The sequence below is a fragment of the Mixophyes fleayi genome, assembly GCF_038048845.1.
Source record: "Mixophyes fleayi isolate aMixFle1 chromosome 12 unlocalized genomic scaffold, aMixFle1.hap1 SUPER_12_unloc_2, whole genome shotgun sequence".
Taxonomy (NCBI): Eukaryota; Metazoa; Chordata; class Amphibia; order Anura; family Limnodynastidae; genus Mixophyes; species Mixophyes fleayi.
In genome coordinates this window covers 239,164-311,252 of record NW_027445896.1, presented here as the reverse complement: position 1 = coordinate 311,252, position 72,089 = coordinate 239,164, and the positions used below count along the sequence as shown (strand labels likewise).

Sequence of the window (72,089 nt, the reverse complement as noted above, 5' to 3'; positions counted from 1 at the left end):
TATAAAATATAAAGCAATATATAGAGATAACATGAAATAATTCTTCTACTGCTGTATAAACTGTGCTTCCTTAGCCCTCTAATTAAAGTTTTCCTTATCTGTATCTTTCCTACCACGTGCATATGTTCCAATGTATATAACCATTGTATGTATATTTGTTTTTATCTATATCTAGAACGCACTGTGAGATTTAGTCCCGAGACTGAGACGGTACGTAGGGGGAAAGGGATTGAGCGGCATAACTTTAAAATAATATATATATTTATAGGCTAGTGCATTCCTTACTGTGAAGTGTACTATTATAAGGAGACTACAGAATTTGCTGCGTTATATAAATAAATGTTGATGATGATGAAGGAGATGGAGCACCCTCTAAAAACATTATACAGCAGGCCAAATGCTTGTAAAAACTCTTAGAGGTCTAAGTACATTATATCCTTATATTTAGTGAGCACTTGTGTCACATATTTTCTGAAATTTTGCATGGTGGAATGTATAACTGTCAGTAAATCTTATCTATATCCAAGTATTGCCTCACACAAGTAGCTTGTTTGGTTTGAAATTGCTCTGCCCACAAAATGATAGGCCCCACACTCCTTTTGGCACAGAACTTCGGACAGCCTGCAAAAACGATATATAGAAAGAGTTCGATGTTGCAAGGGAAAGGGAGTTCAGGTGGAGAATTATCCCATGATCAGATCTGATATCTCTATATAAGGAAAATGGGCACTCATAGGGTCTAAATCATTAAGGAAAGTAAGGCAAAAAAAACTGAGTAAATGTTCTCCGGGACAAACCATGTCACAATGCAAGGGGTGCATATAAGTTTATTATTTTGCTCATAAGATAAATACTGGCTGTTTTTTCATCTAGCACACAAATACTTGATAGCTTTATTTTTACACTGAAATGTAAACTTGATCTAGGACATGCCCAACCCCAACTATAAATCTGTCCCCACATTTTAAATTTAGCCCCCCCCCCCCCCTCCAATGCAACATGGATTTTCCCAGGTGCAAAGTTACTCCTTTCTTATGCTTTACTCTCCTTAATGACTCAGGCCCATGGGGTCTAAGGAAACAATAACTGTATGCGAGAAAAAAAAGACACAAATGGTGCATTAGAGGGGATATTAAGATTTATCCTGTAGTCATAAATGACCAGCAGTACGTTCTTGTTTGTATTGAATACGGTGTTGTTGGACACACAGAGAAGCCTTCTTTGATACACTGATCTAACCCAACTCATTCATTAACACCAATTAAAGAGCTCAGTATAACTCATTTTCTATTGAATTTAATGGATGTGGACTGCTTAATGTGAACTAAAGTCTACTCCACATGTATATTGCTGTTTGTTTTACATCTATTTATTTAATAATAATATCTTTGTTTTCTTTTTTCAGGTAACATATGCAGCATTAAAACCATGATCAACCATTTCAAGTTTCTATAGCCCATTCAGTGACAGTCACGTTTGAGTGCCCTGTGATGCAAATCTGTTTTATTATTCTGCCCAGTGTAATTGTCATTACATTTAACATACATACCATTGACATAGCTAGTCAATATCTATCCCATGCTTTGTGGAGCCCTCTCTGCGATTATGTTATCAAAGCAGAACAATGGCATTTGTTTTATTGGGGTTCCATGAGCTGTGATAAGGTCTGTCTAATTGGACAAGGAAATTGAGTTAAAAGGAAAATAATTGGTGAGACAGTGGGCCTGATTCATTAAGGAAAGTAAAGGAAAAAAATGAGTAACTTTGCACCTTGGCAAAACCATGTTGCATTGGAGGGGGTGGTAAATATAAAATGCAGGGACAGATTTATAGTTGGGGTAGGGCATGTCCTAGATCAACTTTACATTTCAGTGTAAATATAAGCTATCAAGTATTTGTGTGCAACATGAAAAAACAGCCAGTATTTGTCTTATGTGTAAAATAATAAACTAATTTGCACCCCTTGCAACATGGTTTGTCCAGGAGAAAACTAACTCACTTTTTTGCCTTACTTTCCTTAATGAGTCAGGGCCATTGTGTTTTTACAGTTAGGTTGGTTGACCTCATTAGATCCCAAAGCACTCTGTAGAGTTTGTTAGTAAATCACTCTCTATAGAAAAGCTGTGGAGTTTAAAGCTGATTCGAGACAAAACTTTAATATCGGTATAAACAAGGGCATCTAAAAAGGTATCAAAAGTATCATATTTGCCCTATGTCTTAATTTTGGTATGCAAGAATATGCATGCAAATACGCAGTTTTTCAAAATACTTAGAAACATATAATTTGACAGCAGATCAGAACCACACGGCTCATATAATCTGCCAATTTTTATTCCTTAAAATATTGAGTCCTTTTTCATCCCTCAATTATTTTTCATATTCAGGATAGCCTATTGCAAGATTGTTTAAATTCTCCTACAGTATTAGCCTGTCCCACCTCTGTGGTAGGTTAGTCCACCTATATACTACCCCTTCAGTAATTCTTACTGACATCTCATTTAAACCTGCTACTCTCCAGTTTTATTTCCTGTACTCTTTACTCCTGTATCATGTTATACCTTGAAAGCTTCTACCTCTCCCCAGCTCACACTTCTCTCCAAAACAGAGGTAGGTCTTGCCTTCAGATGCAGCATCATTGTTTTTAAAGCCCGATGGGCATAGCCTTTGAGTCAGGAACCTCAGTGGACTCCCAGGGGTAAATGTATCAAGCTGAGAGCTTTCCGGCGGGTTTGAAAAGTGGAGATGTTGCCTATAGCAACCAATCCGATTCTAGCTTTCATTTTGTAGAATGCACTAAATAAGTGATAGCTAGAATCTGATTGGTTTTTGAAACATGCCGGAAAACTCTCGGCTTGATACATTTACCCCCCAGAATCTGTTTTGGTACTATACAGAATAAAAGCTGACCTATCACTGGATCTATGGTTATAGTGCAGTTTAATGCAGTTTCACACAGTTGAACAAGGTTACAAAATTATCCTCCTTTCATTGTCAATGTTTATAAGTCACACTTATACTGACATAGTAACACATAGTAAAACATTCTGTGTAATGTGGAAACCAAAGTATTCAGAGCTGTATAAAACATTTACTATTTTTATTTACAATTACGCAAATAAAATTACATTAAAAAAATGGAATGTGTCAATGTTTAGTAATAATCCCAAAAGGTATTTTAGAATTTGGGGGAATAATGTATTGATGTCATTTAAAGTGGACCCATCACACATGGGGGAAGCAGGGATTTTGTAGACTTAATGAATAGTCATGAAAATTCAGTCTATATGAATCTAGTGACATCAATCTGGTTCTAATGACATCACCGAGACACCGTCTGCTTCAAGCCTCAGTGATGTCATCAGTTTACATTGAATTTATTAGCGGAATGTTGGTTCATCCCACAAAACGGATCTGTGTAGAAGACATTCTCTGTAAGTATTCATATAGTTCTGTGTTAATACCTTTGTATCATTCTTGTTTATTTCACTATCATGCCATTTACTGCTTCGTTCACTTAATCTGGTACATGCTTTGCAATTTCATTGGTTATTATTATTATTACTACCATTTATTTATACAGCGCCTCTATTCACACTCCCTCCCGCTCACTGCGATCGTCCAAAGATCGTCGCCTCTCTTCCCCTCTGATTACCTCCTCTCACGCACGTATCCAAGACTTCTCCCGCGCCGCTCCCCTCCATTGGAACAAGCTCCCCCGCTCCATCAGAACTTCCCCTAATCTGTCCTCTTTCAAACGAACATTAAAAACCCACCTTTTCCTTAAAGCCTTCCAGTCTCATGCCTAAACTCCCACCGGTCGGCTACCTCTCTTTCTCATCCCTTCTTCCCTTCTCCCCCTTCCTCCCGTCTCTCCGTCTCATCCATGTGTCTGTCTGTCTTCCCCTCCCTTTAGATTGTTCGCTCCTTTGAGCAGGGCTCTCCTACCTTCTGTTTCCATCACTTTTAACTGCGCTCTCCAGCTACTCAGCTCACCTCCTCTCAGTCCCTCTGCCCTCTGTCTCCTCTCGCTTCTCTCCGCTCCCCTCAGTGACTCTCAACCTGTCATCTGTGCCCACCCTCTTGGGCCATAGTTACCTGCCTGTACTCACTTTTCCCCTCCCTCCCTCTCTTTCATGCTGTGCCTGAGCCCCCAGAGTTATAGTGCTTACTGTTACTTGTACTGTGCTGTTTCTCATTGTACTGTGCCATTGTTTGTCCTTGTACGGCGCTACGGATACTTTGTGGCGCCCTATAAATAAAAATTAATAATAATAATAATAATAATTCCACAGCGCTGTACAGAAAACTCACTCACATCAGTCCCTGCCCCATTGGGGCTTACAGTCTAAACTTCCTAACACACGCACACAGTCACAGACACACAGAGTAGGGTCAATTTTGTTAGCAGCCAATTAACCTACCAGTATGTTTTTGGCGTGTGGGAGGAAACCGGAGCACCCGGAGGAAACCCAGGCAAACACGGGGAGTACATACAAACTCCACACAGATAAGGCCATGGTCAGGAATTGAACTCATGACCCTAGTGCTGTGAGACAGAAGTGCTAACCACTGAGCCACCGTGCTGCCCATTTGCTTATTTGGCTGGTCTGAAAATGCTTTGCGTGAACACCAAAAACAAGCGGAAAATCTGAACAGAATCTGTTTATAGCAAACTGGGCTTTGATTAGGTAAACCAGAGAACTAATTTTCTATAGTTATATCAGATATTTTCTCATGCTTTCATATACACATCTAGGAAAAGAAAGTACTTATTCTACTTTGCCCATATATATAAAAATAGTTGAGGTATTGTAGCCAGGGAAGATGTAGGAATAGCCAGGTTAATTTAAGGGATTCCAAATTTTAGATGTCACTAATCATAATATCTTATTACCTGTCAGTAAAATGCAGCATATGGGACTTACTATCAGACCGTAAGGGCAAGGATGTGTGGACTAAATCAGCCCCATGGGAAATACTACAACAAACATTTCTATTGTGTATTTAGTAGGCAGATGTGATTACACTTAAATTAGCAGGTTAATGAGTTTGGGGAGCGAGAATTATTATGTAAACATTTACCGGTTTAACTTTTACCATACCAGTTTAAACAGATTTAATCAATTTGTTAAAAAAAAATTAAACCTTGCCTTATTAGGATGTTTATACTAAACAAAAATGTGTTAAATAAGAAAATTACATGAGTATGACTACTAGTCATTGACTCCCGGAATAAATCTAATCCTATGGATTAGGACCTGAATGATTGGGAGAGAAATATATGCTACTGAGGAGGAATGGGATATAGGAGTCACTACTTCAGGTGACATAAAGGCAGGTAAGTAATGTAACAAAGCAATGAAGAAGTAATAATACCACTGTATAGGTCATTGGCACGGCCTCATCTAGAATAACGTGTTCAGTTCTGGAGGCCATATCTCCAGAAGGATATAAATACATTAGAGACTGTACAAAGAAGGGCAACTAAAATGGTGCATGGCCTACAGCACAAAACTTACCTGGAAAAACTAAAAGATCTTAATATGTATAGTTTGGAGCAGAGAAGGGAAAGGGGGGACATGATAGAAACTTTCATATATATCAAGGCTTATAACAAGGTGCAGGAGGGAAACATTCTACAAAAAAAGAGAAGTATTAGAACACGAGGACATGTACTGACACTGGGGGGAAGAGAAGTATTAGAACACGAGGACATGCACTGACACTGGGGGGAAGAGAAGTATTAGAACACGAGGACATGTACTGACACTGGGGGAAAGTAGGTTCAGAGGAAATGTGAGGAAAACTACTTCACAGAAAGGGTAGTGGATAAGTGAAATAGCCTCCATCAGAAGTGGTAGAGGCTAATACAGTAGAGTGATTTAAAAATGCTTGGAGTAGACATAAGGATATCCTTACTAAGTACTAAGGATCAAATAGTGTCCGATGTCATTATAACTTCTATGTTTCTATGCTAATTTTTTTAAATTCATTACACAAATCTAACATACATATAAATGAGTAGAACTCATATTCTTAACCACCAGAGGGGGAAGTAGAGTGGGTTTTAAGCTACTCAACTATAGTAGCGTAATAATTAACCAGATTGGCAAAAAGCCACTATGAGAGCGTAATAAGCGGCATACAGGGCTGTTAATAATATAAATAAAAGTTGGTGATGAACAAATAAATTAACTGATGACTTATATCATAGAGCTATCATACATTCACCTGGAAGTGAAAAAAGGCTTCAATGTCTTACCAATAATACCAAAAATATATACATTTGTATATGATCTACATCCCCAGCTACTTTCCAAGTATTAGAGGAAGGAATAGAAGCAGCTATAAGCTGGTTATTTAAAAAGTCGCAATGCTGTCATTGGATAATAAGCAAATTTTATATGACAATCAGTGATGAGTAAATAATAGATATATATGATAATCTTAGAAATAAGTCCCCTATTTTTTAATGAGAATACAAATATCAATTGAATATTATATATAATGTTGAAATATTTTCCTACATAATATAGTAGAAAATGTCAAAAAGAGAAATTAAATTAACTCTACAACTAAATAAAAAATTATTGGTGGGAAAGGACATATCAACCATATAATTTTAATTAGAGATGGTCACTGACCCCCGTGTTTTGGTTTTGGATTCGGTTTTGGATCTGGATTACCGTCGTGTTTTGGTTTTGGTTTTGGTTTTGCAAAACCGCCATTGCGTGTTTTGGTTTTGGTTTTGGTTTTGTTTGGTTTTGTTTTGCTATTTTTTGGGAAAATCCATGTTTTTGGGCCTAAATTAACCCAATTTAGTGCTCCAACTGTTTTAGAGACAAGTAATCTAATTGTTGAGGTAATAAATCATCCAAAAAAACAGTTTAATTCTTCGTTGGTAGGCCTATTCTACACACAAAACAGATTGTCTTCCTCTCCATCTATGCATATTGGCAATGCAGCCATCGTCTTTGAATGTATATTACACCCTACACTTATAGTTAAATATGCAAAGAAATGGAAAAAGCCAGTTTGGTTTCTGTCTCTCAAGGCCCCCCTCCACTTGTATAAAATACCAAAAAATTCAGCCATTATAGACTGTACAATATTAATTGACATGGAGAAAGCCAGTTTGGTTTCTGTCTCTCTAGGCCCCCCTCCACTTGTATAAAATACTAAAAAATTCAGCCATTATAGACTGTACAATATTAATTGACATGGAGAAAGACAGTTTGGTTTCTGTCTCTCTAGGCCCCCCTCCACTTGTATAAAATACAAAAAAATCCAGCCGTTATAGACTGTACAATATTAATTGACATGGAGAAAGCCAGTTTGGTTTCTGTCTCTCTAGGCCCCCCTCCACTTGTATAAAATACTAATAAATTCAGCCGTTATATACTGTACAATATAAATTGAAATGGACAAAGGCAGTTTGGTATCTGTCTGCATCAGATCCTCTCTCCACTAGGAGTAAAATAGAAAACTATTCAGCCGTTATATAATCTAGAATATAAATAGAAATTGAGAAAGGCAATTTGGTATCTGTCTGCATCATAATCATCAACATCATCATTAGCGCCCTCGTCGCCTACACAAATCTCCCCCTCATCCTCTTCTAATTCCAAAGTGGCATCCTCAATTTGGGTATCACCGGCTACACTCGGGCTATTAAGGCACACATCAGCAGAATGCTCACGATTAGACATCCCACTGTTGGATGGACTCTCCACAGGGATTGTTGTCATTTGTGAATCAGAGCAAATATTCTCCTGTAATGCCTCACTGTTATCTTGCAGCTCGGCTTTGACGCATAACAGTAGTTGTGCACCAATTGTAGGCTGGGTAACTTTTTGGGATCTGCCACTAATAGCCAAAGGTGAAGGCCTCATTCTCTCTTTGCCACTGCGTGTGTAGAATGGCATGCTTGCAATTTTTTTTTTATCGTCACTTAACTTTTGCTCAGTTACACTTCTTTTTCGCTTCAATACAGTAAATTTTTTTTGGGTTTTTGTTTTTTGCACTAATTTGAAAACACTCTGTTGTTTGACATCGCCTTGGCCAGATGACGTACTGGGAACACTAACATCAGGACTGGTGACAGAACCTGGTTGCTCATTCAGATCATATGTGGACTGCTTTGAATCCATTCTGAGCGCAAACCACTGGGGAGTGCTAAAAATTATTTAGTAGATACTGCTGACAGATATGACTTTTGACAGCCAGAAATATTAATGCACAATTAGGGAGGACACCCCAAAAGCACTGAGGAGTGCTAAAAATTATTTAGTAGATACTGCTGACAGATATGACTTTTGACAGCCAGAAATATTAATGCACAATTAGGGAGGACACCCCAAAAACACTGAGGAGTGCTAAAAATTATTTAGTAGATACTGCTGACAGATATGACTTTTGACAGCCAGAAATATTAATGCACAATTAGGGAGGACACCCCAAAAACACTGAGGAGTGCTAAAAATTATTTAGTAGATACTGCTGACAGATATGACTTTTGACAGCCAGAAATATTAATGCACAATTAGGGAGGACACCCCAAAAACACTGAGGAGTGCTAAAAATTATTTAGTAGATACTGCTGACAGATATGACTTTTGACAGCCAGAAATATTAATGCACAATTAGGGAGGACACCCCAAAAACACTGAGGAGTGCTAAAAATTATTTAGTAGATACTGCTGACAGATATGACTTTTGACAGCCAGAAATATTAATGCACAATTAGGGAGGACACCCCAAAAACACTGAGGAGTGCTAAAAATTATTTAGTAGATACTGCTGACAGATATGACTTTTGACAGCCAGAAATATTAATGCACAATTAGGGAGGACACCCCAAAAACACTGAGGAGTGCTAAAAATTATTGAGTAGATACTGCTGACAGATATGACTTTTGACAGCCAGAAATATTAATGCACAATTAGGGAGGACACCCCAAAAACACTGAGGAGTGCTAAAAATTATTGAGTAGATACTGCTGACAGATATGACTTTTGACAGCCAGAAATATTAATGCACAATTAGGGAGGACACCCCAAAAACACTGAGGTGTGCTACAAATTATTTAGTAGATACTGCTGACAGATATGACTTTTGACAGCCAGAAATATTAATGCACAATTAGGGAGGACACCCCAAAAACACTGAGGAGTGCTAAAAATTATTGAGTAGATACTGCTGACAGATATGACTTTTGACAGCCAGAAATATTAATGCACAATTAGGGAGGACACCCCAAAAACACTGAGGAGTGCTAAAAATTATTGAGTAGATACTGCTGACAGATATGACTTTTGACAGCCAGAAATATTAATGCACAATTAGGGAGGACACCCCAAAAACACTGAGGTGTGCTACAAATTATTGAGTAGATACTGCTGACAGATATGACTTTTGACAGCCAGAAATATTAATGCACAATTAGGGAGGACACCCCAAAAACACTGAGGTGTGCTACAAATTATTTAGTAGATACTGCTGACAGATATGACTTTTGACAGCCAGAAATATTAATGCACAATTAGGGAGGACACCCCAAAAACACTGAGGAGTGCTAAAAATTATTGAGTAGATACTGCTGACAGATATGACTTTTGACAGCCAGAAATATTAATGCACAATTAGGGAGGACACCCCAAAAACACTGAGGTGTGCTACAAATTATTTAGTAGATACTGCTGACAGATATGACTTTTGACAGCCAGAAATATTAATGCACAATTATGGGGGACACCCCAAAAGCGCTGGGGAGTGCCAAATATGAAGAAAAAATAATAAACCTCTATCCTCCTCTCTGCACTAGCGATTTTGGTTAGAGCAATTGCAAGAACAATATGGTATTCTCTGTCCCTGCTCTAATTAGCCTATGACTACACCCTGCTCTCTCCCTCTGTCAAATGGCGATGGATTGCTGTGGAGGCGTGTATTTATAAAGTTGAAGTATCGCGAGAACCGAGTCCCGAGATCCGACGACGTCACAATGACGTTCGGCCTCGATTTGGATTCGGAATGGGCGGGAGAGTACCGAGCTGCTCAGCTCGGTACTCGGATACCCAAAGTTCGGGTGGGTTCGGTTCTCGGAGAACCGGACCCGCCCATCTCTAATTTTAATAGAAGATCAGAATACACTAAAAAAGTATTGAAGGCTTAAAGGTTGGAGGCTTTTTCAACTTGTTTTAAAATGTTCACAAAATTTTAGTTTTAATATTTTGCTTAGGAGAAAGAGTCCGACACATAAAAAAATGTTTTAATGGCTCAGTGGTTAGCACTTCTGCCTCACAGCACTGGGGTCATGAGTTCGATTCCCGACCATGGCCTTATCCCTGTGGAGTTTGTATGTTCTCCCCGTGTTTGTGTGGGTTTCCTCAGGGTGCTCCGGTTTCCTTCCACACTCCAAAAACATACTGGTAGGTTAATTGGCTGCTATCAAAATTGACCCTAGTCTCTGTCTCTCTGACTGTGTGTCTATGTTAGGGAATTTAGACTGTAAGCTCCGATGGGGCAGGGACTGATGTGAGTGAGTTCTCTGCACAATGCTGCGGAATTAGTGGCGCTATATAAATAACTGATGATGATGATATAAATAAAGATATGATTTTACATACATTTTTTTGTTATGACAGCAGTGTATAGAGAGTGCCTCAAATATGGAATACTTTCAATTCTTATATTCTTCTAACAGTCTCATTAGGATGTTTGCCATGAGATTAGCATTCGAGGTCTCTAGAAGATCAAAGCTGCAAACTAGCCAGTGATGGCTGAGTAAGTGCTTACCAATAAAAACTATTTTAACTAAGGGTTATCTCACAGCAAGCTCCTCTCCTGGTGAGAATCATTAACCCTCTCCAAATAACTGGTATGAGCAATAGAAAATATTACTGGGCTGTTCTATGTGCATCCGCATCCCCGTCCACAGATAGGTCCCACCAGAGGCTGGCTGGGCTGGGGGGCAGGAGGGCATCCGCCCACTGGTCCGGTCCCATAGTGGGCTATCTTGGCCTGGGTCATTGGGCCACCTGCATTTTTTCCCTTTAAAATAGGCTGCTGAGTCGAGTCTTGCCCCCCAGGCTAAAATTTGCCAGCCTTCCCCTGGCCCCCAACATAAATCAAAGTTACAACAGGGCCTATGAAGTTAATGGTACAACTGGCTCAACAGAGAGTTTGGCTCATAGTTCCAAAGTGGGTATTTTGGTGTGATAAAATTATTACAAAAATTGCAGTCAATGTCCTTTGTTTCATATCTGAATTTGCAAATATTTTTTTGCATTTATTTAAAAAAAAATATGCTGCAAATATCTTGAAATTATTCTTACTTTTAAAGTATATCCTGGACATTGTGATCTCACTAAAATACTTTAAAGAGCTCAAATATAGGTATGGATGCAGCCATTATCATCCCCAAGATAGTGATCTGGGACAACTCACTTTGGAATAACTCATGATAGACCTGTACAATAAACCTATATCCTTTTACGGTAAATTAAATTGCAAAGTTCAATTGCAATTCATATTACATCACATAATTGTAAAACTGCACTTGTATTTTGTTTTTGTTTTTAAATTAGTATCTCAAATATGCAGATTAGCAGATTTAATATTATTGAAAGAGCAGAATGCTTTGCATTTTGAATTATTATTTTTTTCTTAATATGATACGGTAAAGGTTAAACTTGCAAAAGTTTATGTAATAATTTCTCACTCCCCGTGCTCATTAATCTGCTAATTTAAACGTAATCACATCTGCCTACTGTACACACACGGGTCTGTTGAGAATTGTTTTGTATAGTACAGTATATCCCCTGTGGCTAATTTAGTCAACCAAGAAAAAATTACTAATATGTAACTTTTAATGGAGAGGAAGAAACAACATGTCAAGTAATCAAATGATGTACAGTTATATTATAGAAAAAGTATATTACACTAGATGCAAATGATGACTAGCCTTAAATAAAACAGTTTCTGCAAATAAACAAAACATTTTAAAACAATGCTGTATTTGTTTTTCCTAGTGTCTACAGTATATGATATGAATTAATCTCTGTGGCTTTCTCGGCCAAGCGCTCTGTAAAAACAAAAGAGTTTAAAGCTTAATTTAATGATGATATCATCCTGCATTGAATATCTGCAGTCCAATGTAATACTGAACAATGTAACTAGCAAGTTTCATTTTTAAATGCTCTCGTTTCCAGAGGGGGCAGCTTAGAGGCTGGTCTGTGGGTCCAATTCTATATCAAAATCTATATATTGGGGGAGGGGGGGCGTGGCTCGTGGCTTGGAACCCGAAAACGGCAGGACGTGGTCTCTTTGAACCCCTGGAGGAGAAAAATAAAATAGCCATATTAGCGACATGAACTAAAACAAGTGTAGTAAAGCAGCCTTTACTACCCTTGAACTGAAACATTAGCTTTATAAACAAGTGACAACTTATTCCTGTCTCTATTGTTTTGCCTAATTGCTAACTTTCAACATCAATATTAGAGAAATACAAAAAAACCTATATTATAAATTGTTGTAAGCTGTCGTCCGGTGGTTATTATTAAAAATTACAGGCCTTATTAAAAACACTATAATTATTTCACTGATTTGTTATTTGTTGACGGTCATATTGCATTAATTATTCAAAAGTGTATGCTCCAGACCTTCATATTAATTATGAGGGACTAGCAACAATTTAAGGTGTGACGAAACAAGTTTGACAACACTGTAACCCTCCTGTTCCTCATTTCTCACATAATATGGATTATAGCAAGTATTTTTTATAGCACTTTCTTTTGTTCCCCAGCTCAACAGACTACAACTGCAGAGTCTAATGTGAATAAGGGGACATTGTAGCTCATTGTAAATATACATATTGTGTATTGTACATTGGTGATGTGGCAGTGAGGTTGTTATTCATTGTTCTTAAAGTGAAGCCAGGGGTTTATGGGTAGGAATCAGGTTGCAATATACTGGAGGGGGAAAACTAATTAGTGTCCATTGTTCTCACCAGACTAGTCCAGACAGGCCATCTAGCAGGGGATGTTCTGTGGAAGGACAGCTCATCTTCACTCCCCTCGCCAACCCTCACTAGTCCAGCGCTGACCAATGTTTAACAAGGAAATGCCCAGGGATTTGGATAGAGAGGGGAAAGCTCTGTGGAAATTAGGCCGTAGATAATAAGGAGCCAATCCAGGGGAGGTGTTCATTCTGGGATTTTATTCATGGAAGGTGCAACGTCTGGTTGTGAGTTGTCGTTCTCTACCAGAGTCTACATATGCAGCTGAGAAAGATCCATGAGTCGTGAAGTCTGGACAGCCAGGTGACTGTAACTCCTTAAGCTAGTGGGGTAAGGGACAGATGATGTGGTAAACCTGCCTGGCATTTATTTACTGTGTGTACATAATAATCTAGTGATTGTTTTTATTACAATAAATGTATTCCTTTACTTTCTAACTGCATTTGCCTGAGTGACTATACGAATCCTAGAAAGTACTGGGTAAACTTCCCAGGCATAGGAAGGCACCCGTGGGTGGCCAGCGAGCATGAAGTGGGCAGCATTTGGTCAGGTAAACCTGGTATCTTCACAGAAGACAACCACTCTAGGGTCTGGTGTAGCCTCAGAGAGATACTTCTGAAAAATATGTGACACTATCAAAATGGAGATATAAATAGAGCAGGGGAAGAGATTAATACTGCGTTCACACTGCCGCCCCGGGTGATAAAACTCACAGAGACGATTAGTTTATCAGATCACGCATTGATCTGGTTGGAGACTGGGGATCCATACACTTGGGGGAATTATTATTATCATTTATTTGTTGGGCGCCACAAGGTTTCCGCAGCGCCGTACATAGTACAAACAGTAGACCATACAGGGTTAAACAGTACAGAACAATAAACACAAAGTACCAATGCTTCAGTAACTCCGAGACAAACATATGGAGTAAGGACAGAGCAAAAGAACAGGTATGGCGACACAAGGGAAGACGGGCCCTGCTCATACGAGCTTACATCCTAAGGGAGGGTGGACAAATCAGGCACAAGAAGGAGCTGGTGATGCCAGGGGAGAGTAAAAGGGGCCAGGGGAGAGAGGGAATGGCGAGCAGAGTAGATGAGGGTTAAGTGGATGGTTGATAAGTTTTGAGGAACAGGTGAGTTTTAAGTGCTCGTTTGAAGGAGCACAGATTGGGAGCGAGACGGATGGAACGAGGGAGGTCATTCGAGTGCAGGGGGGCAGCTCGGGCGAAGTCTTGGATTCTGGAGTGGGAAGTGGTAACTAGAGTGGAGGAGAGGCGACGGTCATTAGCAGAGCGCAGGGATCGGACAGGAGTGTGAATGGAGAGGAGGTTAGAGATATAAGGGGCAGTGGGCTGGTAGAGAGCCTTGTAAGTGGTGATTAGGAGTTTGAAGAGGTTTCTGTAGGGGATGGGGAGCCAGTGTAAGGCATGGCAGAGAGGGGAGGCAGAGGAGAAGCGGCGTGAGAGAAAGATGAGTCTAGCAGCCACATTGAGTACAGAGCGGAGGGGGGCGAGATGAGAGAGGGGGAGGCCAGTGAGGAGAAGGTTGCTGTAGTCGAGGCGGGAGATGATGAGTGCGTGGATGATGATTTTGGTGGCGTCTTGTGAGAGGAAGGGTCGGATGCGGGCGATGCGGTCGAATTGCAAACGGGTGAGGTCTCCAGCCTATTTGGCACACTCCACAAGATCCCATAGCATATTGGAGGCATTCATGCATCCATGTGCTTTTTCTAACAAAAACATAGAGAAAGCAGCTTATTATTTTGACAGAGACAGCAAAAGCCGTAATTAGAGGTGAAGTTATATCTTACGTTGGACAGTATTAACAATAAATAGTCTAAAACCTATATGGAAGCACAGGAATAGCATCTGCTTTTACAAATTGAAATCCAGTCCCTCAATAAGGAATAAAGCACAGCAAAGAAAGGTGCAATTTATAATGTGATCCTCTACACGGGAAATAAACGCACAAATAATAATACATTTTGCTTTTATAGACATGGTAACAAGTCAAGAAGATTATTACCTAATGCAAGCAATAACATTGCAGCCCTAAGGAGTGATCAATACACGATAGTAAGGAGATTTTACATAGCCTGGCACTCTATACATGCAGGACCTGATACAAAAGGGTAATAAACACTCATTCTGGAGTAAAATACCTTTACCACAAGTATCAACGCAACTAATAGATTCTCTTCTAGCCCCTGTAATGGCTAAAGAAAAAAAATCGTACAGGATCAGATCAGTGAATATTTACAGGAATTTTAAGGCATTAAGAAAAAAACAATCTCTGCCCCCATTAAACTGCAGATTGAAGATGCTTCACTTTCGCTGCCACAAACCCCAAACACACCTTAAGGGCTAGATTTACTAAGCTGCAGGTTTGAAAAAGTGGGGATGTTGCCTATAGCAACCAATCAAATTCTAGCTTTCATTTATTTAGTACCTTCTACAAAATGATAGCTAGAATCTGATTGGTTGCTATAGGCAACATCCCCACTTTTTCAAACCCGCAGCTTAGTAAATCTAGCCCTAAGTCTCAACTAAACTTATATAAAATAATGACATTGGCATCAGAATTTGTTGCCATATTAATAGGTCACAGTTTATTAAAATAATATATGGTGGCAGAGAAGGCAAATTGCGAGTCAGCACAACTAATAGCAATAACCAAACAGTGTATGGTCATACGGCATTAACCACTAGTTCCAGGACCAAAGTCCTTTACGATTGGCCGGTGCTAAATCTGGCGTCAGAGTGACTACACCTCCTCTGGACTCACAATGACGTGCCCTCACAAAGTACTTTGAAGAGGGCAATGACCTGTAGCCAATCAGCGGAAGCACCGTATGAATTAGTCGCCGGCTCACAAATGCCTTCCTGCCAAAACTGTAATCCTTTAACGGCCTACAGTCCACCACCAAATGACCGAACTACCACCGCCAATCTCCAGTATATCTGCTCTATAAGAAAATATAAACCCTCTCTCATGAGGTGTATATACGTGTTTCTGTTTTGAGGTATAAATGGGTGATTAATGCATACACCTCCTAGCGCCCAGACCACTTGTCAAGTAGACCTGTTCAATTTTTTACTCACACCATGCGTTACGGGGCCAGCATCTGACCTCTCCAGGTAAGCCTAGATACGACGTCCGACCAGCATATGGTTACCTCTGGCCAGCGTGCCTTGATGGTCTGACATCCTCCCTAATGGAGATAATTAAATCAAGGAACTTGCGCTTCCCCAGATTATTACCCCCAAATGAAGGACCAATATGTCAGAGGGATAAGCCTTTCCACCACTAATAATAAAAAAGGCATGAGGGCTGACCACCTTAATCCCCTCCTACCTAGCCATCTTATGACTATGGGACGCTCAATTGAGGACCAGTTGCTTGCCATCGGTGCCTGGATGCCCACTGCACATATGAGTGACCGACCACTCATTTCCGTATCTTCTCCATGCGATCACCTCGGAGCAAACAATAATAATGCTCAAATAAAATGTATTAATAAGATAGAATGCTCCACAACATAGATGCAGATAGTATTATCTAATACAGACAGTGGGACATGACTGCTCTTAGCAAGACAGGAAAAACATTTCCCACATCCTGCTTATCCTACAAACAGAACACATGGCTAATATTCAAGATATCGGCAGGTCCATCGAAAGTTGACCTGCTACTCATGTAATGCATCAAATGGACACCACCTACACACACTGCTGGAATCAGATAACAGCTATAGTGGTGTGTCAGTTACATGACCATGTCTATGTATGCAACACCATGTGATCTATTATGGCTCTTTCAATCATGTTTTGAATATACGGGGTATACAACGAACAACCATTCCAAACCAAAACCCACTGAATGAAGCAATCCAATCAACACATTATTACAAAACTTAATTTCCCTGATAATGTATGTGCGATTTATTTTATTACATTTTTATCATATTGATGTATACAATCACGTATCAATATGACTAGTTGGATGTTCCCTCTGGGTAACCACGAACAACTTACAGGCAAATTCTTTCATTATATAATGGGTCCTATCTATGTCAAGCTATTAGCAACCACAATTACGCTTATACTGTAAAAGTTAGCACATCTGCTCACGAATAGATCCGTATCCATCACAAGGGCACATATGAATTCAAATAAATGGAAGTAGGTCCCTCAGGTTAATAACATTTGCAATGCAATTCCAATTCACATGAGGTGTCTCATTGATCTGCAAGATATGCACTCAATACTCTGATAGGTGAAATTATTTTTTTAATGATTATCAAAAGCCCCCATAGAATGGATAGCTATCACAGATGTTACATTTTGAATTTTGAATTTCAAAACTGTTCATTCAATTGTTAATTTAAGTTATTATTGATTATCATCCACCATCCTCTTTATCAGCAGTATAATGAGGATTCCCTAATCTGATGGAACCAAATCAAACGTCTTTTCTTGGCTACTTAGTAGCTATGCTTCCGGCCATACTGTTCTTGCTGTCTTTTGTGTACAACTGAGCAGCTGCTTTCGGCACACCAGATATCTGAAAGTATGGGCAATTTACAAATTGCATTTAGCGGTAAGTGGTCGGATCCAGAAGAGATTGCTTTTGCGGGAAAACTGCCAATGTATACCAATACATGGATGTATTAAATTAACTTAATGCAACAATGAAAAGATTTAGGAAAAGTTCAAATAAGCCACCCTTTATCAGAAGTGTCATATGAAATGTCACAAATTCAGCAAGACAGAACCAAGATAGACAGAATGTTTCTATCTTTTTGGTGCTCATCTGTGCAGGATAGGACTCAACTCGTTAAAAAGAGTTCTATAGTATGACTACACTTACAGCCAAGAACCCTTTCTGTACTGATGCTAAAAAGTCTTTCATCCAGTTGAAGTGGATATCCCCTTGTCACCAGCACAGTCCTAAGCATGTAAAGCTCATTCAACAGATCTTTATACCGACTTCAGATACAATTATAGAAGCCAATTAGAATATGCTTAATGAGCCTTATTTCTAATGTCAAGAAGACCAATTTGTCAAGTCTTTCTTTATAATGTTACTCATACATTTCCTAAAATTATATGTTTCATGGTCTGTGAACCTTCTAAAGTTCTGCTATGCCCTTCAAGCAGATAAGTGTCTGAAACTGTACTCCATATTTGATTATGTGGTCTGGTATATGACTTACAAAATGTTAAAATTATGCTTGTATCCTCCTCTTATGCCTCCCAGGATTGTATAAGTCTTAGTAGCTATTGAACACTGATTGCTGTTATTCAGTTTACTGTGTACTAGCTATCCTAAATCCTTTGTATCTCAGATTCAATGCATTAATTAATAATTATTAGTTATTTATGCAAAACTTCATATGCTCTATTCTTACCCAACTATCTAATTTGCAGAATTAAAAAATCGCTATTAATACAGAGCTGGATTAGCAAGGGGCCTGATAGAGCTACAGGTCCAAGCCACCCATTACAAATAGGGGTTATTCGGAGTCGGTCCCAATTCGGTCTGCTTATTAGTGGCTGGCCCCTCCCCAGGGACCAGCCTCCTTATTGCAAATGCTGCAGATCAGCACTGAGCTAAATGCATTCTACCCTCCCACTCCCTGCTACCACAGTCACAGTACAGAAGCTCAGCAGGGTCTAACTTCCAAACACTCGGCGGGAGAAGGCAGAGCCTCTCGACTCTTCTGCCGGCACAGTGCCTCTGTATATTACTGGACTATGCCCAGACAGGACATCACAGTGAGGTTTGGTCCTGTCTAAAGTTGCCATGTATCCTCACTATTGCCTTTCTCTTGAATCGCCCCATCTCTTGCAACTATTTAATTTCCTCACTCGTCTCTTCCTTGTCCACTCTCAAATCCCCTCTTCTTCACTCACGTTCTTTCCTTTGTCATTTAGGTCTCTTTTACTTCACTGACTGACTTTCATATATATTCTATTGTATCTCCTCTATCCTCACTTACTAACTGACTTTTCCAGGTTCTCTCTAAGATCTAGTTTGACCTCCACTCTCTTCCCCATGTCCTTACTCAGATCTCCTCTCAATCACTCTGCCAAATAGTCTATCAGAAGTGACATCAGGTGTGGGAGATTTGAAACTAGAGATGCTCAGGCTCGGTTCCTCGAGAACTGAACACACCCGAACTTAGGGGATCCGAGTACCGAGCCGCCCTCAGAATCGAAAACGGGGCTAAACGTCATCATGACGTCGTCGGATCTCGCAAGTTTTGGATTCCTTTTTAGGATCCAAAATAACGGTGGGTGGGAGGGAGGGTGGACCCAAGGACAATTCCAGGGAGGGAGGGCGGACCAAAGGACAATTCCATCTTGTACCATTTTTCTTTTCTGCCACTGCTGTGTGCCAATGTTTCCTAGATGTGCTAGGAACTGCCGGGTATCTGTGTCATTGCTTTGTCGCTTACCATCCAGCCAGGTCGCTGAAGTATTTGTCCAAAAGTGTATGAAAATAATATTGTGATCTGTGAGGTGGTCAAACTTGACTGCAAATGACTTGAACTTAGTGTTATTGAGGCTAATAATAATGTAGGAACAAAAAAAGAGCAAAAATATGTGATTTTAGCATATTTTATGATTTTTCCTAAAAAATCCAAAACCAAAGCACAAAGCTAATCCAGATCCAAAACCACTTCACGGGAGTCAGTGAGCATCTCTATTTGAAACCCATGGCTTGCTATCTAGGACTGGATCATCGCTGTGGACACTCAGAGCAGCGCCCAGTCAGCACAGTGGGGTTGAGCTTCATTTACACAGTGATTGTAAGTAGCTTGAGGAAAAGTGCACTTCAGCGGAGACTATGAGTTTTATCATTTGTTGGTCCATCTATAGTATACAATATGTGTAATTTCTATGATAATCATAAAGCTCAATGATTATTACCCAAACAGTATTACTGTAAGTCTTCTTTGTGGCTGCAGGTTATATTATATGTAACCTGCTATCCAGTATTGTGAAATTAGGACTTTTATTTACTGGTATTATACAGATACTTTGTCAAAGAAAGTTTATAAGGTGTCTAAGACTATAGGAAACTTAACTGCAATGTATTGTGGTTACTTAGATGCCTTCTGATTTGAATGCTTTGTGCATTGTATAGAAGTCCCTAGAATACTTTCTGTATTGTACGGCGGTGTTAGAATGCTTTGTGCATTGTATAGAAGTCCCTAGAATACTCTCTGTATTGTACAGCGGTGTTAGAATGCTTTGTGTATTGTATAGAGTCCCTAGAATGCACTCTGTATTGTACGGCAGTTATTAGAATGCTTTGTGTATTGTATAGAGTCCCTAGAATACTCTATGCATTATATGGCAGCAACTAAGAGGCTCTCTGCATTGTATGTCACTAGAATGCACTCTGTAATTTACACCAATCAGAGACAACATTAAAACCACTGAAAGTGAGGTGAATAACATTGATTATCTCATTACAATGGCATCTGTCAAGGGGTGGGATATATTAGGCATCAAGTGAACAGTTAGTTGTTGAAGTTGATGTGTTGGAAGCATGACTGGGTCAGACCATCTTCAAAAAGGCAGTTCTTCCCGGTATGCAGTGGTTAGTATATACCAAAAATGATCCAAGAAAGGACAACCGGTGGCAAGCGGGCCCGGCGCTCCCATTAGGCAACCTTAGGCAGTTGCCTAGGGCGCCGGGAGCTGCAGGGCGCCGCTGACTAGATTTTGTAATCTAGTCAGCGGTTCAGCGGCTCGGGAACGTATTTTCAATGTCTGCGGCGCATCTCACACATGATCACTGACTGACGTCAGTGATCATGTGATAGTCTGTCCGGCGGCACCTCTGAAGTATCACACTGTCACTGACAGACAGTATGAATAAAGTTGTTCCCGACAGCCCCCTTCCCTCTCAGCATGTATCACGAGGAGCAGCTAGAGGAAAAAAAGGTAAGCAAAAATCGAATTCTTTTTTTATTTAGTGTGTTCGGGGGGCGGGGGCGCGGCGGCAGCGAAATTTTGCCTAGGGCGCCACAAACCCTAGCACCTGCCCTGGTGGCAGGGTCATGGGAACCAAAGGCTCATTGAGGCGTGTGGGGAACAAAGGCTAGCCCTTCTGGTCCAATGCCACAGAAGAGCTACTATAGCACAAATTGCTGTCAAAGTTAATGCTGGCTATGATAGAAAGGTGTCAGAACACATTGTGAATCACAGTTTGCTGCATATGGGGTTGCATAGCTGCAGACTGGTCAGAGTTCCCATGCTGACCGCTGTCCACCACTGAAAAGCACCTATAATGGGCACGTAAGTGCCAGAACTGGACCATGGAGCAATAGAAGAAATCACATTTCCTTTTACATCATGTGGAAAGCCGAGTGTGTGTGCATCATTTCCCTGGGGGAAGAAATGACACCAGTATGCACTATGGGAAGAAGGGAAGCCGGCAGAGGCAGTGTGATGCTCTGGGTAATGTTCTGCTGGGAAACCTTGGGTCCTGGCATTCATGTGGATGTTACTTTGACACATACCAATTACCTGAACATTGTTACAGACCAAGTACACCCCTTCATGGCAATAGTATTACCTGATAGCAGTGGGCTCCTTCACAGGATAATGCTCCCTGCCACACTGCAAAAATATTCAGGAATGGTTTGAGGAACATGACAAAGAGATCAAGGTGTTGACTTGGCCTCAACATTCCCCAGATGTTATTCTGATCGAGCATCTGTGGGATGTGATGGAAAAACAAGTCTGAGCCAAGGAAGCCCCACTTCACAACTTGCAGGACTTAAAAGATCTACAGCTAACGTTTTGGTGCCAGACACCTTATGACATCTTCGGAAGTCTTGTGCAGTCCATGCCTTGATGTTTTGGGGACACCAGAGGGACCGACATAATATTAAGCAGATGGCTTGAATGTTTAGCAACCTGTGTTTCCATTTCTACCTTTGCTCCTGATTTTAATTCTCCTTCCACCACTGAGCTTATAAGCAGGATTTACTGTATAGAAAATCCCTTCCCCTTTTATATCTTTCTTATCCTTACTAAACATGGTATACCCTTACAAATTCACTGCACAGTCATGAGTCTCATCCAGACAAATTTCCAATATGCCCACTTTATCATTACTCTCCTCCAACATTAATAATTCTAATTTACCAGTATTATTTGAAAGACTTCTATTAGTACCATATGTATTTTTTTGACAATATTCTTTATTATTTATTTTTCCAATTTGCTTACATAGTTTAAGATCTACCAATTGTATTGTGACCTCTTAAATTACAATTGGTCGATCCGTAGACCAGAACCATAACCATATATACTATGGGATATTCCGTCCATATATTTATGTGCCATAGTCTCTGTATTGCTGAAATGCACGGTATTGGATTACAGCTACCCTGTGGCTCTCTGGTCATTGTGAAAGTTCATATCCCAGAATGCCCTGTCTACCTCTAGTCTAGAGGCTCCTAATCTCTCCATTCTCAAAATTCTGAGTCTATACCCCATCTTCACTTCTTTATTTTTTTTTTCTTCGTCAGCTTGTACTTAGAATAGCTTAAACCGACAGCACAACTTCCGTTACCATTGGTGCCTCCCAGTATTTGCTGACAACTCCTCCCACTTTGTTAAATCGATGGATCAGGGTCAGAGTCTCTTGGATAAGTTGGGCATCCTCCCGGAGTCGTCAGTCCCTCAGGCTACTCCTTCCCAGACCCAGCGCTCCCTCAGCCGGAATGGTCCCGGTCTTTGAGACGACGTCCCCGGGAGGCAGAGCCTCCCTGATTTGTCTATTTTTGTACGAATGGCTCTTCTTGTGTCCGTTTTTTGTTTATTCTCTGTTTTGACTCTTCTTTTTTAGGTGGACTCTCAACGTCAGTTGGTACTTATTACCATCCTAAAGTCTCAAGTATTTTGTATAATATGTTTTTTGTTTTTCTTGTTTTTTCTCTTATCTCTCTTGTTGGTCACTAGGACTCTCATACTCAACTGCATTATTTAATATTTTGTTTGCATTGAGGTCCTATTCCAGTTGTTTGAAGAGAGAGCAATTGTCCTTTCGCTTGCCCCCTCCTCCTCCCATCTCTCTTATTTCCCTTTTCTCCCTCCCCCCCTATTTTTCTTTCCCTTTCCCTCTCCACTATCCTACCCTGCCCCCCCCCCTTCCCTTAAACGGTTATAAATGATTAATGTACATGTTGTGTTTACTTTGCACACCATTTTACGGCTAGATTTTGAAATTTTTTAATTAATATACTCTATTTGTGGGTCTCCCAGGCTTTCGGCAGCCCTTAACGTCATGTGAACCTAAGGACCACCCCCCATGCACCCTTTGACATTGTTAATCTTACTATGTCTCATCTTTTGATAATGTCTTTGAATTCGTATAAGATTCCTTTCACTCAGGGTTTTCGCCCAATGGGCTTCTTCTTTCTCTATCTCCTTTCTCCTTCTTTTGTGACTCTGATCCATTTTCTTACTGGCTCTTCAAGCTTCTGTCCCACCCACAAACTAACTGGTTTTGTTCCCTATCTAACTGTCTAGTGCTATTTTTGGAGACTGACTCCCCACTGTTGCCATGGCTTTGAAGATTTTTTCCGTCAACGTGAACGGCCTCAACTCGCCTCGTAAGCGCACAATATTCTTGGTTGCATTTAGGAGAGAAAAAGCAGATATTGTATTTCTTCAAGAGACTCACTTTACGGGAGCCCATACACAGCTTCAGGGTAAGCAATTTTCCCAGACCTTCTTTGCCTCAGTGGATTGTAAGAAATGGGGCGTTGCTATCTTAATCCATGGTAAGGTTCCCTTTCTTCACTCCAAGACCCATGCATATCCAGAAGGCCACTTTCTGCTGGTGAACGGCACACTTCGCTCTGGTCTCAGTCTACGCCCTGAATCAGAGGCAGAAGCCTTTTTTCACAAAAATTTGCAAGCAAATTGAGCGGTTGGCGCAGGGCCATGTTATCATGGGAGGTGACTTTAATGTCACTCTCGATCAGGTCCTCGATAGGTCCCCCCCTTCCTCCTCCCGGCGGGGTATCTCCTCCTCTCCTAAATCTTTCAGCTTGTCCACACTCCTTATACACCATCGTATGTATGACTCTTGGAGATTATGTAATGTGGATGCTAAGGATTATACTCACTTCTCAGCCCCTCATCAACTTTTACACACGTATAGACATGTTATGCATTTTGCATTCATTTGCTCACCACATTACGCGGGCAGACATTACCCCCCTTTCCTGGACAGATCATTCGGGCGTATCCATCATAGTAGATCTTCTCAAACCGCCTCCCCAGCGCAGTAGATGGCGCCTAGATGATTCGCTTTTACTTAATAGATCTATTTGTATAGACATTGTGACCTCCATTACCAATTATTTTCTAGATAATTCAACCTGTGACATAACCCCAGGAGTTGTTTGGGAGGCACACCAGGCTACCATACAAAGTCAACTGATTAGTCAATCAGCGGCGGCTAGAAAGAAATATCATCTTTGGAACTAGCTTCACTTCTCACGCAGCATCAAACTCACCATGACCCGGCCCTACTTGCCAAGATTGCCTCACTGAAGGGTCAACTAAATACCCTCCTCTCCCGTAGAGCAGCTGTCACCATGCAGAAACTTCAACAGTGTTACTAAGACAAAGCGGATAAAGCCGATTCTGTACTAGCCAGAAAGCTCCGGAAACAAAATAGCCCTGCAACATATTGACAAAATACGTCAGTCTCCCCTTGGAGATGTAACTTATGACCCACGGGGATAGTTTGAGAAATTAGGGATTTCTACTCTTCTCTTTATAATCTTGATGCTCCCCCTCCTCGTCGGGATCCCCTGACCCCCACTTTATCTGATTACCTTTCATCTACACCCCTTGCTAGAATCACCACCACACAACAATCTTTTTTGAATGCAGATATTACTCAGCCGGAGGTCATGGCTGCGGTCAAGTCCTTGAAGTCTTCCTCAGCTCCTGGTCCGGATATGGCCTTACCCCCCAGTACTATAAAAAGTTTGCTGAGGTCCTTGGCCCTCACTTGACAAACTTTTTCAACGAGGTGCTTGGAGGGGCTTCCTTTTACTCCACCACCACTAGGGCCAACATAATTGTCATTCCTAAATCGGGAAAAGATCACTCCCTCTGTGCTAGTTACAGGCCCATCTCGTTACTAAATGTAGACCTGAAAATATTTGCTAAGATTCTGGCCTCTAGGTTGAACCCACTCCTCCCAGGCCTCGTCTATCCTGACCAGGTGGGCTTTATTCCAGGGCATCAAGCCCCTGATAACACCAGAAGGATTATTGACCTAATTCATACAATAAATAACGATAATCTTCCTTCTCTTATTATGGCGCTCGACGCTGAAAAGGCATTTGACTGCATCTCCTGGTCATTCATGGAGGGTGTGCTTCGAGCGATGGGATTCACAGACAGATTTTTACAGGTATTTTAGCCCTCTACCAGTCCCCGTCAGCTACTGTGTCTGCTAATGGCCTGACCTCGACGCCCTTTCAGATCACAAATGGCACTTGCCAGGGATGTCCCCTATCCCCACTTATATTTGCTCTTGTTATTGACCACTACTGGCCACTAGAATTTGATACAATCAGGAAATATCGGTCATACAGGTGGGCCCCTCTACTCATAAGATTGCTCTGTATGCGGACGACGTCCTACTGTCTATAAGAATAGCTTAAACTTTTTAGACTTTTTCAACCTCAGTTAAACATTAAAACCACCTGTGATTATTTAAATGCCCCACTTAAATTTTAAAATAATACTCAAATAAAAGCCACATTTATAAAAAAAAAAAGTATACATTTATAATAAAATACAATTGGTACAAAAAACCCATAGATTTCTATATGTAGGATGAATTTGCAGCCATGTATTATTTTTGATTTCTGCAAAGTCATAGGATGTACCCTAAAGTCTAGCTCAATAGAGGGATAGTCTCTGTAGCCTAGAACCTTATAATTGTGCAGGGACTATGTTTTTTGAAACTTTCTTCTGGGACCAATCAGTGCATGTTTAGACTATTTTACTTAAGGCTAGACATTACAGTGTTCACGTTTGCTCCAGCCTATGGGAGCTGCTGCTACCAGGATATTTGATAGGAAGAGGAACTAAACCGAATAGGACACACAGTGAGCCCTAATGTAAGTTTAACTGATGTGCTATTCAAACAATGATTTCCACGGAAACACAATGTAGTCTTAACGATGCTTGGTGGTTTGCTGTTCCAAGTGACAGTTGTAATAATTTATTTTTTTTGCTCTTTTGATACAAGTTCAGTGTAAGACTATCCCCACACATCTGAAAATGTTTCGACCTAACTGAATTGCTTAAGCATTGCACTGCCAAGTTCAAACCAGACAGATCAGATGTATTTATTCGTAAGAAACACTGATAAAGGTTATGAAATGATAGAATTTGCCAACTATTTTCCAGATTCTCTTCTGCAGGACAGTTATCAGTTAGGATATGTAGCTAGTAACACAAAATATATGACTGCTATGTATTACGTTGTTACATTTTATAAACCTTATCGTGCATTACAGTTTAGATTGTTCATGTAATGTCTTTTTTTCCCTCAAATATCTGAACTACTCATCATCATCATCATTTATTTATATGGCGCCACTAATTCCGCAGCACTGTACAAAGAACTCACTCACATCAGTCCCTGTCCCATTGGAGCTTACAGTCTAAATTCCCTAATATACACACACACAGACTACGGTCAATTTGTTGCAGCCAATTAACCTACCAGTATGTTTTTGGAGTGTAGGAGGAATCCGGAGCACCCGTACTGTAATTAAATTACCGCTATAGCAAGCTCCTTCATTTTGTTTTTATCTTTTGACATTTTATTTGACAGAACATGGATTAAGGAAATAGACGAGATAGCAGTATAAGGTGATTATATTTACAGGACTAAATAAGTGTTTTATTTCACTTTCAAGTCTGATCACCAGTTACTGCATCCAAAATTGCCTACCTCATTTTGCCTATTTAAAAGGTATTGGAAGTATTAGAGCACAGTCGATTGTAATGACTGAAATCCTCAGCAGAATTCTGGGTAAACAAACCTATTAGTGTCTGCAATGGTATAATGTCAGTTTTTGACAGCAAGGGGAAAATAGCGGAAAAGCGGAACGAGGAGGGGATAACTGATGTTATCTACAAAAAACCACTCGGGATAGGAAAATAAATATTTTAATAAGTGTAAAGGAAAAAAATAAACTCACATTGAACATATCTGCCTCACAGCACTGGGGTCATGAGTTTGACTTCTGACCATGACATTATCAGTGTGGAGTTTGTATGTTCTCTCCGTGCTTGCGTGGGTTTCCTCCGGGTGCTCCGGTTTCCTCCCACACTCCAAAAACATTCTAAACGGTTAATTGGCTGCTATCAAATTGACCCTAGTATTTGTGTGTGTGTGTTAGGGAATTTAGACTGAAAGCTCTATTGGGGCAGGGACTGATGTGGGTGCGTTCTCTGTACAGCGCTGCGGAATTGGTGGCGCTATATAAATAAATGAAGATGATGATTTCTCCACTTCAATGGCATGAGTTTCCCAGGATATAGACAAGAACAAAATTGATTCTCTGCATTTACATAAGACATCCAGGATGCTGTTCTAGATACTTCTAGGCCCACTCTGTATTAACAACAGGGAATGTAAGTTCCATATATTGCGATACTTTTTAAGTTGACCAACTCGTGCCAAAGTCTTTCCCTTCTGGCCAGTCGCTACACTCAATTTACGCATAAAATCAATCAGATTTTCAAAATAATTATTGGCATGCCTTTTTAAGCCAAGTATCCTCAGGCTATATTAACTTTCTTGAATTCCAAGGAGTAAATGTATTAAGCTGAGAGTTTCCGGCGGGTTTGAAAAGTGGAGATGTTGCCTATAGCAACCAATCAGATTCTAGCTATCGTTTCCTAGAATGTACTCAATAAATGATAACTAGAATCTGATTGGTTGCTATAGGCAAGGCAACATCTCCACTTTTCAAACCCGCCGGAAACTCTCAGCTTGATACATTTCCCCCCCAAGAGATTTAGCTGTCACAAGCTGGAGGTTACAAATTCAATTTTACTTTAGCAAAAATAGGGATATATTGTGCCCACTGCAATCATTAAATTAAAACTGGGATGCAATAAGGGTGTGACCACAGGATACCAAAAAAGTTTATAACTACTTAAAAAATGTTTATAACTATTATGTTTATAATTACATAAAGGTGCACTCGGTATTAAAAATAGGGACTGTTTCCCTATTGCAGTAATAGATAACAATATTTGAATTATAATGTAAGTAGTTAACACTGTAAAACTTTTCAAACAACGCATATTTCTGTGTTATTAAGCTAACTCGTAATTATGCCAGAGACCTACAGAATTGCACTATTACATTGTTTTAGTGTACTTTTACTAATTATTAATTTCCTGTTACAGATGACAATAAACACTTCAAATTTAGAGGTTAGAAGTGTCAGAAATGTGTCACATTTCTTGCTAGACATATCACGAATATCAGTGTCTGAAGATATTTATCAGATGGGGGAATGAGGGGAAATAAGTTTTTGAGGGAATATTAACTTTAAATATGAGGCAAAATCTAAAAACATAAAGCTGAGCTGTTTTGTGCATTTACTTTACTAGTACTGAAGCAAGGGCTAGCGTGGCTGGGGGGCAGGGGGCATCTGCCCACGTGCCAGCCCCATAGTGGGCTACCTTAGGCTGTGTCACTGGGCAACCTGTATTTTTATTCCCTTAAAATGTTCCTAATAGGCTGCTGAGTCGAGTCTTGCTCCCCGGTCTCCCCTATACTGAAACTACTATCATTTACCATTATCTACCAGTACACACATTTAATGTCAATTAGAAAGTCTTATTTCTGACCATAGTGCTCAGGCTCGGTTCCTCGGAAACCGAATACACCCGAATTTAGGGGACCCGAGGGGACTGTCGCGCGCCCTCGGTATTGAAAACGAGGTAAAACGTCATTGTGACGTCGTCGGATCTCTGATCTCGCGAGTTTTGGATTCTTTATTAAACTCCAACATAACGGTAGGTGTGAGGGAGGGCGGACCCCCATTTTTCTTTTCTGCTACTGCTGTGTGCCAATGTGTCCTAGATGTGCTAGGAACTGCCGTGTGTTTGTGTCATTGCTCTGTCGCTTACCATCCAGCCAGGTTGCTGCAGAATTTGTCCGAAAGTGTATGACATTAATATTGTGACCTGTGAGGTGGTCAAAATTGACTACAAATTACTTGAAATTAGTGTTATTGAGGTCAATAAGAATGTAGGAACAAAAAAGAGCAAAATTATCTGATTATAGCATATTTTAGTTGTTTTCCTAAAAAATACAAAACCAAAACACACGAGGGCGGTTTTGCCAAAACCAAAACCAAAACACAAAGCTAATCCAGATCCAAAACCAAAACCACTTCAAGGGGGTCAGTGAGCATCTCTACAATATACCTTTTTATTCTCTCACGGGTCTTGATTGAAATCCATAAATTGGATTATGTTGGTAATAGAATCTTCTGTAGACACACGTTCGATTCTGTGGTTCAAAATTTGCAACTCATATTCGCCATTCACAGTTTAGGTTCACATTAAAAATGTTAAAAATGTCAACTAACTAGAAAAGGTTGCCTCGTCGAGCTTAAATGACTAAATTTTATAATGTTTTAAAATCTGTATTAAATTAGAACAGTAAACAGTCCTGTGTTCGAAGATTGAAGTTCAACGAAGGCATTAGAAAAATGTTAAAATGTGTCCATTTAAGCTTAGGCATATTCCAATGTTTTTTATTCGATTGGTCAAAATGCCTAGATATAGGCTTCCCCATATAAAATGTACCTGGAATGTCATCCCATTCAAATTATAGGCTGAAGGCTGATTTGCACCACTTCCAAGGATATAGGGCAGCACGGTGGCTCAGTGGTTAGCACTTCTGCCTCACAGCACTGGGGTCATGATTTCAATTCCCGACCATGGCCTTATCTGTGAGGAGTTTGTATGTTCTCCTCGTGTTTGCGTGGCTTTCCTCCAGGTGCTCTGGATTCCTCCCACACTCCATGGCACTATCTGTGTGGTGTTTGGATGTTCTCCCTGGTGTTTCCTTGGGTCTACTCTGGTAACGTACAAAGTCCAAAGACATAATGGCAGGATAATTGGCTTCCCATGGAAGTCCAAATGGTATAGAGATCTAAAAATCCTTAGTGAAACTACAATATCAATTCAGGACATTGGATAAAGTTTGTATATAATGTACATAGGCAAAATGAGAATAGGCAAAATTACATGACTCTTTAATCAATACAAACATACATACAGTAGAAAGATTGAATACAACTTTAGACCTTAATGAGAGATACATTATTGATAATTAAATAGCAAAGAGTGATGGGGTGGTACCCCATAATACCACATCCTATATACAAGAAGCCTGTATTAAATAATGAAGTTAGAAATAAAAGCCCAAAACTGAAAATTTCTTGGGGAATTGATGCCTTTAATGGCTAAAGGTTTATCAGATGCATTAATCATGAAAAATACAATTATTTATTGCATACATTTCCTGGTATTTACATTTTTTTTATCTTATACACAAAACTTAGATTGTCATCCTTTGTAAACCTATTATTTGAGAACTAACTCTTTGACCTCCAACCTCTCTCACTATATAGATTTGCAAGAGAAGAGCGTTTTTTTTAACATTATACACTAAAAATTCCACCTCTGTCTTACAATCCTTAGATCGATTTCAATGGAAGGACTCTATTGTTCTGGGGAACCATCGATGTTCAAGCTCTTTATACATCTATCACATAAATACAATTGTTACCCAGGTCCTAACACAAATTAGAATACTATAAAGTTATTTGTATACAGGTATAAACCCTAAAATAGGAGTTCTAATTTTTTTAAACTAGAGCAGGCCTGGCCAACCTGTGACTCTCCAGGTGTTGTGAAACTACAAGTCACAGCATGCTTTGCCTGTAGATACCAAGCTGATAGCTGTTAGGGCATGCTGGGGTTTGTAGTTTCACAAAACCTGGAGAGCCACAGGTGGCCAGACCTGCTCTAGTTTGCAACCAATCGGTGCCTTGCCAGCTATTTGCTGGCTATCTACAGGCAAAGCATGCTGGGGCTTGTAGTTTCACAACAACTGGAGAGCCACAGGTTGACCTGGCCTGAACTGAAGTATGTCCATTTATAAGCTTAGAACCTAAATGTATAGTGTCCATTCAGAGCCGAAAACTTTTGATCATATCACATGCGGTAATTATTATAATATTATTAACATACTCTTTCTCGCTTTTCTCTTTGATCTAGGTTCATATTGATAAATGTTATGGAGTACATGAACCAAACATCTGCACACAGATTCATCCTCATTGGGCTCTCCACTAACCCGTGCCTGCAGAAATTATATTTTGTTATTTTTTTGGTGATGTACATGGTCACCGTCCTAGGAAATGTTCTGATCCTCGTAGTAGTGAGGATTGACAAGCAGCTACACACCCCCATGTACTTTTTTCTCACCAATCTATCATTCATTGATCTATGCTTCTGCTCCACCATTGTGCCAAAACTCCTAATAAATACTTTTGCTGAAGACAAAAGCATTTCCTTCTTAGGATGTGCCACCCAGATGTATTTTCACTTAGCTTTGGGAGGAACGGAGTGTATTATTTTGGCAATCATGGCCTATGATAGATATGTAGCCATCTGCAACCCTTTACGTTATAACACCATCATGAACAAACAAATATGTATTCATATGGCAGTTGGAACTTGGTTTGCAAATTTTCTAAATTCCATTTCCCACGCGTTCTTTACTTTCCAGTTGCCCTACTGTAGGTCCAATCACGTTGACCATTATTTCTGCGAGATGCCTCCTCTATTCCGCCTGTCTTGCAAGGACACATTAATGAATGAAATAGCAGTATACGTTTCTGGAGGGCTTGTCGCCCTCTGCGCTTTTGCGCTGACACTCATGTCCTATGTCCAAATTATCTCCACTATCCTGAAGATCAGCTCCAACAAAGGGAGACACAAGGTTTTTTCCACTTGTACCTCTCATCTTTCAGTGGTCTGTCTGTACTATGGTGCCATTGTCTTCATGTATATGCGTCCTCGAAACAGTTATTCACCGGAGAAGGACAGGGCTGTTTCTATCCTATATACGGTGGTGACTCCAATGGTCAATCCCATTATCTACAGCATAAGGAACAAGGAAGTCAAAGGAAGTCTGAAAAGGGTGCTTATAAAAAAGATCCATTGTTAATTTTCCTCATAAGTGCCAAATTTTGCCAAAGTACTGATCCGAGGATACTGATCTTTATTATATATTGTTAAAATCGACAAATGTGTCTACTGCTCTTTGATAGAGGTGCAGTCCTTATTTCTGCTGATGCTGGAAAAGTCTTCTACAATATACACATAAAGAGGATGTGTAAGATTCTAATTTTTGGCCACTATAAAGAACAAATCAAGCCATGGCTTGCACGTTCTAAAAAACAAAGTGGTCAGGCAATTTAAAGGTACACTAACCCCATATTTTAAATATTTTACATATTATCTACAGGAGATATAAAGAAATATAGTTACATTTTATCTGTAAAGAAAAGCTTTCTATAACAACACCGGCTACAAACAACAGTTAAACAACCCATTTGAAGTACCTACATTAATCTTGTTGTTTATCCAGATAAGACTTCCTCGCTTGCTCATAAATTCCACTTGCCACTCAGACCTTCTACTTAATCCAAAATATCCCCACATACCCTCAGCTTCCCACTTGCCAAAAAATGCACCATAGGCCCTCATATCTCACATTTTCTCCCAAACTCCCCCACTTGCCCCTTAGTCCTCCCTGCATGCACCCAGGCCTCTCAAAATGCCCATCCTATCTACCAACATGCCCATCAGACCTTCTTACATGCCCATTAGACCTACTCCACGTGACAATCAGCCCTAACCCACATGCCTCTTAGACCTCTTTTACTTACTTTTACAGCTAACTCTACAAGCTACTGCTCTCCCTCCTGCCTACAGAGGAATTAGGGAGAGCATCTTTAGGACTAATCACGTTGACCATTGTTTTCATGAGTTGCAGAGCAAACTGCATTCCCTCTTTCGCTGGTGCACTGCTTGACCTCTTTGTGCAGAGGAATCCTCTTCGGTCATAGATAAAGTTAAGATTTCTGTGGGTATGAGGAGGTGTGGTAGAGTTTGACAGCTGGGAGGTTAAAGCACACGAGGAGAGATTGTAGGTCATAAGGTGTTGATCTGAGAGGGGAAATGGAGTGTTAAAGAAATCAGAAATTGAGCATAGTCTAGAGAAAACAAGATCAAGGCAATGGTTATCCTGTTGAGTAGAGGATTCAATCCACTGAGAGAGGCAGATGGAGGAAGCTAGACGGAGTAGTTTGGAAGCACAAGTGGAATGTTGATTATCAACGGGAATGTTGAAATCACTGATGATGATGGTGGGGATGTCGGAAGATAAAAAGTGAGGTGGCCATGCAGACAAATGTTCAAGAAAATGTTGGTGCAGTCAAGTGGATGTTAGATCAAAGCAACACGCATAGAGAATGGGTTAAAAGTTGGAATAGTATGTTCTTCAAAAGGTGTGAATGTAAGTGATGGGACATTTGGTAAAACTGTGAATGTGCAATATGGGAAAAGAAGTAGTCCAACCCCACCTCCTTGTCTGCCTCCAGGTCTGGTAGTGTGGGTGAAATGGAGGACACCATATGAAAGGGCTGCAGGTGTGGCAGTGTCTGATTCTGTGAGGCATGTTTCTGTTATTGCCAGAAGGTTGAGGTTGTTTGAGAGGAAGAGGTCGTGTATGGAGGTAAGTTTGCTACAAACAGAGCGTGCATTCCAAAGGGCACATTTAAAGGACTTTGGGAGAGATGGGAGACAGGTGATGCGTTTGAGGTTTGCTGGATTTCGGTAGTATTCTGACGTGCATATAATTGGGATATAAGGGGGAAGGGGCTTCTGGATTAGCTAATATATTACCAGCTAATAGAAGCAGAGAAAAAGAGAGATAGGAAAGATGATTGTAAGAGTGAGACCTTTTATTTTCTGGCGACACAGTGAGGATGTTCAGTGAATATAAATAGGAAAAAATGTCATGAGTGTTAGTTAGAGGGGAGGGGAGTAATGAAGGGCAATGTGGATAAAGGTGTGTGTTACAGAGCAGGTAAAGGGTAATATAATTCTCAAGATAATGGCATGGAAGGATAACAAGAAAAAACTATTTGTTAAAGATTGGGACTTAAGAAAAAAGTGCAAAAAATTGAGAGGGAGAAAAAGCAAAACAAAATACCTAGAAGAAGTGTAGAGTCAGGTTGTAGTAGATGTAGCTTATTTTTGTGTGTCTTTAGATGTTGTCCAGTGCTTGGTCAACTATGCTTTTTAACTGTGCAGTTCCCAACACTGTGGGCCTGATTCATTAGTGATCTCAGCTGCCGTTTTTTTTGCTTATATTAAGCAAATCTACTCTGTGCATGCTCAGAAAAGGGAGATAAGAAGCAAAATCTACTGCGTAAGTGAAGAATTTCTTAAGTTAAGATGAAAATCCATCTTAACTTCACTCTTATCTCCCAGTTTCTTCTTAAAATAAGCATCTTAACTTTTGCACAAGATAAGATCACAAATGAATCAGGTCCTTTGTGAGGAAGCCCCAGGTTTGCTGTTTTCTTTAAACCATCTGTTTCAGAATGTGCTCCTGTTTATTTGAATGGATGAGAAGTGGACTATTTGCCATTAGAAGAAAATGCTAACTATTCACAGCGAGGTTCTGGCAGAGTTATACTTGAAAATGTAAGAGGTACAATAATTTACTAGTTGATTTAATAGCAGTTTTGGGGCCTGAGTCAGTGAGTAAAGCAAAGCAAAAAAAAGGAGTAAATGTTCTCTGGGCCAAACCATGTTACAATGCAAGGGTGGAAAATTAGTTTATTATTTTGCACATAAGATAAATACTGTCTGTTTTTTCACGTAGCACACAAATACTTCATAGCTTTATTTTTACCCTGAAATTTAAAGTTGATCTAGGACATTCCCTACCCCAACTATAAATCTGTCCCCACATTTTACATGTACCTCCCATTCCAAAGCAACATGGATTTGCCCAGGTGTAAAGTTACTCCTTTTTTATGCTTTGCTCTCCTTAATGACTCAGGCCCTTGGTGTCTACTTTTCAGCAATGTAAGGTTAAAGCTGCCCCTATAATACATTCCTAAATTTGTGCCTAGTATAGTAACTTTCCTTTATAAAACATAATCTTGGACTTCCATATTAAACAGCCAAGAATTTGGACACTTCATATTTTTGTCACAATGCATAAATTGGGGGGCTGAAGTAATTTTGGAACACCAGGTGATTTTCCTCCAATCGGTGTCTGTCTCTCCTTCTTGAGTATAAACATTGACTCTAAATTGTGCATTCCCTTCTGTTTTCATAGTCTTGAAAATACTAACACTCAGAAACTGATAAGCGTATTTATTAATGTATCTAATATATAAATGCTTAGTGGCGTCTGTCTGTCTGTGTGTGTGTGTAAAAAAAAAAAAACAAGTTGCAGCGCCACCTGCTGGGCAGAGTTATACACTGACCTACTAAATTCTTAGTGTGTGTGGGAAAAAAAATTCAAAAAGGGCTGAAATTTGGTAGGGCTCAAACTCATTTTCGTGAGGTAATTTTACCTCATGAACACACAAGTGTAGAGGCGTGTGTGTGTGTGTGTGTGTGTGGAAAAAACTATTTTCTCAGAAAGGGCTCATCCAATTGACCTGAAATTTGGTATATTGACATTATTTGACAAAAAAATTAGAATAGTCAAGTCAGTTAACTTCCATCATCCCCCCTTCCCCCCGTGGGAGGGGTAGTAAAGGCTAAATTTACGAGTTGAGGGGTCAAACTCATTTTTGTGAGGTAATTTTACCTCATGAACACACATTAAAAAGGCCGCTTGCGTCGGGAAGTAACGCTCTTCCCCTGAGGAGGCCTGGGCTAGGTCCAAATGCATGACAAGAACCTATTTAAGACCTTAAGTAGCTTGATTTGACTAGAATGCATGAGTATCATGCACGGGTTAACTTGTATGTAATATGACTTTACTCTCACTAGACTAAAGGCTGGAGCATTTGACAACCATACATGGCGTTTACTGTACACCCAATGGTGTGAAAACGTTTTATAATTACAATAAAATAAAATAAAATAATGTTGTATCCCCCATATGATATGGAGGACAAATGTGAATTTTAGTGACGTGATACATGATAAAACATCACTTTTTTTGGCATATCACATATTAAAGCAATGAAGAACAGAACTGTGTTTTGTGGGTTTATTAAACACGAACAACTACAACACAGCAGGCTATAGATCCTGGAAGTATGTAAGCTGGATACTTGACAATCTTTAATAAAACAAGGGTCAAAAGTTTATATAGGCTTTTCCCCCATTGTCCAGCGCTTTGCATCACTGTGATACTTTACGATGATAGTAATAATAATATTGGCTCACAAGCATTGCATCAGAATCACAATACAAGGACAAAGCCTGGATACTATGGCCAGCACAGTGGGCAGCACGGTGGCTTAGTGGTTAGCACTTCTGTCTCACAGCACTGGGGTCATGGGTTCAATTCCCAACCATGGCCGAATCTGTGTGGAGTTTGTATGTTCTCAATGTGTTTGCGTGGGTTTCCTCCCACACTCCAAACACTCTGTATTATAATGATCTTCGTGTTCTACTAAAGTTTCTCGTAATGTTCCAACAGTACATTACTATTAAATATGGAGGTTAATTGGTTGCTTTTAAAATTGAACTTGGTCTCTCTCGATCTGTGTGTATGTTAAGGAATTTATACTGTAAGCTCCAATGAGGCAGGGACTGATGTGAGTGAGTTCTCTGTACAGCGCTGTGGAAATAGTGGCGCACATGCAATGATCCTAGCTGGTGTATGAGACATGAGTGACGGAAAAGAAGACTGGAGAACTCTGGAATGTCAAGAATCAAATGTGAAGTTTACATAAAGGTAGCATAGTAACCAGGTAGAAACTAGTATCACAGCAAAGATCCATCAACTAAGGATCAGACATATTTTTCAAATAGGTTTTACCAATACAATCAATAACAAAATCAATAGCCGCATGTTGAACAAACTAAAAAGGAATAAAAAGTGTGTGTGGGGGAAGGGGGGGTGGGGGGCACCAAAAACTCGCAACAAGGTTAGAATCTAAATTTTAAAATGAACTATAATAAGCAAATAAAATATTTGCTATATGCTTTTTATTATCAGTACATTAGATGAGTGATTATGAAGGGAGCATGAATAAATGTATGTGTTATCAACTTTGCATCCAAAGACCACATATTTTGTTAAACGTAGAAATACACCCTCAGTGGGAGTATGTCATTGAGTGGAAAGATAATTAGTTATTAGCACTTTTCATTGGGAGTAGACGATCTAGCTAAATCTATTCAGTTTTTGCCAAAATTTAATTGCGCAACGTATACATCAATAGTAAACGATACAATTCAGATAATTCCATATTATCAATCTAGCCACCAATGCCCATCCTGAGGATAAATGGGAGATCTCCATCTAAGACAAGGAGGAGTTTGTATAGAATATTTGTTTGGATTCGACCGCAATCCCTGATATGGGGATGAATGTATCAAGCTGAGAGTTTTCCGTCGGGTTTGAAAAAAGTGGAGATGTTGCCTATAGCAACCAATCAGATTCTAGCTGTCATATTGTAGAATGTACTAAATAGATGATAACTAGGGGCCTGATTCATTAGTGATCTTATCTTGTGCAAAAGGTAATATGCTTATTTTAAGAAGAAACGGGGAGATAAGAGTGAAGTTAAGATGGATTTTCATCTTAACTTAAGAAATTCTTCACTTACACAGTGGATTTTGCTTCTTATCTCTCTTTTCTGAGCATGCACAGAGTGGATTTGCTTAAGATAAGCAAAAAAACGGCAGATAAGATCACTAATGAATCAGGTCCTAGAATCTGATTGGTTGCTATAGGCAACATCTCCAATTTTTCAAACCCGGAGTTTAGTAAATATGGCAATGTCCCTATTGTTCCACATTTTCTCCACTTATTGATGATAGTCTTCTTAGTGTTACATTGTACATGTAAATGCCTTTGAAATCTTGTTATTCCATTATCCTTATTGGTACTTTCAACAATGAGATGCTGTAGATGTTTCGAAAGCTCCTTGTGGACTTTGGCTATACCAGTAAAACGCAACCAAGAAAACTGCAAGGAGATTCAACAGGAAGAGTTGATCTTTATTTGGAGTTAATCACAATCACTTTCATTGCTGGTAAGAATATACTAATTACCCATGAACATGATTTTGAATGTGGATTGGTTAACTTTGGACACACATGCAGCCCTATTACGAAAGGGTATGCATAATTATGCAACCATGGAATTTAATTTATTTTTTGTCCACTTCTTTTTCCTAAAAATTGTCTATTTGTTTTTCATTCGAATCTTGTTTTTTACAAAGTCATATTAAAAGTGGAAGTCTGACGTGACGTGTCTCGTTTTCAGGTTTCTCATCACTAACACCTGTAATTTCAATAAGGATGTGTATACTTTTTACATCCACTGTATTGAGGAACTAACTGAGATAAAAAACACCTACAGTTGCTGAGTCCATCCATAGGTTAGCAATAATTAACATATATGCAATTGTATTAAACCTGAGCAAGCAAGCAATCCATAATCATATAATATGGTGAGATAAAGTGTGTCTGCTCTGCAGGTGAACTTGCCCAAATTTCCATTTATTATGACCACCATTACTTTAATATAGAGATGGGCGGGCTCGGTTCCCCGAGATCCGAATTCATCCGAATTTAGCCTATCCGAGTACCGAGCCGAGCACGCTCGGTGCTCTCCCGCCCGTTTGGATTCGAAATCGAGGCAAAACGCCATTGTGACATATTTCTGAGCTTGGTTATTGCGAGATTTGAAAAGCAAAAATACCAGCCTTCCCAGTAATCCATCGCCATTTGACAGAGGGAGAAAGCAGGGTTAGGTCACACTGGCTATATCAGCACAGGGACAGGGCAGTAATTGGACACATTATTATTTCTATTCAATACCATTGTAATCTTAATACCAGTTGTTACAGCAGTAAGAGGAGGATAGAGGAGGGTTTTTGTTCAGTTTCTGGCTCTCCAAGTGCTTTTGGGGTCCCCCCCATTCTTTTGCATTAATTTTTATGGCTGTCAAAAGTCCTATTTGTCAGCAGTCTAAAAAACTAATATTTAGCACTCCAAGTGTTTTGGGGTGTCCCCCATTCTTTTGCATTAATTTTTATGGCTGTCAAAAGTCCTATTTGTCAGCAGTCTAAAAAAATTATATTTAGCACTCCAAGTGCTTTTGGGGTATCCCCCATTCTTTTGAATTAATTTTTCTGGCTGTCCAAAGTCATATTTGTCAGCAGTATCTAAAACAATTTGTAGCACTACAAGTGCTTTGGGCTTATAATGGATTCAAAGCAATCCACATATGAGCAGAATGAGCAACCGGGTTCTGTCACCAGTCCTGATGGTAGTGTTCCCAGTACGTCATCTGGGCAAGGCGATGTCAAACTACACAGTCTTTTGAAATCAGTCAAAAAAACACACACCAAAAAAAAAATAGCGTGTTGATGCGAAAAAGAAGTGTAACTGAGGAAAAGTTAACTGCCGATAAAAAAAAAATTGCCAACATGCCATTCTACACACGCAGTGGCAAAGAGAGAATGAGGCCTTCACCTTTCTCTATTAGTGGCAGATCCAAAAATGTTAGCGAGCCTACAAGTGGTGCACAACTACTGTTACGCGTCAAAGCCGAGCTGCAAGATAACAGTAAGACCTTAGAGGATAATGTATGCTCTGAATCAGAAATTACACCAATCCCTGTGGAGAGTCCATCCAACAGTGGTATGTCTAATCGTGAGCATTCTGTTAGTGACAGTGTACCCATAAAAAAGGTTCCTTTCAGCAGTTCTGCTGATGTGTGCCTTAACAGCCCGAGTGTAGCCGGTGATACACCAATTGAGGATGCCACTTTGGAATTAGAAGAGGATGAGGGGGAGATTTGTGTAGGCGACGAGGGCACTAATGATGATGTTGATTATTATGATGCAGGCAGATACCAAATTGCCTTTCTCAATTTCTATTTATATTCTAGACTCTATAATGGCTGAATAGTTTTCTATTTTACTCCTAGTGGAGAGGGGGTCTGATGCAGACAGATACCAAACTGTCTTTGTCCATTTATTTTTATATTCTAATTCTGCAGTCTATGCAGGCTGCTTTATTCTATTCAACTACAAGTGGAGGGCGGGGGGAGTCCTAGACAGCCACCAAACTACCTTGGTCCATTTATTTTTATATTTTAATTCTACAGTCTATGCAGGCTGCTTTTTTTCTATTCAACTACAAGTGGAAAGCGGGGGGGGGGTCATAGACAGCCACCAAACTACCTTGGTCCATTTATTTTTGATATTGTTCAGTCTATGCAGGCTGCTTTTTTTTTATTTAACTACAAGTGGAGGGGGACGACTATAGAGACTGAAACCAAACTGCCTTTGTCCATTTCTTTGCATATTTAACTATAAGTGTAGGGTGTAATATACACCCAAAGATGATGGCTGCATTGCCAATAGGCTAAGATGAAGAGGAAGATAACCAGGTTTGTGTGCAGAATTAAGGACGGCCTACCAGGGATTAAACTGTTTTCTTCCTAAGTTATTAGCTTTAGAATTACCTTACTTATCCAAGAAACAGGTGGAGCACTAAATTAAGTTATTTTATGCCCAAAAACATTGATTTTTAAAGAAAATTGCAAAACAAAACCAAACAAAACCAAAACCAAAACACGCAAGGGCGGTTTGGCAAAACCAAAACACGACGGTAATCCAGATCCAAAACCAAAACCAAAACACGGGGGTCAGTGAGCATCTCTACTTTAATATATACTAAATATGATGCTTCCATACAATAAACTCAACAGTGACCTAACACATTATAACTATATTGTCCCCACTGATTTTGCATTCCTTCATTGATTATTCCATATTGCTTTTACCAGCAATGCTCATCGACATCGATCATTTATCATTATTGTTTAGATTTCGGCCAATGTAGCAATAACATTGAAACACAAAAAAAGTGACAGTACTAATGTCTGATAACTAAGTCGATGCTAAGCAAAGTAGTATTTTAGGAAAAAAGTATATATTGAAATCAATAAAGGACGCAGTCCTAAACTAGGGTTAGGATGGACTATAAAATCAACATTTTCACTCTTTCCATTAATACACATTTCCAGTCAATCACACCATCCTGCAAAACTAGTCATAGGTTGATTTTATGTGGAGCAGTTCCCCAAACTAACTTCAACCCCTGCAAATATTTTGTTAGGATGAAAGTACATTTTTTAAAAGGTTAAAACAGGGCTTTAATTGCACTGGGAGCATATGCTGCCCAAAGCAACCATTCAATTAAAGTTAAAAATCATTTCTATTTTAGAGATAAATATAATATGACACCTGGGGATAGCATGGATAGTTTTATTACATTATATTTAGGGCCACTGCATACAATCTGCATATCTGCTCCAAATCACAGATGCACTGATTAATGGAGGAGATTTAGCAATGACAGTCCAATGGAACACATTTTAGTAAGTTGGTATAGTTTGTTAGTTTCTTTTTTAGTATTATAAAGTAGCCAGTATCAACCAGCAATTAGCCTTGATTATGTGCAAGAAAGACCATGAAATCAATAAGATGATTGGTTGTGTAAAATTAAGTTTCTTAGAAAAGTTCTTGTTCAAATGATATGAAGTTTTATTCAGCAAAAGTCAGAGCCCTTATCTGAGACGCAGTTCAGGGTTGAAACGCAACAACTCAAATATCACACCTAAAATTCCACAACCTATACCTGTATCCCAAAACAGGATATACTTGCGTCACACTAAATATAATCTCCTTAAAGGTTTTCTTACTGGTATGTTCTTTAGCGAAAAACAGGTCCATATATGGCATAAGATGAATTTGGTCTGTAGCTGTATTCATCATGTGATGTTTCCTGTCTTTAGTTCCGTAAGTAAAGAGACCATGCACTTTGTCAAGTACAGATTTTCAAACAACAGTTGTTACTAATCAACATTTATTTGCAAATTATTATTATAAAAACATAATACAATAGCAATGTACTAAGCATTTTATTCTCCATTAAAATTACTTTTACAGTTGATATAGGGGCAGCACGATGGCTAAGTGGTTAGCACTTCTGCCTCACAGCACTGGGGTCATGAGTTCAATTCCCGACCATGGCCCTTATCTGTGAGGAGTATGTATGTTCTTCCCGTGTTTGTGTGGGTTTCCTCCCACACTCCAAACACATACTGGTAGGTTAATTGGCTGGTAACAAATTGACCCTAGTCTCTCTCTCTATCTGTGTGTGTATGATAGGGAATTTAGGACTGTAAGCTCCAATGGGGCAGGGATCGATGTGAATGAGTTCTCTGTACAGCGCTGCGGAATTAGTGGCGCTATATAAATAAATGATGATGATATAGGCTGGTACATACTTTTCAAAAATAGGTACACGCCTGAAAGGCAGTGGATCCCAAACTTTCTCAGTTCGAGGCAACCTTAGGGTCTCCATCATTTTTTCAAGGCACCCCTAAGCCAAAATACTTAGCAATTAGTCCTCAGCTTTACTTACACCCGGGCCCTGGCTATGGCATCGTGACGGCACCCCCAGGGAGCCGCGAGCACCGTTTGGGAACCTTAAGTGACAAAAAAAAAATGCAGGAACAAATCTAAGACAATTTTTGGCAAATTTGGAGGTGCAGATATCTTCCAGATCTGCAATGAAATAGTATTCACTCTGATAAGCTTAACTTTAAGATCAGCAGTGGAAGTGGGCAGAGAGATGAATATTTTCTGCAGGATTCCTGCAGTGGTTTTTAATATTGCAAGCACAGTAGGTCGGTTTTTTTTTCTCCCGTGTACAGAGGGCAAAGATTTAGTCATATACTTAACAAAAAAATTATTTTAATGAATTTAATGATAGTAGGATAGATACACGTTTGGAGCCAGCCTCTACAAGTAGCAAATAGGGACAGGAGATTCTCATTAATTGATAGAACTCTACTGAGAGGCCGGGAAAGATTGAGCTCACCTGTAGAGCAAGCCGCAGTGCAATCAGCATCGCGGAATTCCATTTACTATACAAAGGTGCACAATATATTAAGAGCTATTGTTATATATATAACTATAAACTTACTTCAATATGTGAAGTGTGAACTTGCTAGTTCTTGTAGCAATAACCTTGAAACACATTGAAGTCACAGTAGTAAAGTCTCATTTAAAAAGCACGACAATGAAGTTAAAGAGGCAAATTAGCCAACTAATCATCTGAGCCCTTTGAAGCCTTATATTTCTGTAAATATTCAGTAAACATAAGAACATAAGTTAGAATTCAATGAATACTACAGACAATTTTGCAAGTAAAATAGCCCAACCAATCACAAGATGCCCACTGTCCTCCAACCCGACCCCTACATGAGTCCAAATAATCAATATTAAGACAAAAAATGGGAACAGAAATGGTCGTTAATGATGAACCCAAATCAGTAATATATCAAACATAAATAAATGATCACTTCTAATAATATATATACACTCTTCTCTTTCTTTAGCTACCTCAGATAGGGAGCACTTGAATCTTTACAGTACCTGGTATCAATAAAGTCTATATTTATAGTCTAATATTTTTTCGTTGTTGTACTTCCGAATTTCAATGTAAAAAATCTCAAAACAGATGATTAAGAATTGTGTTCTTTCAAAACTTCCTCCCAAAGACAAATGTGGAAAAAAATCAAAAACATATCACAGTGTGATACCGTTGTTAGCTTTTTTTTTTTGCCTGGTGGAGAAATTTTCTTGTGTTGAAAAAACCCTTTAAATTGGTAGAAACTGTGGAATTGTACGTTGGTGTTGATCAAGGATTTCAAGCTAATGCCAGGAGAAGAGAATTATTTTTTTAGTCTTGATCCAGTTAAATGTGTATATTAGAGATCCTCAGGCTCAATTCCTGGAGAACCGAACACACCCGAACTTAGGGGATCCGAGTACCGAGCCAAGCTGGCTCTGTACTCTCGAACGCCCTCAGAATTGAAAACGAGGCAAAACGTCATGGTGACGTCGTCGGATCTCGAATGTCGCAAGTTTTGAATTCCTTTTTAAGATCCAACATCACGGAGGGTGGGAAGGAGGGTGGACCCCCATTTATCTTTTCTGCCACTGCTGTGTGCCAATGTGTCCTAGATGTGCTAGGAACTGCCGTATGTTTGTGTCATTGCTCTGTCGCTTACCATCCAGCCAGGTCGCTGCAGTATTTGTCCGAAAGTGTATGAAAATAATATTGTGGCCTGTGAGGTGGTCAAAATTGACTGCAAATGACTTTAAATTAGTGTTATTGAGGTTAATAATAATGTAGGAACAAAAAAGAGCAAATATATGTGATTTTAGCATATTTTAGGATTTTTTTCGAAAAAATCCATAACCAAAACACGAAACTAATGCAGATCCAAAACCAAAACCAAAACCAGTTCACGGGGTCAGTGAGCATCTCTAGTGTATATGATGTGACAGTTCTCTGTACAGCGCTGCGGAATCAGTGGCGCTATATAAATAAATGGTGATGATGATGATATCAAAAAATGTTCTAACATAAGTAATGTATATGATTTCCCGCACAAGAAAAAATCTTTCCAATTAATGTATATTTTCAAGATATGATTTAATATGTTAGTCTGATAGTATGAGGTGCTGCTTCCAGTAGTAATGTATTGTATATAATAGGAGAGAAGGAGAAGTACTACTTGTATGGAAGGCACATTCATGGAGAAAATCCTGTATTGTTGAAGGGACACTTCATTGTGGATAACAAGAGTGGATAGAAATGAACAAATAAATAAATTGACACTACACAATAAAACTACTATTTATTAGTCATGCAAATAAAACTGTATGGTTAAAAAGCAAAATATTAAAATTTCGGAGTCTTGGTCAGAAGATCAATACACTTTAATTGGTTCCGTAAATATATACCGGGAGTCTCTATCTATGGTAGTTATATTATACAGATGTCTTATGAGGGGGTCTTGAAAATACCAACAATTCATGAATAGTGATCATATAAGGTAAGTGTATTGTGTTTCCATCATATGGACATGAGAATCATACAGTCACGTGTGGTTTACACAGATGAGGTATAGGGTCAGTGTCACTTTGATGAGTATGTCACTATAATATGTCAGTAAAGACCAAAAGATCCACAATAATAAGGAATATAAACAGTCCTGGTAAGTGTATTACTGTGTTAATCTTCAAATCACACGAATTGCCACGTTGGTATATAGATGGCAAATTTTTTCATGTTTGTATACATCTGTTCTGCTGTACCAGTGCAAGGCTAGTATATCTCCTTTTTTTTGTAGTTTATATACATATAGCATCAGTTAAGGACATTCTACATGTGTTCTTGTAAACGAATGGTACCATATATACACCTGTGCTGCTGAAGCAGTATTGCTGTATATCCCACATTAATTCTCATTGTTATGTGGCCACAAATTGGGTAAAGTCTCTAGTGTTCTGACATGCATAGCTGAAATTCAAAACATTATTAATAACTGGAGAATCTATAAAAATGTGATTATAGTTTATCTATTATGCTTTCTTGATCTTAATGTGTATATATATATATATATATATATATATATATATATATATAAATAGGTACCTGTCAGGAAAGGGATAGTGTAGCAAAATATTTTAGTAAAATGAAGTTCGTACTTGTTATATTTATGACAAAACTATCATAGTTGGCTACATATACCCTATTTCGTTTGGTATATATTCACTCAGAAACAGACTTTTTCTACAACTGGCATTTATAACAGCCGGTTAATTAGTTATACAAATCACAGTTCTAATGCTATTTCTCAGATGTTTAGCAGCCAGGACTGATAGATAAAACTTCAATTGTATAGGTATTCTCATATAAATTTTCTATGATTCTTATGGAGTATTTTTTATATGGTCACAATTTATTTTGGGTTTCCAGTATTCTAACACAAACAATAGAGACTTAGATTAGAATAGATTTCATCACAGTATATCTGTTTTGATTTCGGTTAATGACATCTTTAATTATCTACCACTAGATTCATATAGAGAAGTTCCTTAATAGAGCAAAAATTATATTCTGATATATCTATGATTCTCTTATAACCAGCTAGATGCTGGACTCCCTGCTTGACCTGACTCAGACTCCTTCTAAAAACAACACCTGCCATACATTTCACTAATTGCTTCTACTGTGAGGCAACCAGTGTGTAATTCGGGCTGGTTATTTAAGTAACTATCCACCAATAGGTACTTCATAATTTGATTGGCATAAGTTTCAACCAATGAAATGAGTTTTAGTGTAAATTTTATTTAGACAATTTATATATCAGCAGTTTTATAGCAGTTTATGATCCCAGGCTATGAATGTAGTAAAATGATAATAGAGAAAGAGCCAGAGATAAACAGGCAAGATGACATATATATAGTATATAGATTAGATGTTTTTATTAGAAATCCAAATAAGTTCTTTATAAGACATTATAACATCTTATAAAGAACTTATTTGGATTTCTAATAAAAACATCTAATCTATATACTTCAATATATTGCATTATCAGCCTCACACTTCATCATCATCACCATTTATTTATATAGCGCCACTGATTCCGCAGCGCTGTACAGAGAACTCATTCACATCAGTCTTGAATCACTTCTATACTCCAATGCGTCACGTCTGAATTTTATTTATGTTTTTTGTGTCATCTTGTCTGTTTATCTCTGGCTCTTTCTCTATTATTATTTTTATTACTAATTGCATGCCTGTATAATTATCTGTTTACTATATTCATAGCCTGGGATCATAAACTGCTATAAAACTGCTGATATATATATTGTCTAAATAAAATTTATACTAAAACTCCTTTCATTGGTTGAAACTTATGCCAATCAAATTATGAAGTACCTATTGGTGGATAGTTACTTAAATAACCAGCCCGAATTACACACTGGTTGCCTCACAGTAGAAGCAATTAGTGAAATGTATGTCAGGTGTTGTTTTTAGAAGGAGTCTGTGAGTCAGGTCAAGCAGGGAGTCCAGCATCTAGCTGGTTATAAGAGAATCATAGATATATCAGAATATAATTTTTGCTCTATTAAGGAACTTCTCTATATGAATCTAGTGGTAGATAACTAAAGATGTCATTAACAGAAATCAAAACAGATATAATGTGATGAAATTCTTAAAGGTTTTTTTTTATCATCAATCAATCCAACTAGGTCTCTATTGTTCGTTTCAGAATACTAGAAAAACAAAACAAATTGTGACAGTATAAAAAATATCCCATAAAAATTATAGGAAAAAGATACGAAAATATTCATATAATTTAAGATTTATCTATCAATCCTGACTGCCAAACATCTGAGAACTAGCATTGGAACTGTGATTTGTATAATTAATTAACCAACTGTGTTGGATGTCAGCTGTAGAAAAAGGTCTGCGTTTCTGAGTGAATAGACACCAAATGGAACAGGGAACATGTAGCTAATTATGACAGTTTTGTCATTAATATACTAAAAATAAATTTTTTCCTACTATAATAAAATATTTTGCTACACTATCCCTTTCCTGACAGGCACTTATTTATATATATATATATATATATATATATATATATATATATATATATACTATGATTAAGAGAGCATAATTGGTATACTATAAGGTGCTGTTCCTAGAAGGAGTCTGTGAGTCAGGTCAAGCAGGGAGTCCAGCATCTAGCTGGTTATAAGAGAATCATAGATATATCAGAATATGATTTTTGCCCTACAAAGGAACTCCTCTATATGAATCTAGTGGTAGACGATTAAAAATGTCATTAACAGAAATCAAAACAGATATACTGTGATGAAATCTATTCTAATCTAAGTCTCTATTGTTTGTGTTAGAATACTGGAAACCCAAAATAAATTGTGAGCATATAAAAAATACTCCATAAGAATCATAGGAAATATATATGAGAATACCTATACAATTTAAGATTTATCTATCTATCAGTCCTGGCTGCTTAACATCTGAGAAATAGCATTGGAATTGTGATTTGTATAACTAATTAACCAGCTGTGATGAATGCCAGTTGTAGAAAAAGTCTGTGTTTCTGAGTGAATATATACCAAACGAAATAGGGTATATGTAGCCAACTGATAGTTTTGTATAACAAATACGAACTTCATTTTACTAAAATATTTTGCTACACTACCCCTTTCCTGACCGGTTTTTATTTATATATATATATATAGATCAAGAAAGCATAATTGATATACTATAATCACATTTTTATAGATTCTCCAGTTATTAAAAATGTTTTGAATTTCAGCTATGCATCATCATCATCAACATTTATTTATATAGCGCCAGCAAATTCCGTAGCGCTTTACAATTGGGAACAAACATTAATAAGACAATACTGGGTAATACATACAGACATGTAAGAGAACCCTGCTCGAAAGCTTACAATCTATAGGACAATGGGAGTTAGAAACACAAGGGCATGTGCTACATCATATTGCACAATGGACCAGCCAGACTGCAAAGGTAAAAGTACTGAGTGGGCTATGTGTGATGCAATGTTGGTCAGAAGGTTGTTGCTTGCGTTAGCAGGGTAGAGGATGGTAATAGGGTAATCTAGGGAAATTAAGATGATGGTTGAGGAATATTATAACCTTGTCTGAAGAGGTGGGTTTTCAGTGAACGCTTGAAGGTTTGAAGACTAGAGGAAAGTCTTACTGTGCGTGTCAGAACACTAGAGACTTTACCCAATCTGTGGCCACATAATAATGAGAAATAATGTGGGATATACAGCAATAATGCTTCAGCAGCACAGGTGTATATATGGTACCATTCGTTTACAAGAACACATGTAGAATGTCCTTAACTGATGCTATAAGTATTTAAACTCCAAAATAAAAGGAGATATACTAGCCTTGCACTGGTGCAGCAGAACAGGTGTATATAAACATGAAATAATTTGCCATCTATATACCAACGTGGCAATTCGTGTGATTTGAAGATTAACACAGTAATACACTTACCAGGACTGTATATATTCCTTATTATTGTGGATCTTTTGGTCTTTACTGACATATTATAGTGACATACTCATCAAAGTGACACTGACCCTATACCTCATCTGTGTAAACCACACGTCACTGTATGATTCTCATGTCCATATGATGGAAACACAATACACTTACCTTATATGATCACTATTCATGAATTGATGGTATTTTCAAGACCCCATCATAAGACATCTGTATAATATAACTACCATAGATAGAGACTCCCGGTATATATATACGGAACCAATTAAAGTGTATTGATCTTCTGAATATACGTACCTGACCAAGACTCCGAAATTTTAATATTTTGCTTTTTAACTATACAGTTTTATTTGCATGACTAATAAATAGTAGTTTTATTGTGTAGTGTCAATTTATTTATTTGTTCATTTCTATCCACTCTTGTTATCCACAATGAAGTGTCCCTTCAACAATACAGGATTTTCTCCATGAGTGTGCCTTCCATACAAGTAGTACTTATCCTTCTCTCTTATGATATTAAAAAAATCAATCCTTTCATTGCTGACCTCTAAGTTAATTTGACGTTCATCGTGTTGTGATTGAGGAAAGAGACAAATGCTACAATTTGCCTACAGCGAATCTTCCCAGAACAATAGAACATCATGTATATACCAGGATATGGCAGGTGTTGGAGTTTATCCATTGTGTTCTGACTCACTCAGGTATACCATATTCCTATAAACACCGTAATGAACAAATGGAGTCAATTTAGAGTGACACATTGCATTTTCTCTATAGCAAAATGTACTATATCAGTTCAGCTGTCTCAAATAAATATGATCTGTCTGTAATATGTTAACGTAGCAAGATAGTCCAAGATCTTTTGAGAGTCCAAGACAAGACTCCCATAAGTTTTGAATAAAAAAAAAAAAACAAGACATCCATGTGATCTAAAGTTGTCTCAGTCCATTAAAATTATAAAATTTAGCCATAAATGTAATAATTCATATCCACACTTATCCGTCAATCTAACATATAAGATAATAATAGCGAGTTATATGCGCATTCTCAATATTTGTGCACCGGTGGTAGTTATCTCCCAGACAATATACAGAAATCGAGGCTAAGCAAAATATATTCTTGTCTCTGGCCCACCATATACAGAATTTACTGTAAATACTGATTGTTTTGTCCTTGGGTGGACATTTTAGTTGTAATTTCAACAATATACTTAATATACACTGTTGGATTAAGTTTGAATTATAGGAGTGCAGATTACCTTGGAAGCAGTGTTATCATTCACTCAGTTTACCTGTCCGTGGTCAGGCTTCAAATTTAAACAGCAGACCATTTATTCTTGCATAAAGGCAAAAAACAGAGAACATTGTCAAAAACATAACCCCCCCCCCCCCGCCTCCCACCACCACCCCCACCATTAAAAAGCGTTTACTCTAATTCTAGAGTAATATTCCCACTAACATAAGTTTACTGGAACGGGCAAATGAGAAGAAGGCCTATCTCCTTTGCACCATTATCACCAATGAAACTCAGTTTGGCATGTCCATTTCATTACTCCTAGAGGTGGACATCTACTCATGACTGAAAGAGCCATAGCTATGAAAAACCCCCACCACAGATACCTATGGTAGACCACTAGGAGCTTATTCGAAATCATAAAAACAGAATATAAGCAAGCACCTATAATAAACAGGTGTGTTACAACTAATCATGCCTAGAATCAAACACCAAGATTGGCTTCTATATCTATACTTAGATCTGTTAATGGACACCTATAGCAAGTTAAGTTCAATTTAGATTTTCCATGTATAAATCATTTCTAAATGAATGAACATACCAGTGTATTGTTGTGCAAATATGATACAATATAAATTGTTGAATGGTGAGAGAGACTTCATTAAAAGAAAAACATAGATGATATCATCATAGACAAATCTGATAGTGACCCCATGCTGAATAGATATCTCTACCCCTAGTTTTAATAAGCTGGGATACGTACAACATTATAGACACTTGTAATTATATCATAGTATTAGATTGCACAGCAATTACAAGTATTAATTATTGGTAAAAGAAAAACAATATGGGTCTGCTTCATTAAGGAAAGTACAAAAAAAGAAGTAACTTTGCGCCTTAGCAAAACCATGCTGCATTTGAGGGGGAGGTAAATATAAAATTGCGGGACAGATTTATAGTTGGGATAGGGCATGTCCTAGATCAACTTTAAATTTCATTGTACAAATAAAGCTATCAAGTATTTGTGTGCTACATGAAAAAACAGTCAGTATTTAACCTATGTGCAAATAATAAACTAATTTGCACCCCTTGCATTGTAACACGGTTTGTCCAGGAACAAACGTACTCCTTTTTTTGCCTTAGTTTCCTTAATGAATCAGGCCTACTGTGTTCAATGTAAATCATACCATGTAACTATCACTATAGCACTGACATATCTGTAATTTTATTAATTGTATATTTTTATATAATTTAATATAGGGAGATTGCAAAAATGATATGGAGAATTCAAACAAAACACTGGAGAGAACGTTCATCCTTTTAGGATTATCCAACCTCCCGGGTCTGCAGACTGTCTTCTTCTTGCTGTTCTTAATGATGTACATGGTGACATTATCTTTGAACCTTTTACTGATCATTGTTGTGAGACTTAATTCACAACTTCAAACCCCTATGTACTTTTTCCTATGTAACCTCTCCGTCATTGACATCTGCTTCTCTACAACCGTTTTGCCAAAAATTCTTATAAATACGTTATCTCGGGACAGAACTATTTCCTTCTTGGGGTGTGCAGCCCAGATGTACTTCCATTTGGCTCTGGGAGCTACAGAGTGTTTAATACTAGCCGTAATGGCCTATGATAGGTACATCGCTATCTGTAAACCTTTGCGGTACAACAATATCGCCAATAAAAAATTCTGCCTATATCTTGCTGCCGGATCGTGGACTGTGAGCTTTTTGAACTCTGTGATCCATGCTGTTTTCACCTTCCAACTACCTTACTGCAAGTTCACCCACGTGAACCACTTTTATTGCGAGATGCCCCCCCTCTTCCGGCTCTCCTGCGCAGATACTTGGCTCAATGAATTAGCAGTGTATATCTCGTGTGGCATAATTGGTCTTTGTTCTTTCTTGCTCACGCTGTTGTCCTATGTTCATATCATTTCTACCATCCTAAAGATTGGATGCAATATAGGACAACACAAAGCTTTCTCTACTTGTGCCTCCCACCTCACGGTTGTCTCACTCTACTACGGTACTATTATGTTCATGTACATGCGCCCTAGATCCGGTCACTTCCAAGATCAGGATAGAGTGGTCTCCATTCTCTACACGGTGGTGACCCCCATGTTGAATCCCATCATCTACAGTATAAGGAATAAGGACTTCAAAGGAACCATCAAAAAGACCTTGAGCATTATCGCATGTTTCTGAACATCTCACCACCGTGGTGCCAACAAGTTGAAACAAATTGGACTTCTGAACTGTACTTCATATAGAGGCACATTTGACTCTTTCTGTTTTAGTTTGACAGAAACTTGTTTTGATTACTCTGTGCTGTTTTGGGATCCTACTGTATACTAGAGATGCTCAGGCTTGGTTCCCCGAGAACCGAACAAACCCGAACTTAGCAGATCCGAGCACCGTCGGATATGAAAATGAGGCAAAACGTTATTGTTATGTTGTCGGATCTCGGATCTCGCGAGTTTTGAATTCCTTTTTAAGATCCAACATAGCGAGGGGTGGGAGGGGAGGGCGTTACCCCATTTTTCTTTTCTGCCACTGCTGTGTGCCAATGTGTCCTAGATGTGCTAGGAACTGCCGTGTGTTTGTGTCAATGCTCTGTCGCTTACCATCCAGCCAGGTCGCTGCAGTTTTTGCTTGAAAGTGTATGAAAATAATATTATGATCTGTGAGGTGGTCAAAATTGACTGCAAATGACTTGAAATGAGTGTTATTGAGGTTAATAATAATGTAGGAGCAAATAAAGAGCAAAATTATGTGATTTTAGCATATTTTAGGATTTCTTCTAAAAAATCCAAAACCAAAACACATGAGAGTGGTTTTGCCAAAACCAAACCCCAAAGCTATTCCACATTCAAAACCAAAACCAGTTCACGGGGGTCAGTGAGCATCTCTACTGTATATGGGGTTTCATTCTTGACCGTTGCTCTTCCTCACGTCATGATGCTCCCTGTAGACATCACACAAGTGACTATCCAAACAAGACCGGCATACTCCTGAAATAATCTGTGCTTCTGTGAGATTCTGATAATCTGAAACCTGGCTGTAGGTTGTTTTCAACCAACTTCAAAAACTGAGCACAGAGCAGACCTGAAAATTAGTAACATAATGTGTTTAGGCCCGAATTAATCCAGTGTAAAATAATTATAATTATGCATTGTTTAAGTTCTTTGAATGATCTGGTCAGGTGAAGATAAAGGGCATAAGTAATTGTATTTATATATCAATTTCTAACGCATATACAATGAGGCACATTTAAGTAGAACAGCGGGAACCTCAAAGAAAGAATCGGCACTTCCTGCGTAACAATTATAAAAGTGTTGCACCACAGCTATTGGTTTGTAGTAATCCTGTCCTTAGCACCGTCCTTCCTCTGTTGTTCCTTTAGTCTTAATCCTGGTCCAATGATAGAGCTCGTCCTGCAAAATGTTGTAAGACTTTATGTATAAACTGGAAAAGACTGGACAAAACCATAGTTGCCTACTCTCCCGAAAAGTCCAGGAGACTCACAAATTTTTGGGAGCTCTCCCGCACTCCCAGGAGAGCAGGCAACCTCCCGAATCCTGCCAGCTTCGTTGGTGAAGTAAGTGGGGGCAGGGCTAATAGTATCATCCCAGCCCTGCACCCTGCTACAATAGGCCGAAATTGGTATTGTATAGCAGGGGCGGGGACTAATGACACAATTAGCATGGTCATGCCCTCAATACATGGCCAACTTTGAAGATCTCCAAGAGGGGTGATTACCAAAGTTGACAAGTATGAGCAAAACTAGGGTCCCCAACATGTCCTTCACATCAATGGTGCCATATTTGATGATAAGTATAAAAGCACATGACCTGTGATGATGACTCATCCAGATCTGGCAAATTTCAAATGGATGAGGCTCTGGGAATATATGTAAAATTAAAAAATTATAACCTGGGGCCTGATTCATTAAAGATCTTAACTTAAGAAACTTCTTATTTCAGTCTCCTGGACAAAACCATGTTACAATGCAAGGGGTGCAAATTAGTATTCTGTTTTGCACATAAGTTAAATACTGACTGTTTTTTCATGTAGCACACAAATACTTGATAGCTTATTTGTACACTGAAATTTAAAGTTGATATTTGTGTGCTACATGAAAAAACAGTCAGTATTTAACTTATGTGCAAAACAGAATACTAATTTGCACCCCTTGCATTGTAACATTGTGTTGTCCAGGAGACTGAAATAAGAAGTTTTTTAAGTTAAGATCTTTAATGAATCAGGCCCAGGATTTGGGTTAGGGATAGGTTTAAAGCTAGGTTTAGGGTTAGGGCTTGGGATATTATTGCCAACCTAATAATACTTTCAATGTTAGAACTGTCGACTTAATAATCTACATTTGAATTGTCAACCTAATAATACTGTCAATCTTATTATTGTCGACTTTCCAACCCTTTCTATACATTGGTGTCGACCATATGAATGTCGATCATGTAAGATATATATATCTTATAACTATAAGCCTTCCACAGAATAGGAAGTCATCGAAAACTCCACCAGTTCTGGGGACCATGATTTTTAGGTTGATGCGAAGGGTAAAGTTTTCTTCTCAGACACCAATAAAAAAACATTTCATTAAATTGCTCCCCTGTATCCTATAAATGTACAGTAAATGTAAAATAAATTGGGTACACTCAATTGAGAAATATTTCTGCAGTGTACTGCTTCTTATTATTGTAGACGCCATATCTAATAAATTGGACACTGCTTAAAGTCCATGATTGTGCTTTATTAGTGTGCCCAGTGACGTAACATCACTAGTACATAAACTACATATCAAAGGCTTTTAATAATTTATCACATGTTGAGAGTCTTCAGGGGAGAGGGCAATTGTCATTCTACAGGATGAATACAAGTATCTACATACTCTGTATCTCCCTGGAGGGTTTGTAACATTCTAGTAAACTTTAAGAAGGAGGTATATAAATGGGATGCTAGGGTTTTTCACATAGAAATCCTCAAATCATTTTTTAACGCTTACATCTTTATCTATTTAAGTAAACCCTCTAATATATTATAATAATTTCTGTAGGGACCCAAACCAATTTCTAAGACTATACATATTGATATCCCCAATACTGCAGATTAGGTTATTCAAAAATGATGCCAAGATTGCATTTATGTTCTCTTAAAGCAGATGTGTCTTATAAATCTGATATATTATAATAATATTTTGGACTGCTGGGAAGTAAGGGTCTGTCAAGGTGCTAGCAGTTTATAACACATTTAATCTAGGACTCTGAATCAATGAATGCATGTAATTATCATTATGTCCCACGGTTCCATTTTTAATTAAAAATGTATTTCCTTTTACTTACTACACTGTTGTCTTCCTTACTGAGTTCAGCAAACCATGTCTTTGTAGTCCTTGCTTTGTGCACTGGGGCACAGTCATGTTGGAATAGAAAAGGGCCTCCCCCAAAATGTTGCCACAAACCTGGAAGCATAGCATTGTCCAAAATGACTTGGTATGCTGAAGCAGTAAGATTGCCCTTCACTGGAGATAAGGGGCCTAGCCCAAACCCTGAAAAACAGCCCCATATCATTATCCCTCCACCACCAAACTTCACAGTTGACATGATGCAGTCAGACAGGTAACATTCTCTCGGCATTCGCCATACTCAGACTCACCCATCTGACTTTCAAAAAGAGAAGCGTGATTCGTCACTCCACAGAACATGTTTCCACTGCTCCACAGTCCAGTGTCTGTGTGCTTTACACCACTCTATCTGACGCTTGGCATTGGTCTTAGTGATTCTTACATGCAGCTGCTCGGCCATGCAATCACATTCATTTAAGCTCTCGACACAAAGTTTTAGTGCTTACATTAATGCCAGTGGAAGTTCGGAACTCTTCAGCTATGGAATCAACAGAGCGTTGGCGACTTTTATGCACCACGCTCATTAGCAGTCGTTGACCCCGCTCTGTGATTTTACATGATCTTCCGCTTCATGGCTGATTTGCTGTTGTTCCTAAATGCTTCCACTTTTTAATAATATCACTTACAGTTGACTGTGTAATATCCAGCTGGGATGAAATTTCAGAACCGTCTTACTGCAAAGCTGACATCCTACCACAGTACCACGCTTGAAGTCACTGAGCTCTTCAGAATGACCCATTTTGTATCACAAATGGAGACTGCATGTCTATATGCTTGCTTTTATGCACCTCTGGCAATGAGTCTGATTGAAACACCTCAATTCAATAATTAACAGGTGTGGCCAAATACCTTTGTCCATATAGTTCTGTCAGGATGCAGGAGCTATCTGCTGAATTTGGTTCAACTTTGTCTGGATGCGCGGACTCTAACGCACCTCTTGTCTTCACCAGGGACCCCCGCAAGGGAGTTTAGATTTAGCTGAAAGAGATGCGTAGGTCATGGTTTTCCAGAAGGGCACTCAGCGATATAGATTGAAGTAATTGGATAGTCTGGAAAGCCGTGGCCAAACCGAGCGGACAGTGTAGTACACAGGGAGGATCCAACGGGATAACCTGCTAAACTGAAGTCCAATACCAGGAGAATCTTACAGAGCCCAATGGGTTATCCAGAAGAAGTGTTAATGAAAGACGAGTCAGCTGTAGAGTCAGACCGAATATTGTAGAAGCACATACAAGCCTGCAGCTAGGGGCCCTAATACTCTGGCACCCTAGGGGTGCCAAAGCCTTCTTTAAATAGGGAATGTCCAGGAAATTGATTATCGTTGGGGCGGACGTCAGCAGCCGCCGTCAGATGCTGAGTAGCATTCCGTTGGCTAGCAACAGGACGTGCCTGCGCAGAGAGAGCTGCCGACTGGTCAGCTCTGATGCATCTGGTTTCAGGATGGGAGACCATCTGGGTACAATAGGCGGTTTAAGATTTTTGCATATTGTATTTTATAAATTGTGTTTTGTATTTGCCTATTTGTGCAAGCTGTAGAATTATACTGCGATACACATAGGAATGTGACCAGGTGAGCTGAATAAGTATTTTATAAGAGCCACAAATAATAATGCCCTGTATAAGTTAAATGACAGTAAGTATTTTAAAATGAATTTGACATATATTATGCCAACTATGTCATGTAGCAACAAGGGGTAAATAGATATTATTGTGGCATTACTAAGAAGACTGTGTTTGCTGTATTCTGTATGTGACCGAAGGGTCCTAGCAGATTTGGTATATGTTTTAAATAGATCTGCTATGTACCAGTTTCGAACAAGCAAAGGATTTAGATGCAACCTCCAGCAGGAGAGAAAGCGTCTGTCCCTGTGTGGACGGAACAGCACTAGGACGGCGCCTGACAAGCTCATATATATATTTGTATCAAAGTTATCAATGAATTGAGTGTAACTGTAATCATTTTAAAAATAATTAGCAGCTAGAATGACATCCAAATCCATCCAGTGAAAGGCCCAGAACAGGCTCTGCCCAGCGTACACCAACAGGAGCTCCGACCGTGACCCCAACCACTCCATTAGGCATCCCAGACCAATTGCCACCCCTCTGTGAAGTTTTTATCCAAGTCCATCCAGTGGAAGGCCCAGAGCAGGCTCCCTGGGTCAAAGTTCTGCTCACCATACACCAACAGGAGGTTCAACAAGGACCTCAACCGCCTAATATGTCTTCTGGAATCCAATGTTACCACTCTGTGACGTTTTCATCCAAATCCATGCAGTGGAAGGCTCGGAATAGTCTCCACTGGGCCAAAGTTCAGCACAACGTACAGCAAAGGGAGGTCCAATCGGGACCCTAACACCCCTAAAACCTGGCCAGGAGCCAACTGGACCACCTTGCATTGGTTTCATCCCAATCGGTGCAGGGGTGTCCGAATGTATAACTGGACAGAGAAACAAACAAGCAAACAGACCAAAGATTTATATATATATATATATATATATATATATATATATATATATATATATATATGTGTAAAATATATATAATATATACATATTTAAATGGTGACCACTAAACTTTATTTTAGAGGATAGCAGGTCTTTCATTTTAAAAAATAAGCATTGAATCTGTGTTACTTATTACTGGATTTCTCAAGTGTTTTTGCAGACTTCCTCGAAGGACTGGTTCATACATTTTAATTGGGCTTGGCCTCTCAAACCGACAAAGCCTATCTCTGAGCAGATTTGTAATATTTTAATTTAGTTATACTTGTGGGAGTTAAAAACTATATGATTACAGAACAACATTTAATCCCACAGCTTCCACTACGCATATCTGTGGTACTTTGTCTTGCAGTATATATGGTAGCACTTCGTAGATCATGCTTTGATGTTGAACTAAGTGGCTAGTCTCAACAATGACAACTCTATAAACAAACAAACTATTTTCACCAACCACCAAAGAAATGTCATCTACTACCTTTTATTTATTTTTTATCAACCATATCTTCTTAAGATGATCTTGACAGACAAAATGATTGTTATCCTACTAAACTACCACTTTCTTTTTAAATTATTATTATGAACATCATGTATGGGACTATAAAGACAACATTACACTTTTAAGAATCAACATCTGAGGATTGAAATATTCCAAAAGTCTCCAATGACGTGCTAGCGATAATAATATTATAAATATAATTACTTGCTTTATTAGTGTTGTTTATTAAAGCAGTGCCTATAAAAAAATGTGCTCACTGCCATTTAATATGAACTGCCATAAACTGCCATAAACAATTTAGTGTTTTATTCTTAAGGATTCTGCATTCTACTCCAGAAAAAAAAATTCCAAGAAGAACTTCCGAACAAATTCTACAATCTAAGATTTAAAAATTGTATTATTATTTACATCCCATCAAAAACATGTTGGAGAATATTGTGGAGAACATAAACCAAACATTAGTGGAAAGATTTATTCTTCTTGGACTCTCTAGCGTCCTCAGTCTTCAAATTGTCTTTTTTCTGCTTTTTTCGCTGATGTATATGTTAACATTGTCTGGGAATATTCTACTGATCCTTATGGTGAGACTTAATCCCCGACTTCAGACGCCTATGTACTTTTTCTTGTGTAACCTCTCTGTGATTGACATCTTCTTTTCTTCAACGGTAGTGCCCAAAATTCTGTTAAATACCATATCACTGGACAAAAGCATTTCTTTCTTGGGATGTGCAACCCAGATGTATTTTCATTTAGCTCTGGGGGGTACAGAGTGTTTGCTATTGGCTGTTATGGCGTTTGATAGGTATATCGCTATATGTAAACCTTTAGAGTACACCATTATCATGGATAGAAAACTCTGCATAGGTCTGGTTGTTGGATGTTGGACTGTGCGCTTTCTAAACTCATTGATTCTGACATTATTCACCTTCCAACTGCCTTACTGTAAATCCAACCTCATCAGCCACTTCTTCTGTGAGATGCCTCCACTACTCCGTCTCTCCTGCAGAGATATTTGGTTCAATGAAGTAGTAGAGTACATCTCAGGTGCATTAATTGCTTTTGGTTCTTTCTTGTTAATACTTGTCTCCTATCTTTGCATTGCCCTGACTGTTTTAAAGATCCGCTCCACTAAGGAGAGACAGAAGGTGTTCTCCACTTGTGCCTCCCACATAGCAGTGGTAACTCTCTACTACGGCACCATCATGCTGATGCATCTGCATCCACGAGCTGCTTCTTCTTCAGAACAGGACAGAGTTGTGACCATCCTCTATACAGTAGTGACTCCTATGCTAAATCCCATCATCTACAGTGTAAGGAATAAGGATATTAAAGTAGCCATAAAAAAAACAATGACTATTTTAGAGTATCGTTAAAATGTTTTACTTGGGATCAATATGCTAAATTTCAAAGTGATTGTGCACCAGGATTTTGAAATTTTATACTATTCAAGGGGGAAAAAAGCACAGATTTTCAATAAATTTATGAATTCTGTCTACAGAATGGATAATGCAAATGCTATTTTATATGTAACCAGACAATATTTAGTTTGTACAATCTAACCAATTATTATAGTGTTTAGTTTTTTTTTTTTTAGTCGTTTCCCATTATAGGTAATTTTATCAACATGGATAAACCATTTTGTGGCAGGGCTAAAGATAAAATTAAATTGGATGCATGTTACTTTTGATTTTAGCTGTACATTTTATTTGCTGTCGTAATACATTACTTTAGTGAACAGAGAGCAATTACAGTTATAAGGATTAACCAATAACATAATTGTGGGGAATAAGGCCTAATCATAACTGCAGGGTAAATATGTTATATCAAATGAATCCATTGATAAATCCAGCTTCTAATGTGTAGAATGGGAAGACAGAGGGTCTGGTGTCTGTTTTCCTGGTGCTTCTGCCCACCTCTATGTTAAAAGATAACAGCAACACTTTCAGGGAAAGCTGAGCATCTTCCAAGGCCCCTGGAATGAGCGGCTTCCTGACATAGGAGAGTTTTTTGACACCTAACGAGACTTTGGACAGATCCGTGGGAGCCGTTCACAGCTTGTGGTCTTACACAAGGAGACCACACAGTAGCTTGCTATATCTTATGTAGATGAAGGTAACACATGAATGCTCTCTATGCAGGTATATAGAAATATGAACTTCAAAGTAAACGCCTTCATATTTCATATTTTGTGAAAACCGCGTAACACTCCATACTAATGGGCAGAAACCACACCAGGGTTGTGAATTGTACGTACCAGCAGTACCAGGGAACAGCTGTAGTTAGATGTCTTTGGGAAAGGTATGTCATATTGTTATATTTCCATCATGTTTGGTATTTAAATGTGCGGGAGATTATGACAGGTTCATTTACGGGGGAATTATGTTTCTGGGATATATCTGAGGAAAGTTAAGACAGGTAAAAACTTAGGAATAGTGTTGAACAAATCCTTTGTGACACCCAAGGGACTTTTCCACCCCCACATTAGCATCCACACTGCCCCAGTGAATGCCCTCCTATTTGGATTTGCTTAAAAACCTGTGCTGTGAAGCAGGGGCGGGCTGGGCCGGGGGGCAGGGGGGCATCAGCCCCCTGGGCCGCTCACAATCACGGCTGTTAGGGCTGGCCGCCCCCCCGGAAGTAATATAAATGTGATGCGGCCCGCGCCTGCTGTGAAGGGACAAACTGTCAGTCTTTAGGGCTAAAAATCTTCATTGATAAGCTGTCCATCTTCAAGCTAATTTCCCTTGGTGCAGAATATATCACTTATCTGTAAGTTACACTCTGAATTTAATTTTAATTTTATTTTAAACTGTTTTGCTTGTTCATGTATGTCAATTGTTTATTAATTGTTTTTATAACCTGTAAGTATTGTACTTTCTGTACATTAAATTAAAAACTTAATAAGTAATGCACGTATAGCTCCAAACGAATTCACTGCCTGTCTAGAAGAGATAGATTGCTTGACCATGCTAATCCAAAACTCTGAGGGGTGAATTGTGAATACATCTGTATACCAAGCCAAGTGTGTGCCGACATGTACATTTGTGTCATAGAGCCTGGAGGAGTTAAGTGTTAATAAGGAGTTCTTATTGTCTGCCAGTATGAGGCAGTATATTGCCCTTATTCAATATGTTGTGACAAACCGAAGTGGGTGCTGTTGTGTGATTGCTGTTCAGGGGCAATTCAGCAAATCTGTAGCCTGTGTGATAGGTGAAAGGAAGGTTGAGTTGTGGAATTGTGTGTAGCCGGATACAGTAAACACGTCCAAGTCACAAGTGCGCAAAGTGCGGTTTGTGACTGGCAAAGGCAGTTATGAGAGGTTTCCTGACAAAATAGAGGTAATATATTGTTTGACTGTGTAAATATCTGATAAGATATTAAATCAGGGGGTAGCTAGAGGTGGCTATTCGTGACACTGCTTTTATTAACATTATTTGTTTTTTTTAACTTTGGAGCGATTGGATGAGTCAGTAGTATTGCTTCTGGTAATATGTTGTTAACCTTCTTTACCCAAGTTTATTTTTTATTTATGTACTTTAGTGTATTCATATTATATGATAAGATTATATTATCATATATTATATTATCACATATTATATTATTACTTTTACTATTATATGAGGGAAGGGGCGGTCTTAACATAGTGTGGGAGGTAGGCTATTTAATGGTGGAGTGCAGGTTACGGATAATTATTTAATGAGTGCTATTTTATTTGTGGGGTGATGGTGGGGCAATTCAATTTATTGGCGGGGCTTTTTAATTTAATATTGTGTCCTATTCATTTAAGGTGAGGTGGTTTGGGGCTGTTAATTGAATATGGGACTGATTTTGGGGAAGAAGGTTATTTCTTAATTGTGATTGTAAATATGAATTATTTAATGCCGGTGATAGTTGTGGGAAATGGTTATATTAAACCGAAATGCTACTTAATTGTTGCTGGGGCTGTTTGGAAGGAGGTAAAAAGGATTATTTATTAAATGAGAATACTATTAATTTAATGTTTTCGGCTGGTTGGAGGGAAATAGATCTATTTAGCAAATGTGAATATTAGTATTTTAATCTTGGGGGTGGAGGGAGGCCTAATTCTAAAACTTGTGGGCTACTGACTTAATACTGGGGTTACTTGGAGTTTTCTAAATCTCATGTACCCATTTTTTTTCCAAGTAGGGCCCCCAACATTCCAGGATCAAGACAAGCAGCAACTGATCTAAAGATACCAGCAGCCAGAAGTGATGAAAGTGACAAGAACAGTTAGGAGAGAGCAAGACAGTCTGCCAACTGTCCTGAATCTGGAGGGACAGTCCTGAATTTGGGTGACAGCCTCGCTTAGTCAGGATTTGGACAGTTGGAAGGTATGTCCCACTTCACACTGTACTGCTCTTGAAGGCAGAATTGTGTGCACCTACCAGTAGTGCACACAGTAATTACTGTATATTGTATACAATTTGTCTAAAATAATAACCATGTTACATCATTGGGGCCCCCTGTCTAAAGTGTCCAGGCCCCCAGAGCCTTAATCCAGCTCTGGGCAAGGGTGTCACATTGACACCTAGTGCTCTTCCCAGTACCTCCCCTCATATTATTTGTTTTAGGTTAATCCTAAAACTAATAATAACTCTGTTAGTATATATGGTGAAACAAAAACAATCCCTTTGCTTTAAAAATCGGATGTCGCTGAGCTGCTACTTTTGGGCCAGTGTTGTGTGCTTGCCCCCAGGCTAAAGTCTGCCATCCCTCCCCCGAATACAAGTTTCTACATACTCTCACACTGATGAAGCAATGTATCTCCCTAGAGGGTTTATAACATTCTAGTAAACTTTAAGAAGGGGTATATAAATGGAATCCTAGGGTTTTTCACATAGAAATCATCAAATTATTTTTGTAATGCTTACATCTTTATCTCTTAAGTAAACCCTCTAATATATCGTAATAATTTCTGTAGGAACCCCAACCAATTTCTAAGACTATACATATTGATATCCCCAATACAGCAGATTAGGTTCTTTAAAAATGAAGCCAAGATTGCATTTATATTCTTTTAAAGCAGATCTATCTTTTAAAACAAATACATTTTAATAATCTAATGGACTGCAGGGAAAAAAAAACACAATTTATAAAATACAATATGCAAAAATCTTAAACCACCTATTGTACCTAGATTGTCTCCCATTCAGAAACCAGACGCATCAGACCTCGCCAGCTTTCTCTGCACAGGCACGTCCTGTTGCTAAGCAACGGGATGCTACTCGTCTCTCGGCAGCGGCTGCTGACGTCATCCCCGCCGATAATCAATTTCCTGGCCATTCCCTATTTAAATAAGGCTCTGGCACAGCTAGGGTGCCAGAGTATTAGGCCCCCTAGCTCCAGGCGTGTAAGTGCTTCTGCAATATTTGGTCTGACTCCACGGCTGGCTCGTCTTTCCTTGACACTTCTTCTGGATTCTCCTGGTATTTGACTTCGACTTGGTAGATTATCCCGTTGGGTCCTAGCAGATGTGGTGTTAGTTTTAAATAGATCTGCTATGGGTAAACGTACCAGTTTTGAACAAGCAAAGGATTCAGACGTTTAGTTGCTGATATTACCGAGTGATCTCTAGATCATGGAGGGACTGTTTAGAGGTGTAGTATAGGATTTATAAATATTGCCTATTGTTTGAATTATTTAAGAAGTTAGAAAAGAGAACACAGTCAGATATGGGACAGGGGCTCATGATCCAATTAGTTAGTGACCGGTTAGCATTAGTTTAAATAGGAGCAAATGGTAAGAGCCCCATTAGCTTTGATAAAGATCTTAATGATTGAAACGCGTTGGTGTTGGGGTACACACTCAGTCCGGTACAGCTCTCTTCCTGAGGTGGGTGTCAGTGGAGAGAGCCGGCTCTTCACTTATTGTTTACACACTATATACCATCTGCTTTATGGTAAGAGTGCAACTTGGATGTTATGTGTTGATATATTTCCTGAAGTCTTTATGTATTTTTGTATCTTTGCATTTTTTTTATATATATACTAGGTTTTTATTGTCAGATGTGGGATACCTGGAAATAAATGATCCTTTTTTTTGTTTAAAATAATGCACTATGAGTGCTTATTTCTTTCTCACATATACATGCATATGGACCCTTACTAACCATCAAAGTGCCATAAAGAGGAGTCCCACAACATAGTCTTGTTAAATCTTGAAAGCTAAGCAGGGTTTGGCTGGGTTGTTTTCTGGATCAGAAACCACCTAGTGCAATAAGAAGGAGGAGTCCCATAACACACTATACGTTCCATACTACAGGCTTATGATCCGAGATAATTCTCGTAAGTGTGCACCCCTTAAGGGGGTTTTCGGAAATTTTGAGAACTATCACTGAGAGATGTGAGGTGTTGCATGTTAAGAATCATGAGTAATACAAACACAAGTTACATTTATATCAGTCTGCAGTATTATGTTTTCTCTGTTGTTTTATTCTCCCCCTACATATAACGTCACGGGAATACATGACAAATAAAGAAATATCCTCTGTCATCAACTATTATGGCTCTAGATTGGCCAGTACTTATCACCATTGGTTTATGTCCATGTTTTGACTATTGGACGATCTTCTGTTATGGTTTGAAGCGATCGAGCAACCTGTATATAAGTGAGATCTGATAGAGACTATATATGCATCATTAGATAGTGATGTAATTTCTATTAGCGCCGTGCCTATATATATGTTTGTTCGATGCATCCAGACAAGACTTCTAGCTGGAGAGAATGCGTCTGTTCCTATGCGGACGGAAACGCCCTGGGTTGGTGCCTGACAAGTTGCCGGGTACTTCCGCTTATATATATATACATATATTAGCTAAAGTACCCGGCATTGCCCGGGTTTAAATCTTAAAGTTAGGAAGTTATCAATGAGTTGAATGGAAATGTAATTGTCAACATTTTAAAAATAATTAGCAGCTGAGATATCATCCAAATCCATCCAGTGAAAGGCCCAGAACGGGCTCCCTGGGTCGAACCTCTCTCCAGCGTACATCAACAGGAGGTCCGACCAGGAACCAATCCACTCTATTAGGCATCCCAGACCAATTGCCACCCCTCTGTGAAGTTTTCATCCAAAGCCATGCAGTGGAAGCTCCCAGGGTAAAAGTTCTGCCCACCGTACACCAACAGGAGGTCCGACAAGGACCTCAACCACCTAATATGTCTTCTGGGATCCAATGTTACCACTCTGTGAAGTTTTCATACAAATCCATCCAGAGGAAGGCTCAGAACATTCTCCCTGGGTCAAAGTTCTGCCCAACGTACAGCAAAGGGAGGTCCAATCAGGACCCTAGCCCCCCGCTAAAACCTGGTCAGGAGCCAACTGGACCACCTTGCATTGGTTTCATCCAAATCGGTGCAGGGGTGTCCGAATGTATTACCAGACAGAGAAACAAACAAGCAAGCAGACCAAAGATTTTTATATATAAGATATATATATATATATATATATATATATATATATATATATATATATATATATATATATACACAAGTTAACCCGTGCATGATACTCATGCATTATAGTCAAATCAAGCTACTTAAGGTGTTAAAAAGGTTCTTGTCCCGCATTTGGGCCTAGCCCAGGCCTCCTCAGGGGAAGAGCGTTACTTCCCGACGCAAGCGCCCTTTTTTAACGTAGTTTTGTCCACATGTCACCACCTCATCATTTTTTTCTATCACCTCATCCTTCATCTTTATCGCCATATCCTTCATCAAGCTACTTAAGGTGTTAAAAACTCCCCACTGTCATCCCCGGCAACCACCAACCACTCCCAACTGTCACTTCTCCTTCAAGAAATATATAGGTCAGTGTATAACTCTGCCCAGCAGGTGGTGCTGCAGCTTGTTTTTTTTTTTCACACACGCCACTAGGCATTTATATAGTAGATATATATATATCTTGTGGCAAGAGCCCGCTACTGCTGAAGCACACGCGAACAACTTCTTCTTTTTATGCAGCTTTATTGTCAGGATGGTAAATACATATTTGACACCATACGAACTTCACATCGATTCTGGAGACCCTACACTCTAGCTAGACATAGACCAGCTCTCTAAAGACCAGCCAGCTTCCCCAGCGTTGGTCTCGCTGAACAAATGATACAAGAAAGCTTTTATACATGATACTCCAACCCCCAGCCTTAGCTTGATGGGCATGTGACACACCCACCTTTCTTTTCAGAGGAAACTCCCATCAGTGGTTCTGTTTGCACTAACAGACACACCCTGTCTGTTTGCTGAGAGGAAGGAGCTTTCAAACCATGTGAGTTAACCAAACTTAAACTATTGTTTGTTACACATAAGTCTTTATCATCAATCTAGGTGCATTACTGCACAAATGTTTTACTCTGCTTGTATGCTTTCTCTGCATTTTGTCAGATAAATTCTTCCCTTTGTTACAAAATATATATATATATATATATATATATATATATATATATATATATATATATATATATATATATATATATGTATATATATATATGTATATATATATATATGTAAGTAAATGTATATAATATATACATAAGTAAATGGTAACCCCTAAACTTTATTTTGAACATTGCAGGTCTTTAATTTTAAAAAGTAAGCATTGAATCTGTATTACTTATTACTGGATTTCTCAAGTGTTTTTACAGGCTATCTCGAAGGACTGGTTAGTACATTTAAATTGGGCTTGGCCTCTCAAACCGACAAAATCTATCTCTGAGCAAATTTGTTATATTTTAATTGAGTTATACTTGTGGGAGATTGAAAAAGTACATTACGGAACAACATTTAAACCCACAGCTTCCACTACGTATATCTGCAGTACTTAATCTTGCAGTATATATGTTAGCACTTTGTAGATCGTGCTTTGATGTTAAACTAAGAGGCTAGTCTCAACAATGGCAACTCTATAAATAATGAAACTATTTTCACCCACAACCAAAGAAAAGTCATCTACCTCCTTTTGTTTATTTTTTATCAACCATATCTTCTTAAGATCATCTTGACAGACAAATGAGTGTTATCCTATTATACTACTACTTTCTTTTTAAATGATTATTATGAACATCGTGTATGACACTATAAAGACAACATTACAGTTTTAAGAAACAACATCTAAGGATTGAAATATTCCAAAAGTCTCCAATGATATGCTACTGATGATAATATTATAAATGTAATTACTTGCTTTATTAACGTCGTTTATTAACGCCAACTGCCATTAATATAAACTGCCAAAAACAATTTAGTGTTACAAGTTGATCTCAAATTAGCGTGTTTTATTCCTAGGGATTCTGCATTCTACTGCAGAAAAAAAAATTCCAAGAACTGGCAAGCAAATTCTAGAAATCTAAGAATTAAAAATTTGTATTATTATTTATATTTCATTGAAAACATGTTGGAGAATATTGTGGAGAACATAAACCAAACATTAGTAAAAAGATTTATACTTCTAGGACTCTCTAATGTCCTTTGTCTTCAAATTGTCTTTTTTCTGCTTTTTTCGCTGATGTATATGTTAACATTGTCTGGGAATATTCTACTGATCCTTATGGTAAGACTTAATCCCCGACTTCAGACGCCTATGTACTTTTTCTTGAGTAACCTCTCTGTGATTGACATCTGCTTTTCTTCAACGGTAGTACCCAAAATCCTGTTAAATACCATATCACTGGACAAAAGTATTTCTTTCTTGGGATGTGCAACCCAGATGCATTTTCATTTAGCTCTGGGGGGTTCAGAGTGTTTGCTATTGGCTGTTATGGCGTTTGATAGGTATATCGCTATATGTAAACCTTTACAGTACACCATTATCATGGATAGAAAACTCTGCATAGGTCTGGTTGTTGGATGTTGGACTGTGAGCTTTCTAAACTCATTGATTCTGACATTATTCACCTTCCAACTGCCTTACTGTAAATCCAACCTCATCAGCCACTTCTTCTGTGAGATGCCTCCACTACTCCGTCTCTCCTGCAGAGATATTTGGTTCAATGAAGTAGTAGAGTACATCACAGGTGCAATAATTGTTCTTGGTTCTTTCTTGTTAATACTTGTCTCCTATCTTTGCATTGCCCTGACTGTCTTAAAGATCCGCTCCACTAAGGAGAGACAGAAGGTGTTCTCCACTTGTGCCTCCCACATAGCAGTGGTAACTCTCTACTACGGCACCATCATGCTGATGCATCTGCATCCACGAGCTGCTTCTTCTTCAGAACAGGACAGAGTTGTGACCATCCTCTATACAGTAGTGACTCCTATGCTAAATCCCATCATCTACAGTGTAAGGAATAAGGATATTAAAGGAGCCATAAAAAAACAATGCCTATTTTAGAGTATCGATAATTTTTTTTACTTGGAATCAATATGCTAAATTTCAAAGTGATTGTGCACCAGGATCTTGAAATTTTATACTATTCAAGGGGGAAAAAAAGCACAGATTTTAAATAAATTTATGAAATCTGCCTACAGAATAGACAATGCAAATGCTATTTTAAATGTAACCAGACAAGATTTAGTTTGTACAATCTGTCCAATTATTATAGTGTTTTGTTTTTTTTTAGTCAATCCCCATAAATTTTATCAACATGGATCAAGCAGGTTTTGTGGCAGGGCTAAAGATAAAATTAAAATGGATGCATGTTACTTTGGTTTTTGGCTGTATATTTTATTTGCTGTTGTAATACATTACTGTAGTGAACAGAGATGAATTACAGTTAAGGATTAACCAATAACGTAATTGTGGGGAATAAGGCCTAATCATAACTGCAGGGTAAATATGTTATGTCAAATGAATCCATTGATAAATTGAGCTACTAAGGTGTAGAATGGGAAGACAGAGGGTCTGGTGTCTGTTTTCCTGGTGCTTCTGCCCACCTCTATGTTAAAAGATAACAGCAACACTTTCAGGGAAAGCTGAGCAGCTTCCAAGGCCCCTGGAGTGAGCGGCTTCCTGACATAGGAGAGTTTATGGACACCTAATGAGACTTTGGACAGATCCGTGGGAGTTGTTCACAGCTTGTGGTCTTACACAAGGAGACCACGTAACGATTTGTTGTATCTTATGTACACAAAGGTAACACATGAAGGCTTCTCATGTGTGCTTCTGCCCATCCTTTCAATGAAGGTTCCTCACCTCTGAGCAATTCATACAGAGGTTTTGCTTTTGTAGCAAAATCCTCAATGAACTCCCTCATGATTTGTAACCCCAAGAAATTTTCGCAAATCTTGTAGGGTGTTTGGTCTAGGTAATTTGACCATTGCCTCAACTCGGGTGGCCATTATACCTTTTGTCCCATGAGCGATCTTGACGCCCAGAAATATAACCTCTGACCTAGCCAGGTTTGCTTTGTGAGGACTCAGTTTGAGCCCTGCACATACAAGGAGGGCTAACAATTCCTGTACAAGTGTCAAATGTTCCTCCATAGTCTCTGTATGGAGTAGTAGACCATCCACATATTGCAGCAGGCATTCTGGGTGTGAAAATGCACTTAGTACTTATACTAATGCCTGATGGAAGTATGTGGGGTTACTGTGAAATCCTTGGGGTAATACGCAAAACATGTATTACATATCTTGCATGGTGAATGCAAATTTGTAATGGCAGCTTTCTGTCAATGGTATCGAAAGGAAACCATTGGCTACATCAATGGTAGAGAATACCTTACTTTTGCCGTTTATTCTTGCCAATATGTCTGGCTTCTCTGCTGACATGGGGGTATATTTATTCAAAACACTGAGATCAATTGTGAGTCTCCAGGTGTTAGTCTCCTTCTTCTTGACAGGTCATAAGGGATTATTGCACTTGGAATTTCCCTTTATGACCACCCCCCTTGCTTCTAAGTCAGTCACAGCTTCTATCACTGGTTCCATAGCTTCAGGGGGGAAACGATATTGGTGTTGAGGTGGTGGATCTGGTCCTTGTATGTCCACCTGAACATCAATCATCTTTCCACAATCATTCTTCCCTTGAGCCCACAGCTCTGAGAATTTGTATACAATAGGTTTAAGGTCTGTGTTATGAGAGACCTCTGGCCATATGTGTACAACCATGTTAACTGCTCCACCAATTTCATATATGGGTGGTCCTAAGTGATGTTTCTTTATCACACAAACCTTTGAGTTTCGTGGGCCCTTCCATAGAAAACAGTTTGCTACATCTAAGATCCAGCCATTCTGTGTCATTACATCAGTTCCGATAATGTTATCAGAAGCTGAATAATACCACATAGGAATTTTTAAGGTAAAATCATTGTTGATTTCCACAGTGACTTCCTCAATTCTTTGGGCTTTTACCCCCTCTTGTTGGTGATCAAATCCTGTCACCACACACTGAGGGCTATCTGGTAGTAAGTCATGTTCTACATTAGTGATAGAAATTTCTGCCCCAGTATCAAGCAGAATTTTCAGTAATTCATTTTTTATTTTGGCCATTATGTGGGGTCTCCCTGAGGAATCCAAAATGATATTGCATATTGGTGCCAGATCCTTAGGGGTCCCTAACCTTCTAGTTGCATCAGATTCCCAGTAGGGACATCTGCTGTGCAAACTGCTACTTGTGCTTTCTGTGGGTCACAATTGTTTAACTGTTCTAAAGAGTTCTGTGTCTGTGTAGTCACTGAGTTATGTGACTGTACATGAGACTGTCCTGTTTGGCCACTATGTGTACTTACAAGCGACACACAATTTTGCATCTGATTCAGGTGCTGCAGTTTTGACTGGTTATGTGTTTGCTCATCTAACTCTCTAAATCGAGGCATGTTTTTAAAGCAATTGTTATTGCCCAGGTGTTCAGAGTCCCTTTTATACTCTTTGCGAACACCTTGTGGACAGTTACGTCTTACATGGCCAAACTTTAGGCATGCATAACATTGCACATTCACCCATTTCTCCTGTGGAGGAGCTGTAGGGGTAATATGTGTCTGTCTGCGCACATTGCCATATGTTGTGTAACGGTTATTTTGTGATCTGCCATTTAGCACAACATATTCCCTGATCTTCAGTGACTTCCTATATTTCATCAAATCTTGTCCATACTCTTCTATAATCAAGCGTTGGTTCTT

General features: G+C 38.8%; 5 protein-coding genes across 5 annotated transcripts in view; all 5 read left to right on the top strand.

The window, feature by feature from the left end:
• Positions 1 to 3,226, top strand: part of LOC142112087 (uncharacterized) — a 16,186-nt gene extending 12,960 nt beyond the window's left edge. Inside the window, exons 5-6 of the mRNA XM_075193933.1 lie at positions 176 to 210; positions 1,406 to 3,226. Coding sequence (XP_075050034.1) covers positions 176 to 210; positions 1,406 to 1,432 — 62 coding nt within the window. The 3' untranslated portion in view covers positions 1,433 to 3,226. The remainder of the gene's footprint in view (positions 1 to 175; positions 211 to 1,405) is intronic.
• A 28,191-nt stretch (positions 3,227 to 31,417) lies between these two features.
• Positions 31,418 to 32,353, top strand: LOC142112111 (olfactory receptor-like protein OLF3). The gene has a single exon (XM_075193948.1). The coding sequence runs from the start codon at positions 31,418 to 31,420 to the stop codon at positions 32,351 to 32,353; it is 936 nt and encodes a 311-aa protein (XP_075050049.1).
• A 19,513-nt stretch (positions 32,354 to 51,866) lies between these two features.
• On the top strand, positions 51,867 to 52,802 carry LOC142112110 (olfactory receptor 5V1-like). The gene has a single exon (XM_075193947.1). It carries the CDS (start codon positions 51,867 to 51,869, stop codon positions 52,800 to 52,802), a length of 936 nt encoding a protein of 311 aa, XP_075050048.1.
• Positions 52,803 to 59,438: 6,636 nt separating this feature from the next.
• LOC142112109 (olfactory receptor 5V1-like) lies at positions 59,439 to 60,389 on the top strand. Its single transcript, XM_075193946.1, has one exon. It carries the CDS (start codon positions 59,439 to 59,441, stop codon positions 60,387 to 60,389), a length of 951 nt encoding a protein of 316 aa, XP_075050047.1.
• Positions 60,390 to 68,422: 8,033 nt separating this feature from the next.
• Positions 68,423 to 69,361, top strand: LOC142112108 (olfactory receptor 5V1-like). Its single transcript, XM_075193945.1, has one exon. It carries the CDS (start codon positions 68,423 to 68,425, stop codon positions 69,359 to 69,361), a length of 939 nt encoding a protein of 312 aa, XP_075050046.1.
• The last annotated feature ends 2,728 nt before the right edge of the window (positions 69,362 to 72,089 follow it).

What these genes read in the sequence shown, in the direction of transcription:
- LOC142112111 (XM_075193948.1), top strand. Translation starts at nt 31,418, where the DNA reads ATGGAGTACATGAACCAAACATCTGCACACAGATTCATCCTCATTGGG.
- LOC142112110 (XM_075193947.1), top strand. Translation starts at nt 51,867, where the DNA reads ATGGAGAATTCAAACAAAACACTGGAGAGAACGTTCATCCTTTTAGGA.
- LOC142112109 (XM_075193946.1), top strand. Translation starts at nt 59,439, where the DNA reads ATGTTGGAGAATATTGTGGAGAACATAAACCAAACATTAGTGGAAAGA.
- LOC142112108 (XM_075193945.1), top strand. Translation starts at nt 68,423, where the DNA reads ATGTTGGAGAATATTGTGGAGAACATAAACCAAACATTAGTAAAAAGA.